Source organism: Mesoplodon mirus (genome assembly GCF_964341445.2).
Source record: "Mesoplodon mirus genome assembly, chromosome: 3".
Classification (NCBI taxonomy): domain Eukaryota; kingdom Metazoa; phylum Chordata; class Mammalia; order Artiodactyla; family Ziphiidae; genus Mesoplodon; species Mesoplodon mirus.
This window is the reverse complement of record NC_138978.1, coordinates 197,702,487-197,758,995: the sequence shown is the minus strand read 5'-3', so window position 1 is coordinate 197,758,995 and position 56,509 is coordinate 197,702,487. Positions and strand designations below refer to the sequence as shown.

At 43.6% G+C, this 56,509-nt stretch overlaps 1 protein-coding gene and 1 long non-coding RNA gene across 6 annotated transcripts; one reads left to right on the top strand and one right to left on the bottom strand.

The window, feature by feature from the left end:
* Positions 1 to 14,594: 14,594 nt before the first annotated feature.
* Positions 14,595 to 20,402, bottom strand: LOC309799163. Its single transcript, XR_014293264.1, has 4 exons — positions 20,271 to 20,402; positions 17,795 to 17,963; positions 15,784 to 15,977; positions 14,595 to 14,749 (listed from the first exon to the last, which is right to left on the bottom strand). It is a non-coding gene; the product is annotated as an uncharacterized lncRNA (long non-coding RNA).
* Positions 20,403 to 34,068: 13,666 nt separating this feature from the next.
* DDX59 (DEAD-box helicase 59) lies at positions 34,069 to 55,704 on the top strand. 5 transcript variants are annotated; one of them, XM_082615809.1, is made up of 9 exons: positions 34,069 to 34,216; positions 34,778 to 35,016; positions 35,332 to 36,152; positions 37,211 to 37,378; positions 40,245 to 40,334; positions 48,102 to 48,353; positions 49,573 to 49,725; positions 50,243 to 50,371; positions 55,250 to 55,704. In XM_082615809.1, exons 3-9 carry the CDS (start codon positions 35,343 to 35,345, stop codon positions 55,511 to 55,513), a joined length of 1,866 nt encoding a protein of 621 aa, XP_082471935.1. In that variant the 5' UTR covers positions 34,069 to 34,216; positions 34,778 to 35,016; positions 35,332 to 35,342; the 3' UTR covers positions 55,514 to 55,704. The 5 variants fall into 5 exon arrangements, with proteins under 5 accessions (XP_082471935.1, XP_082471934.1, XP_082471933.1 ...); XM_082615808.1 differs by lacking the exon at positions 34,778 to 35,016; XM_082615807.1 differs by lacking the exons at positions 34,069 to 34,216; positions 34,778 to 35,016 and adding an exon at positions 34,509 to 34,610.
* Positions 55,705 to 56,509: the final 805 nt, after the last annotated feature.

Below are 56,509 nucleotides of genomic sequence, written 5' to 3'. Positions count from 1 at the left end.
ACTTCAATAAAAAATATTAAAATAGGGGCTTCCCTGGTGGCGCAGTGGTTGAGAGTCCGCCTGCCGATGCAGGGGACACGGGTTCGTGCCCCAGTCCGGGAAGATCCCACATGCCGCGGAGCGGCTGGGCCCGTGAGCTATGGCCGCTGAGCCTGCGCGTCCGGAGCCTGTGCTCTGCAACGGGAGAGGCCACAGCAGTGAGAGGCCCGCGTACCGCAAAAAAAAAAAAATTAAAATTGAAAAAATTTAAAAAAATTTTAAGGTTCTGAACTTTAAAAAAAAATTTACCCACTCGTATTATTTTCAATCTGCTCCCTTTATTTTTGGTCTTGGGCCTCCGTCTTTAAAAATGATTTTCCTTTCCTCTGGTTCCCTTCTCCTCCTGGTTGCTCAGTTGTATTCTTCTCTATCCCTAAGTTCCCCGCCAAGCCTGGTTCACTTTTTCCTTCATTATTCTCCCAATTTTATTAAATACGACTGCGTCTTCACTCTTTCACCCTAGTAAAGTAATTTTGGAAAACACTGCTTGATTTTAAATGATTTATTCATTTGCTGTGTTATACGTAGAAAATGCTAGTATTAAATCAATGTATCATAAGACATTCCTACTCAAGTTCAAAATGTTAGAATAATAGGACTTGTATTCAGCAACTACTGCAACTATTTGAAGGTATAAATCAGGCAGGACTGGCTTTGCTTTGTTTGAAAATATTTCAGGAAACTTGCTTAGAATATTTCAAGAACATTACAGAAAGTTACAGAAAATAGCATAAAGTACTGACCATTGATCTTTGTCAAATCTGAATATTTTGCTATATTTGCTCCAAGTTTTAAAAATAAAATGTTACAGGTACAGTTAAAACCTTCTATATGTTTTCCCCGTCTCATTCCTCACCCTCTGCTTCCCATGTATACATTATACACTGAACGTTTTTTCCCTTCTTTTTATAATTTTATTACATATGAATGTGTAACAAATAAAACACATTACTGACATATGCTTTTAAATTTTATATTAATGATATCAGACCATCTTTCAATGTTAACATTTACCCATGTTGACCCACTTAACTCAAGTTCATTCATTTTGATTGTTGTATAGCATCCTTTTACATGAATATACTACGGTTTATTGATCCACTTTACTATTGGTGGATATTTAGGTGGTTTCTAGTTATTTGCTATTGCAAACAGTGTTACAGTAAATATTCTTGTACCTGTTTTCTTGGGCATGTGTGTGAGAGTTGCTGGGGTTACAAAGATGCACCTTTTCAACCCAAATATGTATTTCTCAATGGCTCTCAAAAGTGTGTGAGTTTCAGGGGACTTCCCTGGTGGCGGGTGCAGTGGTTAGGAATCTGCTTGCCAATGCAGGGGACACGGGTTCGAGCCCTGGTCCAGGAAGATCCCACATGCCTCGGAGCAACTAAGCCCATGTGTCACAACTACTGAGCCTGCATTCTAGAGCCCATGAGCCACAGCTACTGAGCCTGTGTGCCACGACTACTGAATCCTATGTGCCTAGAGCCCGTGCTCTGCAACAAGACAAGCCACCGCAATGAGAAGCCCACGCACTGCAACGAAGAGTAATCACCGCTCGCCGCAACTAGAGAAAAGCCTGCGCGCAGCAACAGACCCAACGCAGCCAAAAATAAATAAATTAAAAAAAAAAAAAAAAAAAAAAGATGTCTCCTCGGTTGTAAAAAAGTGTGTGTGTTCCTCCTGGTCCACATCCATACCAGCTCTTGATATCATCAGATGTTTACATTTTTTCTGATCCGATGTATGGAAATGCAAGATCATTTTCATTAGAATTTGCATTTCTCTGATTGCAAGTGAGTTGGATCATTTTTGTTTCATGTTAATTGAATTTCTTCTGTGACTTGCCTATTTTCATCCTTTACTCATTTTGCATTTGAGTTGTCTTTATTTTATTTAGATTTTTCCTTTGTGCATTGTGTGTGATAGGTATGTTATTTTATTTTTTCCCACATGATTGATCAGTTTTGCCACCATCAATTATTGAAGTGTTTGTCCTTTCCCCACAAATTTGTAATGTCATATGCAGTTTCCATGTAGGAATGGTTTCATTTTGCAAATTTTTGTTTGGTGTTTTTGATCTGCTTTCCCATCTCTGAACCAATATTAATTATAATAGGCACAGTCATAACTTTTAATAAGCTTTCTTACATGGCAGGGAAAATTCCTTTACCTTGTTCTTTTTCTCTGAAAGCATCTCTTCATATAAATTTTAGAATTCATTTGTGAAAACCCTGTAGAGATTTTGGTTGGAAATACTGTGAGTTCAGAGATTCATTGGAAGAGAATGGACATTTTTACAATATTGAATCTTCCAATAAACAAGATATAGCTCTACATTTATATGTCTCCTTTTATTTATTTTGATTAGTCTCAGATTTTTTTTTTAAAGGTTCCCAACATGTTTTGTTAGATTTACTCCTAAGAATCCTATGGGTTTGGGTACTATTATATTGATGATATGTAGAAATGCAATTTGGTTTTCTAAAACTCTATTTTTAGTTCTAGTAATTTATTGATTCTCTGGATTTTCTATGATAACTGTGATAATTGGTCATTTGGGAATTATAGTTTCTTTTTTTCCAACTTTTACACTTTTCTTTTTTCATCTCTTATGGCTGAGGCTTAAACTTCTAATACAATGATGAATGTAAATTATGATAACAGGTACCCTTGATTTGTTCTTGACTTTAAAAGTCATGCTTCTGGGCTTCCCTGGTGGTGCAGTGGTTGAGAGTCTGCCTGCCAATGCAGGGGACGCGGGTTCGTGCCCCGGTCTGGGAGGATCCCACATGCCGCGGAGCGGCTGGGCCCGTGAGCCATGGCCGCTGAGCCTGCGCGTCCGGAGCCTGTGCTCCACAACGGGAGAGGCCACAACAGTGAGAGGCCCGCGTACCACAAAATAAATAAATAAATAAATAAATAAAAAATAAAAGTCTTGCTTCTAACAATTCACAACTAAGTACCATGTTTGCATAGGGTTTTGGTAGATAACCTTTACCAGATTAAGGAAGTTCCTTTTTTTTTTTTTCTTTTGTGGTATGCAGGCCTCTCACTCTTGTGGTCTCTCCCGTTGCGGAGCACAGGCTCCGGACGCGCAGGCTCAGCGGCCATGGCTCACGGGCCCTGCCGCTCCGCGGCATGTGGGATCTTCCCAGACCAGGGCACAAACCCGCGTCCCCTGCATCGGCAGGCGGACTCTCAACCACTGCACCACCAGGGAAGCCATCATTAATAGCTTTAAAAAGTAACTTTTGGGGAATTCCTGGTGGTCCAGTAGTTAGGACTCAGCACTTTCACTGCCAGGGCCTGGGTTTGATTCCTGGTCAGGAAACAAAGACCCCACAAGCCATTCAGCGCAGCCAAAAAAATAAGTAAATAAATAAAAATAAAATTAAAACTAACTTTTGCTTTTATTGATCTAGTCTCCCTTTGTTTCCTATCTTGTTAATCTCTGCTCCTACCTTTATTTCCTTCATTCTATTTTCTTTGGGTTTACAGTGCTGTTCTCTTTATTACTTCTAAAGTTGATTCTAGCTCACTAATCTTTACTTTTTTTCCTTTTTTAATGTGACTGTTTAAGGCCATAAATTTCTCTCTAAGAACTCCTTAGTCTTTGACCCACAAATGTTGATGTATATTATTTTTCAGTTATAAGAATTGTCTAGTTTATATCATTACTTCTTTCTTGACATGATAATTATGCGTTTTTATTAAGAAAAATTTCAAAGCATGATGTTCAGAGAGCACATTCTATGTATGATATTGATTATTTGATATGTGTTAGGATTTTTATTGTGCTCCTGTGTGATGTATTTTATATATGTTCCATGCATGCTTGGACAGATTGGATTTTATCTAATTATTTGTTGCAAGGTTCTTTATACGTGCATTTAATTAAGGTTGATATATGTGTTTTTCAAACATCTGTATCTTTTCCAATTTTTGTCTGCTTTCTGTGCCAATTACTGAGAGAGGAATAGTCATACCTCAACAATATGCTTGTTCATGTTTCAGTTTCTCCTTGTACTTTGGACAATTTTGGCTTTGTATACTCTGAAGCTATGTTATTAGGTGCCTGCAAGTTTAGAGTTATATTTTTCTGGAAAATTGTTTCATCTTATCATTGGATAGTTACCCTCTTTGTCCCTGATAATGCTTTTTGGCTTAATCATGGAGCTTTCTTTTGTTAGAATTTACCTAACATAGCTTTTCCCATCTTACCTTTTCAGCCTTTTGGTGTCCTTACATTTTAAGTTTCCTGCTTATTGATGAGAGACAAACAGGTCGTCCTTGAGGCTCATTCCCTCCTACATTTGGTAGCTTAAGGAGAAAGTAGCTCAGCAGATTAACTCGATGGAAGGACAGGCTGATACCACATCCTAGTAGTACCAGCTTCCTCTTCCTAATAAGTCCATTTCTTCCATCAAGAAGGTCCCACTGTTTTGCTGTAAAATAGATGTTCCTTGCCTCTCCTTCCAACATCCTGAGAAATATGTAGAACAATAAAGGGGGGGGCCTCTTTTTGGATCCTGTGACACATCACAAAGTCCCCACTTGAGCCCATTTCTCTGGGGGATAATGAGAGATGGGAAGATTGTGTGCCCTCTGTTGTTCTCAGCCTCTAAGTTCCCTCAACAAACAGCACTTTAATTTTCCATCACATGTACCTAGTGGTATATATTAGTCTGCTCAGGCTGCCAGGACAAACACCATAGACTGGGTGGCATAAACAACAGAAATTAATTTTCTCCTAGTTCTGGAGGCTGAAAGTCCATGATCAAGCCTCCAGATGACTCAGTTTGTGGTGAGAGCTCTCTTCCTGGCTTGCAGACAGATGTTTTCTTGCTGTGTCTTCACATGGCCTTTCCTTGGTGTGCACATGTGCACCACGCACACACACACACACACACACACACACACACCAAGCTCCCCGATGTCTCTTCTTACAAGAACACTAATTCCATCAGATCAGGGCCCCACCCTTATGACGTCATTTAACCTTAATTCTTCCTTAAAGACCCCACCTCCAAATACAGCCATACAAAAGGCTTGAGAAAAACTCCAGTATAAGCAGTGAGAGGTAAGGTAAATGATGTAAGGTTATTTTTATATTTATTTAAATTTACAGAATTTATCAGAAACATTTAGTCAAATATCTCCTAATAAATTTGGTATGAAAATCTGAGCACGCGCTAAGTCAACTATCACATGAAGCATTAATCATTCTGTTATTACTCTAATGTTAGCCAAGAAGGGTTTCATCTTGCATAACATCTATAATATACAGCAAAGTAGATGAGGAGATCATCTTAATGCATTCTGTAACTCATTCCTTAAAATTAAATATCAATTATAATTGTTTTGCCTAAATTCTAAAGTGTCTCTTAAAGGAAATTTGGAATTACTACTCTTTTTAAAAAAATAAGTTTATTTATTTATTTATTTTTGGCTGCATTGGGTCTTCGTTGCTGTGCTTGGGCTTTCTCTAGTTGCGGTGAGCGGGGGCTACTCTTCATTGTGGTGCACAGGCCTCTCATTGCGGTGGCTTCTCTTTGTTGCAGAGTGAGGGCTTCAGTAGTTGTGGCTCGCCAGCTTAGTTGTTCCGCGCGCGGCATGTGGGATCTTCCCGGACCAGGGCTCGAACCCATGTCCCCTGCATTGGCAGGAGGATTCTTAACCACTGCGCCACCAGGGAAGTCCTGGAATTACTACTCTTATTCAATATTCAGAGAGGGAAATTTTGATGACAAATCAATAACATATTGCTTTAAATATTTTATAGAAAGTGTTTTAAATAAGATAACTTGAAATGATCATCATTTTTTCAATAATCAATTTCCAGTCCTTGCATTTAGGTGCAACTTTGCCTACCAGAAACCTTGAAAGAGCCGACGTACATCTACACTAGCAAGAAAAACTGTCATAAGTCTTTAAGTGGTGCTTGGGTGAAATCAACTTCTAAATACTCAGCTGCAATGACATGGCAGGGTTTCTTAATCAGAACTGTTTTGGTTTGGGGCAATAGAAATCTACTCAAGCCATCTTGAAAATATACTATTTAAAGGGTTTATTATAAGTAATTAGGTTATCACAAGGAACCTCAAGAATGGGGCAATGTGAAGAATTAGACAACTAAACAAGAAAACTAAATTAGAAAACTAAGCCTCTGCATTCTTACTTGGGGACTCTGTGGCTTCCTGTGTTCATCACATTTCTCTCTTTCTCTCTGCAGACCTCTTTCCCTGTGCTCATAGTCAAACATTTGCCCCCATTGGCTCTCAAGTATAATCATAACAGAAACCTGAAAATGTATGAAAGGACTCTCTAATTTCAGGTAGTCATATCTAACAACTAGGCTCAAGGCTCAGGAGTAAAGTGATTTTTTCAACAATTATCTAAAAAGTTTAGAATTCTTATTTTCATTCACCAAACTCAGGAAGGAAACTATTAATTTTCGAGTTGGTTTATTGCTGGAGTTTCATGAGATTAAAAGCAAGTTTGAGGGATGTGATGGTTTCTTTTTCCAAACCACCATATTTGGAAATATAAGACACGCTCCAATTTTACAAAGAACTCTTTCACTGGGAAAATTAAATACTTGTCATCACACGTGTATTGATCCTGCCTTGCTCTCCATCCCTTCTTCCCGGGACCCCTTCATCAGTCCCCGGCCTCTGGCCCCCGTTGCTCTTTGCCTGCGTCCCAGGCAGGACTGCTCACTCTTTTTTTTGTGTGTGTGTGATACGCAGGCCTCTCACTCTTGTGGCCTCTCCCGTTGCGGAGCACAGGCTCCGGATGCGCAGGCTCAGCAGTCATGGCTCACGGGCCCAGCCGCTCCGCGGCATGTGGGATCTTCCCAGACCAGGGCACGAACCCGTGTCCCCTGCATCGGCAGGCGGACTCTCAACCACTGTGCCACCAGGGAAGCCCTCTCTATTTCATCTTGATTGAATTTTGGTAGTTGGTGGTTTTTAAGAAATTTGTCCATTTAAGTTGTCAAACTTATGAACATAAAGCTGTTCATGGGATTCCTTGAAGGATTTAGAGTAGCATCCCTGATGTTCTGTTTTGTGTCAGCTCTCTTTACTTTTGTCAGTCTTGCTAGAGATGATCAATTTTAGTGAATTTTTTTTTAAGAACCAGCTTTTTTTTACCATTGATTTTCTATGTTTTTCTATTTCCAATTCCATTAATTTTTGTTCTTTTTTTTAAACTCTCCTTCTACTTGCTGGGGCCTTATTTTGTTTCTCTCCTTTTAGTTTCTTGAGGTAGGCACTTAGATGACTGGTTTAAGACCTTTACTTGCTTCTAATGTGAGTGTTTGATACTATAAATTTCCCTCTCAGCACTGCTTTAGCTGCATCACATATATTTTGATATGTTGTATTTTTACTGTCCATTATTTATATTTTTTAAAAATTTCCATTGAGACTTTCTCTTTGACCCATGGGTTCTTTAGAATTATGTTGCTTGATTTCCCCATGTGCAGAGGAACTAAGACCTCTGGTCAACAGCCATCCAACTTGCTGGTCGTATGAGTGACCCATCTTGGGTGCAGATTCTGCAGCCCCAGGTAAGTCTTTAAGTGACTGTAGCCCTGGCCCACACTGTGAGTTCATCTTTGTAGCCTCCTAGCTAAGCCACTCTTTTTTTTTTTTTTTTTAAAGAATGTACATTTTAAAAATTTATTTAGCTGTGCTGGGTCTCATTTGCAGCACGCAGGATCTTCATTGCGGCCTGCAGGATCATTTTTAGTTGTGACATGTGGGATCTAGTTCCCTGACCAGGGATCGAACGCGGGCCCCCTGCATTAGGAGTGTGGAGTCTTAACCACTGGACCACCAGGGAAGTCCCGCTAAGCCACTCTTGATCCACAAAAACTGTGAGAGATTAGTATTGCTTCAAGCCCCTAAGTTCTGGGGTAATTTGTTATCTATCATGGATAATTAATACAATATAAGCTCTGTTCAGATTAATTTGTTATTTTAGCTCACTTTCTCAAGTTTTTTCCTCAACTGGTGGTTTGTCTATGATATGTTCTCTGAATCCTTGTATATTTACAGGTATCTTTCATTCAAACTGATGGGTAAGTGATAATTCACCTGGGTATAGAATTCTTGGATTTCAATCCTTTTCTCTTAGTACTTTGCAAAGTTTGCTCCACTGTCTTTTAACCTCCAGAACTGGAGATAAGTCACATGCCTGTCTGATTCTCTTTCTTTATAGTTTGCTCATGTATTTTCCTGGAAACTCATAAGATTTTATCTTTATGTTGAAGTTCAAAAATTTTACTCATATATGCCTAGAAATGGTTCTCGTTAATTATGCCTGGAACTTAGTCAGCCGTTTGAAGTTGCAGACTCTAGTCTTTCTTCAACGCAAAAATATTTTCTTCTATTTTTATCTCTTCTCCACCTGCTCCTTGCCCTCCTTCTAGAATCTATCCTCCAAGGTCTATCTTCCAAATCTCTTATCTTTATGTTTTTGTTTGTCTATGCAATTTCTCCCTTTGTGCTTTTGCTCTGTCATTTGAGATTTTATTCCATTGAATTTTCCAGGCCTCTAATTTGAGTCTCAGCAATGGCCTTCATTTTACTACAATTTTAGTCAGAAAAGAAAGGTTTGATTTATCTAGAGAGCCTCTTTTATGCTGCACATAGATCTCCTTCGTGTTATTAGTTTTTTCTTACTGTTTTTCTTACAAGTTGTTGTCTGTCTCTTCCAGCGGCTCTATTTCCTAAGGGACTTAATCTGATAGTTTGATTTGCTCCTTCTCTTTCTGGTTGTGGAATTCCTGGGAGAAGCTTAAGTATCAGTGGTAGAGGGAGGATGGAAGGACAATGGTCTCTGATTGTCTGATGGCACAGCAGCAGACAGGTCCTCAGGAAGGAAACCCTTTTGCTCCCTGATCTCCTTTAATTCTCCCGGCCTTGGTTTGGTTCTTCTCCAGCTCTTTGGGATCAACAAAAATATACCCATGTACAAGGGGCAGAAATCAACCTGCTGGCAGGCCAACTATTATGGCACAATCAGGGGGTCTGTCTACTAGACATCACCGGTTTTAGTTCTTCACATCAGTTCTATCCTACCCTGCCCCCCAACCCCCGTCCTGCCCAGAGTGAAGAAGGCATCACACAGGTCTGTGATTCCCACCCCTCTTGCCTACTGAGTGGCCCCAGCAGAAGGAGTTGGAATGCAGTTGGAGTTAGAAGCAGAGGGAACGTGAGCGACAGTAAGCTGCAATCTTTCCCTGGCATAAATTTGAAATTAATTATTTTTTCACATTCATTCAGATCATCTTTCATGCTAAGTAGACAGTGTGCAAATAAAGTTTTTGTGAGTCATCTAAATATAAAAACATGCTTGGAACTAAAATTCCAAGAACATTTTATAGACTCCTTACAGAACTCCAGCCAACCAAATGACTTTTGTTCAGACTCTCCAATGTGAATGTTTATATGTAGACATCAAGCATGAGAAATGTCAGACCTGGCATAAAAACGGAACAAACGGCAGAGCCTATGGTTTTAGAAGGAACGGTTACTTGATCTCCGTGCAAACCTCAGCATATTTCTTCTCTCTCTCTTTTTTTTTATCCTCTGGAAAGCTATAATTTGAATTTAAGAGCAGTAGTTAGAAGCAAAATGCTAATCAAAATCAGAAAACCATACATTAAACCCTCGCATGAGTGAGGCGCTATGTAAAGCTGAACCCAGCACCCGTTTCTGAGGACTCGAAGCACTTTTTCCGACCCCAGCATCAGCCCCTCACTGTCCCAAATTTCTTCTTGCTGATCCCAGGATTTCCCCAGATGGCTCCCCTTCTTGGCTATGAACAGTCTGGTTTCTCTTCCAGAAATCCCATTCTCCAAGGTTAGCCTCAAACAGGGCTACTCCTGCCATTTTTGAAGCCAGACACAAGCCTTTTCATTTGAAGGGTTTTCACTGCTCCACGTTATTGAGAAATAGGGAATTAAAAGTAAACAAATGTTGGAAAAGTCACAGAAGTTTAAGAACTTAGCAAAAGTTATCTTAAATATGTGTCCTTAGGCCGCAGTAAAATGTAGCTGAGGCTGGGATGCCTCATCCAACGTCTTTCTTTGGTTGCTCACATAGAGAGTTGTAAGCGCCAGCCTTGTGGGGCTTCCCCCTTCTGTTTCTATCACTCTTACTCCTCTGACTACAGCTCAGGGAGACTTCCTCTCCCAGGCCCCCACCCTGAGCCCCTCTCCTTTTCTATCAGGTTCGGATATTCTGATGATCTTATTGGAGTAGAACTTTGGGTGCCCTAGTAATTCAACCAAATGCCTACAGGCATTTGAAGTGGGTCATTTATATCCCCAGAGCAGTTCTGTGTCTATAACCTTCATACAGGACATGTCACTAAATTATTCTTTAACAAGTATCACAGATGGAGGGAATTATAAAGCAATTATGAAGTCAGTGTCCTTAGTTTTCAGTAACAAACAGGCTCACGTGTAAGTCACAAATCCAAGTAGGGTAATGTAAGTTAGAGAAGAGGTTCAAAGCAAATTCAAATGATTAAGGACTTCCCTGGTGGTGCAGTGGTTAAGAATCCATCTGCCAATATAGGGGACACAGGTTCGAGCCCTGGTCCAGGAAGATCCCACATGCCGTGGAGCAACTAAGCCCATGAGCCACTACTACAGAGCCTGCGCTCTAGAGCCCGCGAGCCACAACTGCTGAGCCTGCGTGCCACAACTACTGAAGCCCGCGCACCACAACTACTGAAGCCCATGTGCCACAACTACCAAAGCCCACACACCTAGAGCCCATGCTCCGAAACGAGAAGCCACCACAACAAAGAGTAGCCCCTGCTCGCCACAGCTAGAGAAAGCCCAGGCGCAGCAATGAAGACCCAATGCAGCCAAAAATAAAATAAATATTTTAAAAAATCAGAAAGAAAATTCAAATGATTACTAAAGGTCTGGAAAATAAGAATATACTAAGAAGATAAATAGTTTATCAACCTTGGTACTATTAACACTGGAGGATAATTCTTTGGAGGGCTGTGTGCATGTGTGTCCATGTGTGTCCGTGTGTGTGTGTGTTTGTGTGTAGAACCATCGTGCGCATTGTAGGGTGTTTAGAGCATCCCTGCCCTCTACCCACTAGACGCCAGTAGCATTTGCCCTCCAGTTGTGACAACCAAAAAAGTCTGTGCACATTGCCAAATGTCCCCTGGGGATAAAATCAGCCCAGTTGAGAATGACTGGGTTAAAGGAGTTAAGATATTCAGCACAGGGGCAGAGATAAATTAGGAGTTTGGGATTAACATGTATATATAGAATAGATAAACAACAAGGACCTACTGTAGAGCACAGGGAGCTATATTCAATATCTTATAATAGGGCTTCCCTGGCGGCACAGTGGTTGAGAGTCCACCTGCTGATACAGGGGACACGGGTTCGTGCCCCGGTCCAGGAGGATCCCACATGCCGCGGAGCAACTAAGCCCATGAGCCATGGCCGCTGGGCCTGCGCGTCCGGAGCCTGTGCTCCGCAACGGGCGAGGCCACAACAGTGAGAGGCCCGCGTAACACACACACAAAAAAAAAATCTTATAATAACCTATAATGGAAAAGAATCTGAAAAAGACTATTATGTATATATACAGTTGAATATATTTACAATTGAATATATATATACATCTATATATAAAACGGAATCACTTTGCTGTATACCTGAAACCAATATAACATTGTAAATTAACTCTCCTTCCATTTAAAGATGGTTTTTAAAAAAGAAATCATAAAAAAGATACTGAGCACAAAACAGAGCTTTTAATACAGGGTTCAGCTACATGAAGGGGCCTCACACTGATGATAGTCAGTAGCTTTCTAATTCCACTGAGGACAGAGGAATTTCAACCCAACGGATTTGGATAAAACATAGTTGATTAACTTCTTGTGAGGCTTGTTACGTAACTAGTAACTACATGAGTTACGAAAAAGGACTGGGGGCTTCCCTGGTGGCGCAGTGGTTGAGAGTCCGCCTGCCGATGCAGGGGACACGGGTTCGTGCCCAGGTTCGGGAAGATCCCACATGCCGCAGAGCGGCTGGGCCCGTGAGCCATGGCTGCTGGGCCTGCGCGTCCGGAACCTGTGCTCCGCAACGGGAGAGGCCAACAGCAGTGAGAGGCCCGCGTACTGCAAAATAAAATAAAATTAAAATAAAATAAAATAAAAAGGACCAGAACTCCATCCTCTGCCCATCTTTTTTTAAAATTAATTTATTTACTTACTTATTTTGGCTGCGTTGGGTTTTAGTTGCTGCGCGCGGGCTCTCTCTAGTTGCGGTGAGCGGGGGCCACTCTTCGTTGCAGTACAAGGGCTTCTCTTGTTGGGGAGCACGGGCTCTAGGCGCGAGGGACTCAGTAGATCTGGTGCGTGGGCTCAGTCGTTGTGGCTCGCGGGCTCTAGAGCGCAGGCTCAGTAGTTGTAGCGCCCGGGCTTAGTTGCTCCGCGGCATGTGGGATCTTCCTGGACCAGGGATCGAACCCGTGTCCCCTGCACTGGCAGGTAGATTCTTAACGGCTGTACCACCAGGGAAGCCCCTGCCCATATTTAAGATGAGATAAGCCCTTTGTTTCTAAGGTAACTCTGATGCGGTCGTTCGTTAGAGAAGATGTGATAGAACACCTTTCCGTTCCCCTCTGCCCGCGTACCTTGCTCTCGCACAAGGCAGGAGCCTTGCAGGGTTCGCGTGCCTGCTACCGGCACCACCCTGTCGGTCAAACGGGCCTTTGCCAAACAGACAATGTGAAGTATGAGTGTTGTTATTATGTTGACCTTATTAAGAAGAATAGAGGAATCCATAATAGTGTCCTTCAGTGTTTTCTTTTGAAGACACATCTTAAAGGACTTGGAAGAAGTCTATCAGTTCTAGGTTCCATTGGGTATTATTTTACCCTGAATTATTTATTCACTGTAAGTGGTAAGAAGAAGTATTGTTGGCATTTTTTAAGAACCACAGGGTGAGAACAAGAGGTCTGTGTAAAAGGAGAGTTGGACTTCCTAGAAAAGAGGCTGTTAGAAAGAAGAAGGAATGGCTTGATGCCTTTTAAACTTATTTATATTCCCACGTCGTTCCAGGAAGATTTAAGGCTGAATTCTTGATAATGACAGAATTTTCAAGCTCTTAAATCTACAGTAATATTCGTTACTGAGCAATGTGTGACAAAGAATCCTTGCAGCCTGTGATCAGGCTAGGGCTTCAGATTCTGGCAGGACGGTGTAGAACAGCGACGCTTTGTATGTCTCTGCTATATAACAGCTCATTCATGCAAACAGATGAACTAGTCAGATATTTTACTTGGTTTTTAATGATCTTATTTAATTAATTATTTTAATTGTTTATTGTGTACGTTTCCATTTAGGAGAGCTAGGAATAATCTCAAATGTATCAGTTAGGATGTTTTTTCTTCTGCAAGTTACAGAAAACCCACTACAAACTGGTGTAAGGAGAAAAACAAAACAGGGATGGAGAAGGATTTCCTGGATCTCGTGGCTAAGAAGCCCCAATGGAGAGCAGACGTGAAACGTGGCTGGATCCTGGGCTAAAAAAAAAAGTTCTTTTATTGTCATATGCTCCACATGGCAAGATGGCAGCAGAATGAAAGGAACCTGCTTTTCTAGTCGCTGGAATGAGTCACGTGCCAATCCCGACCCAGTCACGCTTGTCCAGGGACCGTGGGGCTCTGAGAGGTCTGGCTAGGTCACAAGTCGCCCCCAGACTCCCCCTCAACCAGACGGACCGAGAGGAAGACTAGATTCCCAAACAAAACCCGGAATTGTGACTGGAGGTGGACTGAACGGGTGTTCGTCAGCCCAGAAGAAACGTCTTTCACACACGTTCCCTGTATTTGAATATTTCAGTGAAACTCTCCGTTTAGGACGGTCACGCTGCAGTTTGTGCTTCCTGCTCATCTGGTGTGAAACTCCTCGGATTCAAGCTTTGTTCAGCAAAGTGGAGTCCCAACGGCCAGTGTCAACCGGCAGGCTAGTTGTTCTAAAGCGTCGGGTGCCAGACTGTGAGTGCGTCCGTATGGTGAGCTAAGGGCGTTCCTTTAGATGAGGACTTTGTTTTTTGTTTGTTTAATTTTTATTTTTATTGTATATCGAAGCATAGGTGATTAACAATGTTGTGTTAGTAAGACAAATATACGATATCGATATGCGGAATCTAAAAAGAAAAATGCTACCAATGAACTTATTTACAAAACAGGAACAGACTCACAGACTTAGAGAATGAATTTAAGGACTTGCCTTGTAAGGTCATGGAAACCTTCGCTGGCACAGAGTAACTGCTGGAGATGAGAGGCCCTGGGGCAGCACCTGCCCACCTCCAGGCAGACCCCCCAGAGTCAGACGCTGAAGGCTCTCAGCTGGAGGACCCGACCTGACACTGCTGGATGTCCAGGCGCTGCCCGAGGCCCTGTCCCAGCCGAGGGTGAGTCCCGCTCACGGGTGTCCTGAAACCATCACCACCCAGGGACCCTGCTGGCGCGGAGCTGCCTCCTCCCGGACTTCTTGGTGAGGCCGGTGCCCCTTCCCTGTTTTCCCTGCTCTTACGAAGCTGTGGTGTGTGCTCATCACGTGCACTAACTTCTACGATTCCTGAACCGAATACGGGCTCCGTTCTGTGGGCCTCCACCCCCGTGACCCTTACGCAGCCTCACCGCCGGGCCTGGTGACAAAACCAGGACACGCTGTCATTATGCTATGTGGTTGCATAGCTTCTATTTAGAGTTAGCGTGGCAGAGATGCCAAGAGCCTCCCCACGCTGCCTTCTTTCCTCCTTCCAGAGGAGGAAAAGTACCCCGGCACCTCGGTCCCCAGACACACACTACCTCTCCCAGCTCCCTGAAGGCAGGTGCAGCCACGTGGCAACACTCCAGCCAATGAGATGTGAGTACAAGTGATGTGTACAGTTGCTAGGTCTTGTCCTAAAAGTGAGTGTGGGTTAGGCGACCCTTTTCTAATAATATACATATATATTTTAATATAATATACATGTAATTTATTATATATAATTTATACTTCATTATTTATTATATTTTTAAAAATATATAAACCTGTATTACCAGTAGTTCAAAGAGCAAGCAATGTTTACCCTGGGGAAGAGAAAACTTGAGAGTGGTTTTAAAACCACTTTTAGGGACTTCCCTGGTGGTCCAGTGGTTAAGACTTCACCTTCCAACACAGGGGCTGTGGGTTCGATCCCACACCCCCTGCACTGGGGGAGCTAAGCTCCCACATGCCTTGTAGCCAAAAAACCAAAACATAAAACAGAAGCAATATTGTAACAAATTCAATAAAGACTTTAAAAATGGTCCACGTCAAAACCAAAAAATCTTTAAAAAAATAAAATAAAACCATTTTTAAAGACTTTAGCATATGTTCTTGCTTTCTAACCACTGAAATAAATTTTTAACCTCAACAGAGCATCATGGCCTCTAAGGAAAGGCCCCCAACTGCTAGCCTTGGCTGCTCCAAGGAGCTGATATTGTCCAATAGGATGGCTGTCGCCTCACATTCCCTAGACTCCAGGTAGGAATCACTGACTCGGGGTGGGGATGAGAACACTGTCTCTAAGACTCGAAGTGCTGTCCTGGGAAATGGGGCAGATTGGCTCCTGGTGAGACAACCGTGAAGCGTCATAAAATGTGGCTGAGATTTCCTACCATTGGAGGTGTTTATAGAGAGTGGTTGGTTACCTACCAGGGACGCTGTCGAAGGACCTCACACCTTGCCTTTCCACCTTCACTTGGATTTCACCTTAATTTGAAAAGTGACCCCGTGGCGTATGGCCCTGGGAGACCAGGAGACAGTCTTGCTGCTTTGGAGTCAAAACTGCACCAAAGGGCTTCACTGGTTGGTTTGAAATATTTAGTCTTCTAAACTCTTGTTCATTCCTATTAAGACATACAGAAAAAAAAAATTCCAAAGACAAAACAAGAAATCAGAACATCACCATCTTCGCCAGGCCTGCTCCATCCCCCTTGACCAGCGTATCACTTGCAATGGACTCTGAAGAATCAAATGTGTAAAGACCAGGGAGCTCAGCACACTGATGAAGTCAGTGATATTTGATTTCTGAGTTTTCCCTTTTTTCTGTATGATCGCCCCATTTCCAGGGACTTTTAGAAAAATCATCACCTTCGAGCTGTAGATGTTTCACTGACGCCCGCCCTTGGGAAACAAGCTCAGGAACTCAGCAAAGTCTGAGAATCTGTGACTGATGAGGTTTAATGTGCTGACTTGTAAAGGGTGTGAGCTCTGGACAAGAAGGCTGAACTAAAAGGCACACCTCTTTAATTACAGGATTTACGCCAAGAAAAGTCAAAGACAGTGGGTGGGGTTTGTGACCCTGTCTTTGCCTTTAGTAGAGAAAGCCTTCTTGGTAGCTCTTGAATTTTTTTTTTTTTAACGACCAGTTTGTCTAAGTTAAGAGCCAAATAAGGGTCACGTGTTGTTACATTCAGTTTCTATGTCTCTTCTAAGCCATGGGTTCCTCCTGTTTCGGTCAGGCTCACTTTCTTTCTTTTCCTTGAAATGTATTTGTCATATTTTCCTGTAAGTTTTTCCACAGTCTGAATCTTGCTAATTGCATGCTACTGATGTTGTTTAAAAGCCTCCTCTGTCTCTTTTATTTTCTGTAAATTCATACATTTAGAGGCTCAATCAGATTTAGGTTCAATTTTTTTGGCGTGAAAGGGGACGGTGTAAGTGGTTTTGTGTACTTCCAACGGGAAGCACGGAGTATCTGTCTGTTTCTGTGACGCTGGGACTGTTCAGAGGGCTCAGGCCCTGCCAGGCTGACTCATAACACTATGAAGGTCTGTCCATTTTTCACCTAATGCTTTTAGCAGCCGTTGGTGATCTCTGCTTACACCCGTTATTTCATTGGAGGCTGCAGCCCTGTGGTTTTTCTGGATCTATGAGGCCTGCTTCGCTTCTTAGCTGGAAGCTCTCTACAAAGGGAAACCATTTCATCAACTAATGGTTACCCTCAGGTATAGTTTGTACAGGAAGGCCAGACAACTGTTTGATTCTCTTTTTATTTATAAGTTGTTAGAATGATAGGTTGGTTCCTAAAATAAAAATATGACTATTTCTTCTACTCATAAAACTTCTGAGGCCAGATGTGTGGGATTTTCTGTCCCATTTAACTACCCAAGAGGCACAGTCCCCAAAGACCATCCCCAACTTGAGATGCTAGTTGCAAATCCCAGGTACCTGTACTTCTGACCAACCAGCTATAAATCGGAGATCCCCACAACCCTCTCCTCAGCTTGATCATTTGCTCACAGAAGTTAGGAAAGCACTTACTATCACCCATTTATTATAAAGGATACAACTCAGGAACAGCCAAAGGGACAAGATGCACAGGTATGGGGGGAGGGGTGGAGCATCCATGCCCACCACTCCCAGCACTTTGACGTGTTCACCAACCCAGATACTCTCCAAAACCTGTTGTTTAGAGTTTTTACGGAGGCTTCATTTCTTAGGCGCGATCAATTATATCATTGGCCATTGGTGATTAAGTCCATCTCCAGCCCCTCGCCCCTCCCCCGAGGTCAGTGGGTGGGGCTGAAAGGTCTGACCCTCTAATCACCCCAGCCTCCCCTCAGTCCCATCCTTAGGGTCTTTTCTAAGTCACCTCATTAACATAACTTCAGGTGTGGTTGAAAGAGGCTAGTTATAAATAAGCAAAGAGGTCTCATTTTACCGGATCACTCAAGAAATTCCAAGTGTTTCAGGAGCTCTGTGCCAGGAAGCCAGTGTAGACACCAAATACATATTTCTTATTATGTCACAGTTCCCTGGCATCCTCCGTGGGTGACTCATGATTCCTTTTTTTCTTTTCTTCTTTTTTTTTTTGTCATTATGAAATCTATCTACATAAAAGATAAACATAAGAAAGGCTAAGTAAAATGATTTATTACATTCATTTTCCAATTTCTTACATTGTAAAAGGAAATCGATTCCACATCCTACTGTATAACATATTTAAGCTACTACGGTGTCTTAATCTGTTCCAGATGCTCTAACAAAATACCATAGACTGTTGTTCTGTAAACAAAAGAAATTTATTTCTCATAATTCTGGAGGCTGGGAAGTCCAAGATCAACACCGTGCCAGCAATTCGGTGTCTGGTGAGGGTCCAGTTCCTCATTCATAGACGGTGCCTTCTCACCGTGTCCTCACACAATGGAAGGGGCGAGGAAGTTCTGTGGGGTCTCTTTTATGAGAACACTAATCCCATTCATGAGGGCTCCACCTTTATGCCCTAAGCATCTCCCCAAAGTCTCACCTCCTAAGACTGTCATGTTGGGAGTTAAGATTTCAACAGACGAATTTTGGGATGACACAAACATTCAGATTATAGCATAGGTTTTTTTTTTAAGTAATTGAAAGGTAAACTAAATACTGATTTTTTTACTCACAAGATGAAAATTATAATTATAGACATACAAATTGATACTTGGCTATTTATAGAAAGCGAGTGAGGTAAAGTTACAGCAGCCATATTCATAGTGAAATTTTATTTGACTTAGGAAATGTAGCATCTTCACGTTTCTCAAAGTTGAATCCTAATCCAGAAATATTTGTAATGCTTTTTAGGAATAATCCAAGTGGCACACTTATCTAAATCTATTACCTTTCAGAGAAACAAGCTAACCAAGCTTGTGGTGCAAGCTTTTGTACGACCCACTCTTATAAAAAGGAGATACTGGGACTTCCCTAGTGGTGCAGTGGATAAGAATCTGCCTGCCAATGCAGGGGACACGGGTTCAATCTCTGCTCCGGGAAGACCCCACGTGCCGCGGAGCAACTAAGCCCGTGTGCCACAACTACTGAGCCTGCGCTCTAGAGCCTGCGAGCCACAACTACTGAGCCCTCGTGCCACAACTACTGAAGCCCACATGCCTAGAGCCTGTGCTCCGCAACGAGAGGCCACCACAGTGAGAAGCCCCAATGAGGCAACAAAGAGTAGCCCCCACTCGCCACAACTAGAGAAAGCCCGTGCACAGCAACGAAGACCCAACACAGCCAAAAATAAATAAATAAATAAAAAAAATTTTAAAAATAAATAAAAAGGAGATACTCCAGGTGTAGGAACAAGAATGCTTAAGGTGGAGCATATTAGGGGCCAGGAACTCCCTTTGGTTGTTATCTTACCCAATGAGAATCTACAATCAGCTCCTGTTAGCAGCTCTCTCTACTCTGAGAGCCAGCAATTACCTTAAACTGGAGAATAAATTCTTATCGTTTAGTTGGTAACTTGGTAGATTATTACATCCTTGTAAATCATTCAAATATTTTTGATGTGCCAAGGCCTACAAAGATGTTGGTGACAAAAAGGGGAAAATTCAGGGTCTCTGCCCTCAAGGAATTACAGCAGGTGAGGCAGACCGGAGACAGGCAGGCAATCTTAGCAAAGGGCTCTGATAAAGCCTCAGTGTGATTCTTTTTCCTCCAAAATAAGTATTACATAATAATCCTGAGTGGAAACGTGTATCTTGTACCTGACAGCATTTCTCCGACGCCCCACCCACTGGTCTTTTGCTTAAGCAAAGTCTCCAAGGGGTACACACACAACTGCATCCTCGGCTCTGTGACACAAATCTGGGCTGTTATGTAGCAAACACTTCTGACAGCGGGTTCTAGCCCAGCTGTGGGTCTGTCTGCATCGCCATATAAGGGCTTTCCCTTTTCCACCTTAGAATTCAGGGGCAGGTCGCAACTGCAAAGATGTAAACGTTTACGTACGTGGTCACTGAAAACCAGCGTTGGTTTCCAAGCTTTTTTCCATTTTTTTTTAAGCTCCAGACCCAGTATTTAAATGAAATCACCCCTTGGTAGAAAACTGAAGGCTGCTACCCACATTCCCAATTTCCAGGCGCCTCTGCAGAACTCCGGCTGTTTTTCAGAACACTGACTTCAAGGATAAAATTCAAAAACATAAGCAAAAACCTTGAACTTGAAATTTCTCGCAAAGGCTTATGTTCATGTTCTTTAAGACCATATATCTTCTTGCTTCACATAATAATAATAATAATTTCTATTTTATAGTGCTTTTAACTTTCGGAAGTGTTTTTCTATGAATTATACCAGATTTTGTGGTCTGGTTCCCCCTCCCTTTAATGTAGTTATTTCTAATCTCATGGCCTATGTCTAAGAAGAAAATTTGATATTATTACCTTTTCATGGATTTTTCTCACTGTTTAAGCAATGTAGCCTTTTGACTAAGTAGACCTCTTTTAAGCAAGTATGACTTGAAAGTTATTTTCCTTAAGCCCAGTTATCATCTGATACTGATTGATCCACCCACCTGCAAAAAAGAATTAATCAACATATGAACATATGCTATAATAAAGAGAAAATCTCCAATTCTTTAAAATACTTTTATATAATCTTTCAGACTAGTTATAATCTATTTTAACACAGTCATTTTAATTCCCACAGTATATTATTATACTGTCAAATTGAAATTTAAGATTTTTTCTTTTTTTTTTTTTTTTGCAAAACACTGTTGCTTGTATTTATCACTGTGAAGGGATTACCACCAAATGCTAACTGGTCATGGGGTAAGGGAAGGATGTGCTAAAGTGGATTAAAGTATTAAACCCAATTTGTGAAACCACACTGAATGTATTACCATTGCAAATTAAGATTTTTAAAGTGCAGAGGTTCTTGGGATGTCACAAACAATGAAAAGTCAAAAATGGAAAGGCATTCAGCCTGGAATGAATCACCACACAAGATGAGAAAAGTAGAAACACCCACCAGATATCATTATTTGATGGAAAAAAAAAACAAAAATGTTCCTCTATTTTACAGAAGAGGACAATTAGAAGATGTAGGAATGGCTTGGGAGAACGGAGCAGTTTTCTTCTGAAGACAGTTATTTAACTTAAGAATGGTCTTAAACCCAAGAACTTCTATACTTAATTCTAAGAAGTTACCTTGCTTAGACAAACCATTTAAACGAATAACTTCCTTTTTTCTTATGACTAGAAACGTTTGTTCACTGCAGAGGATACAAATGAACAAAAAGATAAAAACCAGCATAAGCTCACCTTCCAGGAAGAGCTACTATTAACACTTTAGAAAGCTTTCTTGAGATTCACATACCGTACAATTCACCCATTTTAAGTGTATAATTAAATATTTTAAAATGTACTGGGTTGTACAACCATCACCACAATATAATTTTAGAACATTCCATTACCCCAAAAAGAAACCCATTAGCCATCACTTCCCATTTTTCCCTACCACACAGCCCCCCCTACTCAGCCCTAGACAACCACTGATCTGCTTCCTGTCTCTGTAAATTTGCTTATTCTGGACCTTTCATGTAAGTGGAATCACAATATGTGGTCTTTTGTGACTGACCTCTTTCACTTAACTTAATGTTTCCAAGATTCATCCAAATTGTAGCATGTATCAGTACTTAATTTTTTATTGCTGAATAATATTCCAATGTATGGATATGCCACTTTTTAAAGATCCATTTATAACACACATTGGATTGTTTCCAGGTTCTGATTGTCGGGAATAATGCTGCTATGAATATTCCTGTACAAGTTTTTGTTTGAACACCTGTTTTTGAGTTTCTTGGAGTGCAGGAGTAGAATTTCTGGGTTACATGGTGACTCTATGCTTAACATTTTGAGCAACTGCCAGACTGTTTTCCAGAATGGTTGTGTACCACTTTACACTCCCATCAGCAATGTAAGAAGGTTCCAGTTTCTCCATATAAAACTTTTTATTGTCTGTCATTTTTCTCTTTTAAATAGCAATCCTAGTTGGTGTGAAGTGGTATCTCCTTGTGGTTTTGATTTGTATTTCCCTAATAATAGTATTGAGCGTTTTTTTCTTATGTTTATTGGCTATTTGTATATCTTCTATGGAGAAATGTCTATTCAAACTGTTTGCCCTTTTAAAAACTGGGTTACTTTTCTTTTTATTGTTGGGTTGTCAGACTTCTTTATATACTCTGGATATAAGGCTCTTATCAGATATATGAATTACAAATCATTTCTCCCAATCTGTGAGCTGTCTTTTCACTTTCTTGACATCATTTCTAGCACAAAAGTTTTAAACTGATCTATTTTTTTCTTTTTTCCCTTGTGCTTTTGGTGTCATATCTAAGAAGGTTTTGCCTAACCCAAGGTCATGAAGATCACTCCTAGGTTTTCTTCTAGGAGTTTTAAAATCTTAGCTCTTACATTTGAGTCTATCCATTTTGAGTGAATTTTTGTGTATAGTGTGAGGCAGGGACCCACTTTCACTTTTTGCATGTGGATATCTGGTCCCACCACCATTTGCTGAAAAGACTACTCTTTCCCCTATTGAATTTTTTTGGCACCCTTATTGAAAAACAGTTGACCATAAATGTAAGGATTTATTTCTGGACTTTCAATTTTATCCCACTGATCTAAATGTCTACTATTAATATTTGCCACCACTCCTCCCTCTTTTTTTCTGGGTATTTATTAATATTTTTCAAAATAATTTGATCATACTAAATACAGTTTTTAACCTATTTTTTAAGAAATCACTAACATCCTCTCATCATTAAATATTCAACATAACTTTTTTTTTTCAACATAACTTTTAATGGCTGCCTTTTATTCCATTGTACAGATACACAATATTAATTTAATTCCCTTTTGGTGAATATTTAGGCTGTTCCCACAACAACATTATCATCAAATGATGTAATAAAAAAATACGCCCAAAATATACCTTATGTGTATCAGTAATTAGTTTATAAGGAAAAAACCTAGAGTGGGAATATTTTTAAGTCCTTGATACATACAAGAGCTTAAGCGTCCCTCAGTATAGACGGAGATTACTGTTGTGAAATCTTGACTAATTCTGAATTCACATTTTATCATAGACGTACACAAAGAGGGACATCTCGAAACTAATAGTTTTTGATAGCTTGACTTAAAGTCAAATAACCAACTCTTCCCCCTGTCTTAAAAATCTCAGTTTAATGTTATTTTCTTCTCCTATATGAAGTACTAATTTGTTTTGCTGCACTAGGTAAACTGTCACTGAAAGTGAACGTTTCAAATGAAGCAACTGAACGAAATCACCAAGGTTTGTGGCAGGTGTGCTGAAGTTAACCCCACAGTACATAATCTAAGTTGGATACGATGGGAAAGGAAGACAGAAGATGGCACACATGTTGGGAGAAAATAGAGAAATTAATAGACTAGTGGTCCCAGTGTGGTTGAAAAATGATCACAGCAGGAAAAGTAGGGCAGGGAAAGCTGGGAGGAAGGAAGATTATTGCCAGATAAAAGAATATCTGAATTGCCACTCTCAATTTGTCCACTGCTGAGAAATTTAGAGTTGCCTTGGAAAAACTTAAGATCTCGAGGGGACTTAGCTGGTGGTCCAGTGGTTAAGAACCTGCCTGCCAATGCAGGGGACGCAGGTTCAATCTCTGGTCTGGGAAGATCCGACATGCCGCGGAGCCACCAAGCATGTGCGCCACAACTACTGAGCCCACATGCCCCAAGTACTGAAGTCCGTGCGCCCTAGAGCCCGTGTGCCACAACTACTGAGACTGTGTGCTGAAACTACTGAAGCTCGCGCGCCTAGAGCCCATGCTCCACAACAAGAGAAGCCAGAACGAGAAGCCCGCGCACCGCGACGAAGAGTAGGCCCTGCTCGCTGCAACTAGAGAAAGCCCGTGTGCAGCAATGAAGACTCAACACAGCCAAAAAAAAAAAAAAAATTTAAAAAAGAAAAAAAAAAAGATCTCTTGAGAATATAATGTCCCAGAAACAGGCCTAATCTTGAAAGGGACAGTCCACGCAGCATCTTTCCCTCTGGAAAATGGACGCACACCGGCAGCAGGTTTCTAAGTGTTCCAACGGGCATGGCTTGTGTATGACGTCTTCAGAGTATACCAGCTTTGCAGTGTTTAATCTAATGAAAACTGTATGTACCTCCCTTCGCTAAGGTCTACATATGCGGACTTTATAGTGTAGGGGAGCAAAATTTCCACCCCAAAATGTCTCTTTGGGATATGGATTATTTTGAGCTGAAAACAATCAAGGACAAAAGACGCAGGGAGAAACTCTGACCTTCCCCCAGCTGCCTAAAAGAATTTCGATAGAGGGCCTGTTCCCAAAATAGAGCTATCTGCCAGAGATCTCTGCAAAGAATACGGGCCAGGTGTGGTGGGGAAGTTGGCAGGGCTTGGAGACCAGAGTCCACTCTGTCCCATTGTGTCTGCTGGCTCAGCAAACACTTGCTCACCAAGCATTTGCTTTTCCATCTCCATGTAAATTGCCTTTCTCCCCTTTGAGGTCCCAAACCACTACGCCCAACTTCCTCTTTTGTCTTTAGTTGAAGACGGTATTTAAGGTGAGGGTTTTGGCCATTTGGGGGAGTTACTCAGTTTTTGTGGATCTCTCCCATGAAGACATGTTATGAAACTTTGCGTGATTTTCTCCTGTTAATGTTTCATGTCAATTTAATTCTTAGACCAGCCAGAGGAACCTAGAAGGGTAGAGGGAAATTTCTTCCTCCCTGACAATTGCTCAGTACCGGTCTATTTTTTCTAACCATACAATGACTTTGTCAGCTCAAGGTTTTTTTTTTTTAATTTTTTTTATTTTTTGAAGTGGACCATTTTTTAAGTCTTTATTGAATTTGTTACAATATTGCTTCTGTTTTATGTTTTGGTTTTTTGGCCGCTGGGCATGTGGGATCTTAGCTCCCTGACCAGGGATTGAACCCGCACCCCCTGCATTGGAAGGCGAAGTCTTAACCACTGGACTGCCAGGAAGTCCCATAAGTTCAAGTTTTAGGATGAAGTTTTAGATTTGTAACACACACCTAGTTTTAACTAGACACCTCCTAATTTGGCATCCCAGAAGCCTCACTGCCAAGAATTATGTAGTTCTGTGAATACATCTGTGCCAGGAGTTTGGGCAGAAGGAATAATATGATTACCAAGATCATTAACTCTATGATGTGTTCAAGATTAGTAGGAAGACGTTTCTAAAATGATTAACAATAAAATATTTATCATGCTATTGTGTGTATTAAATTCATCTCTATAAAAGCTTTAATCTTCCTGCTCTGCTCTGTGGTTAGAATAAAGTAACTCGAGTGTCAACCATGGTTCCTTTCTTTCGCCCTCCACATCCAGTCAACCAGGGAGAGCTAGTAACTCTACTTCTTATGCATCTCTTGATTCCGTCCACTCCTCTGTATCCCCATGGCCTCTACCTGCGTTCAGGCCACCGTCTGCTCCAGCCTGAATGACTACCTCAGCTTCCTCCCTCAGTTTTACCCCCAACAATCTTTTCTCCACATTGCAGCATGAATGAGAAATAAACCACTGTTGCTGTTGTGTGCCACTGAGACTTGGGGTCACTTGTTACTGCAGCATAACTTGGCCTAAGCAGATGATACCTAACCTCTTTCAGTTCCTTGGATGTGCCATACTCTCACTTTGGGCCTTTCCCTCCTCTGTTTCCTGTTTCAATTGTCCCAATTTATCTTTGGCCTTTCAGATCTCAGCTTAGATGTCACTTCCTCTGGAAGGGCTTCTCTTTTTCCCCATGTCTGGTTTGTGTCCCCATCCTACACACTCCTCTGACATTCTGTACATCCCGTCACAGCACTTACTGTGTAATTATCGCCCCACCTCTACTGTAAGACAGAGACTATGTCTTTCTTGTTCATCATTGTATTCCTACGCTTGCCATGTGGTAGATGCCAGAAATCCCTTGAATGAGTAAGTCAATTTTTAGAACTTGAAGATTTTGTCCTAGTGTTTATTGGGAAAAGTCACCGACGGCAGAAAGTAGTTGAGTCCAAGTTGTGGTCTGATTCATTGTGATGATACAAGTGAAAAAAATATCCATGGCAGCCAAATGCTATCAACCTTGCTTCCCTGTCTTCCCCTCGATGTAAGTTATACAGGTTTCCAAGCCTCCCTTACTAAAAGAATAAGGAGTAATACATATAACTGAATCACTTCGCTGTACACCTGAAACTAACACAACCTTGTAAATCAACTATACCCCAATTAAAAAAAAAAAGGAGTAGCTATAAATGAATAGGTGTGAGACTGAAGGTCCCCGGAATCAAAGAATGATAGGCATTATTATTTCTGTACATGTCTGAACAGCACATGAGGATAACATACAGGTCAGCTCACATTCTTGCGGCATTTCCGGTTCTAAGACACAGCCTAAGGCAAACTCTTAGCATGGTCATGCAGGATGTACGCATTCCACAACTCTTGTCTAACTGAGTCACCCTGGATAGTTTCCTGTCCCTCCCTGCCATAAAGCATAACGCACAAGAACAATGCATTCATCATGCCATCTGTGATTCCCATGTGAACTACCATAGGTAAGGCTTTCTGTGGTCCCACAATTAAAAGACCACCTGAAAACCACGTCGGTGAAGACTTTTTGTGCAGAAAGCAGGAGTCACAGCTTAGGCTAATTAGACTGTGCTCTGGTGAGACCTAAGAGGAAATCTGACTCTGAGCTCACGACTAAGGAGCATACGGTGGGCTAGAGCCACATGTGAGGCCTGAGTGGTTCTGAGGTTGACTTATTATAATACCCCAAACGATGAAGGGCTTGATGTTTAATAGTAGGCTTCATGTAGCATGCCTAACTCACGTGCAGAAATGAGTTTAACTCACTAGGCTATACATTAAGAATGAAACATCCTACATGTAAAAATTGCCTAGTTTTTGAAAAAGAAAAAACAGAAGAGAAAGACTGACTAGTTTTCTGAAAGTCATAGTAAGCATAGGCATGTATACAACAAGGGTCCAAATCTTCTATGAGAAAACTGATGAGCGTCAGGCAGGGCAGGGTTATGCAACACGTATTAGCTTGAACTATTTCTGAGGTTTCCAACGGATTAGAAAATGCTGGGAATGCTAGAAAGGATGGTTAGAACCAGGTCCCTTGGTTGAAAGTTAAGAGGACATGGTTTTAAGCCCAACATAAAGAAGCACTTGTGAATGGAGTCTAATGGATTTAGGAGACAGACCTGAGCTTCAGTTCCTGCTCTTCCACTACTACCTGTGTGACCCTGGGCAACTTGCTTAATTACCTGTTTCTTCATTAGTGCAATTCGGATAAAATACCTACTTCATAAGACTGTACTGAGAATTAAACATGATAATGTTTGTAAAATGCTTTGCACAATGCTGGCTAATTAAATGGTAATTATAATCAAGCAGAGATCTCCAATGCAGAACTGGGCTTCCCTGTAAGGTAAGAAGTTCACTGCCTCTAAAAGTACTTAATAAGTCAATTGGTCATGTGCGGTAAAACAATTCCTCCTGTCTGGGTACGGAGAGTGGCAGGGACTATGACTGGACTCTGGTAAATGCATTCAAATCTAAGATTCCAAGACATATCGATGCTTAAATTTCTTTGTACACACAGATTCTAAAATAAAATGGCCCCCAAATACACAAAACTAAAATTGCTGGAACTACAGGGAAAAATGGACAGATCCACCATTTTAATAAGAGGTTGACTGACCTATTTTATCTATTAATGGGTGATAGATAGGCATACTGATAGGCAAATCTGAACATGAGCGTTAGTAAAGATGTAAACAGTCTGAACTACCAAGTTTGATTTATTTGATACACATCCCTGCACCTATCTACCTGCTGGTGAAATCAACATTCTTCTTTGGTTTAGACTATTTCTAAAAATGGACCAGCTCATACAGCAAGCCTCAAGGATGTTTGATTCTCTGGCCACAATGCAACAAATATATATGTACAAAACATAAATATATTTTGAATTGAAAAGTCCTTAAATAACTCATGGTTTAAAAAAGAAATAAGAATGGACATTTTAATATACCAGAACTGAATAAAAATACTATGTATCAAAACTTGTGGGATGCAGAAAAAGCAGTAATTTGAGGAAAACTTATAGCCTTAGATGCTTATATTAGAGAAATAGAAAGATTAAAGATGAATATGTTAAAGTCATTAACTGAAAAATAGAATAATCTGAAGACAGTAGCAGAGAGAAAAAAAACATAAATCAGTGAAATGGAAAACAAACTTGCAATAAAGAGGATCAACAAGGTCAAAAGTTGATTCTTGGAAAATGTACAGTGAGACAAACTTTCTGGTGAGATGGATTAAGAAAAACAAGAGAGAAAGATCAAGTCAGTATTAATGAAAAAGAGACATAATATTATATATAAAAGACATTTTAAAAAGATAAAATGAAGAACTTTCTGAAAGTAAATATGAAACAGTTGAAAAGAACATTAAAACATATAACTTAGCAACACTGACCCAAGAATTCCTTACGAAAGGCTGAATAGTTCTGTGACTGTGAAAAACAATGAATCTAAAGGTAGGGCTTCCCTGGTGGTGCAGTGGTTGGGAGTCTGCCTGCTGATGCAGGGGACGCGGGTTCGTGCCCCGGTCTGGGAGGATCTCATGTGCTGCGGAGCGGCTGGTCCCGTGAGCCATGGCAGCTGAGCCTGTGCGTCCGGAGCCTGTGCCCTGCAACAGGAGAGGCCACGGCAGTGAGAGGCCCGCGTACCGAAAAAAAAAAAAAAAAATCTAAAGGTAAAAATCTTTCTGCCCACACACAAAAAACTCGACACCCAGATAATTTATACGGAGTTCTGCCAAACTGTCAGCAGACAGGTCATTTCAATATTATATAATTTATTCCAGAGAATAATGGAGGAAAAAGAAGAAATATTCCCCAATTCATTCTTTGATGCCTGTAAAACCGTGGATAGTGTGAGAAAGGAAAATTACAGGTCAATTTTACTTATAAACATAAACTTAAAAATCCTAAACAAAATGTTAACATAAAATATCAGATATATAAAATACATTATGGCCAAATTAGGCTTATTTCAGGAATGCAAAGGTGTTTAACATTTGAAAAACCTTTGAATTATAAATATAATTCTTCATATTGCTAGATAAGGGGGAAATGCTTTTGCTGATCTCAACAGATTAAAAAAGAGAGGAAAAAAGCATTTGATAAAATCCAGTGCTCTTTCATGGTGAAATTTTTAGCAAATTCAGAATGAAACATAACTTCCTTAACTCAATAAAGGGTATTTGAAAAACCTGCAACACACGTCATTCCTAATGAGGAAATGTGTGAATTAAAGTATTTTAAAACCAGGAACTAGACAAGAATGTCTGCTATCATCACATGTATTCAACCCCATGCTGGAGATGGTAGCCAGCATGATAAGGTAAGAGAAAGAAAAGGAAAGGAAAAACAAAACTGTCATTACTTAAGATGTGACCCTCTAAATAGAAAACTAAAAATAATCTACATATTATTGGAAATATGAAGAGCATTTAGCAAGGTGGCTAAAATATCAATATGTGAAAATCAATTTCATTTTTATAAACCAGCAAATAATTCAAAAACATAAGTTTAAGGACTTCCCTGGTGGCGCAGTGGTTGAGAATCCGACTGCCAATGCAGGGGACAAGGGTTTGATCCCTGGTCCGGGAAGATCCCACATGCCGCAGAGCAACTAAGGCCATGTGTCACAACTACTGAGCCTGCGCTCTAGGGCCTACGTGCCACAACTACTGAGTCCACGTGCCACAACTACTGAAGCCCACACGCCTAGAGCCCATGCTCTGCAACGAGAAGCCACTGCAATGAGAACTAAGAGTAGCCTCCACTTGTCACAACTAGAGAAAGCCCGTATGCAGCAACAAAGACCCAACGCAGCCAAAAAAATTAAAAATAAACAAATAGTCACCAAAAAGTCTTATTAAAAAACCCCAAAAACATAAGTTTAAGAAACCATTTATGATAATAACATAAACTGTAATGAATCTAGAATAAATCTGACCAAAGATGAGCAAGTATCTCTAGAGAAAATTAGAAATTCTATAGAAATCATTAAAGAAAACCTAAATAACTAGAGATATATAGCAAAATATTACTATAGGAATTTCAATTCTCTCCCCAAATTGACATACAGAATTAATGCATTTCCAATCATAATCACATCAGGACTTTTTTGTGGAAATTGACAAGTTGATCCTAAAACGTACATGCAAGAAAAAAGGGCCAAGAATAGCCAAGACAAGCCTGAAGCAAACTTGCTCAACCGGACAGCAAAATGTGTAAAGCTATAGTAAGTAAGGCAGAAGGGTACTGGCACAGGGACAGAAAACTAGGAAGAGAATAGTGGATCCAGAAACAGACGTTCACACTTTGGGGCCTTGATATATGACCAGAGATGGTACCGCAGGTCACTGGAGAAAGGGTTCTAGTCAACACATGGTGTTTGGACAATTGGCTGGCTATCTGGAAAACAGGAAAGGAAAGGAAATGGATCCCTACTTCATACGAGACAAAACCCAATTCCCTACGGATTAATGATTTAAATGTAGAAGGCAAAACTTTAAAATTTTCCCCCAATTCTAAGAAATACCTTTCAGATAGCAGGGTAGACAAGGATATTTTTTTCTCTTTGATAGACTTTATTTTCTACAGCAGCTTTAGGTTCACAGCAAAACTGAGAAGGTACAGAGATGCCCCGCCTACCTGCTGCCGCTACACAGGCCCAGCCCCCCCATTATCAACGCCCGCCCCCACCAGATGGCATGTTTGCTTCAACGAACCTACAGACATGCATCACCATCACCCAGAGTCCATGGTTCACATTAGGGTTCACTCCGCTTGTACATTCCACGGGTTTGGACAAAGGTATAATGACACGTGTTCCCCATGACAGTGTCACACAGAATAGTTTCACTGCCCTAAATATTCCCTGCGCTTTGCCCATTCATCCCTCCCTCCCCTCAACCCCTGGCAAGACCAGGAGTTTTTTAAGACATCAAAGCTTGCTAATTACAAAGGAAAGGAAAGGACAGACATATTTAACTATGCTAAACTTAATATTTACCTAAAGATAGTATAGATAATGATAGTATAGAAACAAAGAAAGTGAAAAGATCTTGGACCGGACCCTGGCCTGGGGCTGTGGGGGATTGCTCTAAATCATTGCTCCCCAACCTTTTTGGCACCAGGGACCGGTTTCGTGCAAGACAATTTTTCCACGGACGGGGGTTGGGGTGGGGGGTAACGTCAGCCATGGGGATAGCAGATGCCACTTCGCTCGCTCACCCGCCGCTCACCTCCTGCTGTGTGGCCTGGGGGTTGGGGAACCCTGGTCTAAATGACATTATTGGAACAACTGACGAAATTTCAATGTGGACTGTATATTAGACGTATCATATCAGTGCTAAATTACCTATATTTGAAAATTGTTCTGTGCCAACATAAGGAAACATCATTGTTTTCAGAGGTGCAGGCGGCAACTTACTCTCAAATGGTTCAGCAAAAATAATTTATATATTGTCTCTCTTACATACAAATACAGCGAACTGTGAATCTATGTGAAGGGTATACAGTTCATTGTATTAGTCCTGAAACTTTTCTGTAAGTTTGATATTTTGTTTTCAAAATAAGAAGTCAAAATTTTAAAAAATATTTGAAAACACATGCTATAAACAGGGAGAAAATATTTGCAACACATACAATTGACAGAAGATCGGTATCCAGAATGTTTTTTAAAATAAAAACGCTTAGAAGAGGAAAAGAAACATAAATGAACAATCAGCACATGAAAAAAATGTTCGACATTATCAGTAATTAGAGAATGCAAATTAAGACCATAATCTTGTATCAATTTACTCTCAGTAGACTAGCAAAAATTAAGAAGTTTGACCAAAACAATGATTGGAAAGAATGTGGAATAACAGGAAAGGGCTGATCCGTGCTGGTGGCAGTATAGATTGGTACCAGCACTTTGAAAACATTTTGGCGTCATCGTGTAAAGCTGTATACCCCATCCCTCTGACCCAGTTCTGCTACTCCTAGGTTCAAATGAGACAAGTGCAAGAGGTGTGCACAGGAAGGCCCTTGCCAGCCTTGTGAGTATCACCCAGGCAGGCTCAGGTTTTGTTGGGCATGAGCTTATGTAATTGGAGAAAAATCACAACAAATTGCAAATGTGACAAAACCCAGGAAAGTACCATATTCGTTTTTAAATCAACTGTCTCACACACCTCTATACCCTTTTCCTTCATTCTTTTGGCTGCACATGCTTAATCCCCTCTTTATATGACAATGATTTCCATAGTATCATTTTCCATAGAGAAAATGAGAAGATTGCCCTTCTTCTAACATAGTTTACTGAACCTTTTTTATTATTAATATTTGGGATGTAGAAAACATGTGTCTTCACATCCAGACAGACTCACCATAGTTCTGTTATAGGGTTGTGACCTACAAACTCAGGGAATCTGACAAATTTTACTTTGTGTGATTCTCATCATTAAAGAAAACATGTAAAATGCATTTATAAACATATAAGCACGACTACATTCCTGACAGGAGAGCACTTCCAGGTCAGAACTGGATCCTCCACTTACAATTTTACACATCTGAGTTTTTTCAGATTAGCTTCCAGCTCCCTACATTTCAAACTAGGTTTCTGCCCCAACACACACATACGTCAGGTGCTGGAGGCTATGGGACATTCCTATTCTGATATGACTATCTGTTCATGCACCCTCCTACCCTGGGGCGAAAAGCAAGAGCCTGACATTAAAGACTGCAAACCTCACCCACTCTCTCCACTGAACTCAAACGCATCCCTGATAAAACGCACCTTGGCTCAAGCCCAAATGCCTGCAGCCATGTATCACCCAAGCTGAAAAGGGCTGAAGGAGGGGGCGCAGGAATGTAAAGAGAAAGTGGTCCTCTTCCATCGTGGTTTAAATGTCTTCCTTCTGTAGATTTTACAAAAACATATGACCATGGGAACACATTGCCAAGGCTCCTCTTTCGGGTCGATGGGAGAGACCCATGGGAGGGGCCCTGAAACTCCAATTTCATTAGCTTCATGGTCAGTTTGCCTCCAACAATAACAAAATACTGGAGACAAGTGTCCACAGAAAAATGGATAAACAACTAGACATAAACGACTTCACAGAAACGCAATGCTACAGAAGTAAAGATAAATGTTCTACAGCTTGCTTACACTTAACAGCTTGGGTGAATCAAAGAAACGTTCAACGATAAAAGCAAATCCCACAAGACTGTGTATCATTTGTATAAAGCTCAGAAAGAGAAAAGTCAAACAATATATCCTTTGGGAATGCCTCTACTTATAATAAAACGACTAAGAATGTCAAGGAGAGACAAAGTTCAGGACAGTGGTGGTCGAAGGAAGAAGCAAGGAGTAGAACCCAGGCGGAAGCACCCGTATATATGCTCCACGTGGATAGTGTGGAGTCACAGACTTCCGTTTTCTCAGTGTGCTTTAAAACTTACATATTTGCTCAACATGTGATTTCGAGGGCATCCAGTATTAGCCTGAAAGTACTGAAGTCCTGGAGCCCCGAGTCCCTCCTTCCGGTCCCGCGCTTTCCCCATCACTTCACTGCCAGCGGCTCGGGGACCAGTTCCAGCGAAGTGCGACCCCCCGGGACCCACCCGGCACGTGACTGTGTGACTATTCCCGCCGTCGGGTGGGGCGGGTGGAAAGGTCCAGAGTATCTCACGTGCACACTAAACCTGCTCCGTTAATTCCAGTTATTCTCCAGCTAGAAGCAGATCAGGGTTCGAGGCCCACAGGGCCTCACCCACTCCCCGCAACACCCCCCCCCACCCGCCTCCAAGCTTGCCAACCCCCCCACTCCCACCCTCGTCCCCGCCCCGCCCCTTTCCCGGCACCTTGACTCTTTTCCTCCAGCCCCGCCCACTCGATTACGCGAATTTTCCAAGAGCATCCCCACGCCTGCCCCTCCCCACGGAACCCGCCCGCAAACCAGTCTCCGGGATTTACAACCAGCCGGAAGCCGGGAAAGGGGCGTGGAAAACGCGCGGAACTGCCCGCCCCCGCCCCCTCCCTTCCGGCCTCTCCGTCGGGCTCCGCCTTCCCCGTGCGCCGCGGCGCATCCCAAAAGCCGGAGAAGTGGATTCTGCGCTCCGCACGGTCTCCCAGCTGCAGGGTGGCCGCGTGGCCCGAGCTCAGCGGCCGGAAGCCCAGCGCCTCAAGGGGGAGCCGCCCCGAGAGGGAGCGGACGCGGCCGCAGTCCGCGCGGGTGAGCGTGCCCCCGGCCCCAAGGCTCGGGCTTGCCTCCCGTCCTACTCCTCTCGTGCGGGACCCGGGCGCCGAGCCGCGGCGGCGGGACGGGCCCTGCGCAGTCCCCTCCCCCTCCCTGTTACCCCCCAAGCCCGGGCCATGGCAGCGCCGTGACGTCACGCGCCTCTGCGTGCGGAACCGCGGTGGGGGGGGCGACGCACGAGGGGGTTGACGTCGGGGGGTGGGACGACGCCCGGGGGCAGGGGAGGGGAGGGGCGTTGGCGCGAACAGGAGCAGCGCGTATTCAGCCCCGCCCGCTCCGGCTCTGTTCCTTCGCGAGGACCTGCGTTCCGAGCTCCTCCCTCTCGAGTGCAGCCGCCCCTCCCCTCCCTTGACCTTTTCGGAGACTTGAGGTGGTAACCCTAGACCTTAACTTGTAATTTCGTTGGAATTTTTCTGGAAAAATGGAATCTGGCAGTATATCCTAAGAATTTTTGTTCTGAGAAAAATGTTTCTTAGCATATTTGGCAGCCCCCAAATTAGGTTAAAAGTCTGTTTACCAAACGCTGTCATTTTGCAGAAACCTGTTTTGTTGTAAATGGGAAGCGCTGTGGTTGGAGGCTTGCACACGCTGAGAAGGTGTGAGCTTCAAGTCCCTCAGCCTCCAGGTGCTGAGTCCCCCGTGAGAACTGAACCCACGCAGGGTGCAACGTAACAGAACGCGCGTGCGTACTTCGCGCTCAGCTCTGACCTTGGAACCTAGTAACTGCTGCAGACGTGTTACTAGTGACGCTCGTGGCTTCGTCTTAAAGACTCCAGGTGTGAAGTAGGCCGTTTTCTTTTTGTGTTTTCGTTTGTGAACGTGTAACAGAAGGGTTTACCCCAGAATGTCTGGTATGTCAAAGTGCACGTCAGTCCACAGACGGAGGTCAGTGGTGTGAAGCCGTGTGCAGTGTATGCAGACAGAACTGTCTTCACCCGGCGGACTTGGGCGGGGGCGGAAGGGAAGCTTGATGGGAGCATCGCCTTCTTTGTTCTTTTGAGGCAAAACCTGGGGACATGATGAAATTAGGGTTCTTTATCTGTGACTTTATTGAGGGTAAAATAAACCTCAGTGTATAATTTCTTCCACAGAATATTGAAGGATGTTCGTTCCAAGATCCCTGAAAGTCAGGCGGAATGCTAACGATGATGGTGGAAGTTGTGCGGCCAAGAAAGTCAAACCAGAAGCAGAAGACCCCCAGCTGGGTGCAGGCGGGGATGGTCCAGCCGATGATGCCTCAGGTACCAAAGAAGCTGCCCTAGCGGCGCATCACGGCGCCCAGCCGTGCCCTCTCCCCGGGCCTGCCAGCCAGGTGCCTGAGGGGGGTCTGGCTGGACCCGGGCAGCGGGCGCAGGACAGCGATCTCCTCGAAGAGCCGGTGAAGTCCTTCTCCAAAACGCAGCGCCAGGCCGAGCCCGGGGAGCCGGTGTGCGTGGTATGCGGGCGGTACGGAGAGTACATCTGCAATGAGACGGATGAAGACGTGTGTAGCCTGGAGTGTAAAGCAAAACACCTTCTGCAGGTGAGCGGAACGGAGGAGCAGTTAGCGCCGGGCGGTCCACAGAAAGCGGGTTCTGAGCCAGCGGCTCCACGTCCTGCTTCGTACGTCTACACCGAGCACGCCTTCATCTCGAACCTTCGGGAGGACCAGATTGAAAACCTCAGACGGCAGCTGGGAATCGTGGTTCAAGGGCCAGGCGTCCCCAGGCCCATCATTGACTTTGAGCATTGCGGCTTCCCTGAGGCCTTAAACCTCAACCTGAAGACCTCGGGCTACGAGGTCCCCACCCCCATCCAGATGCAGATGGTCCCCCTGGGGCTTCTGGGCCGAGACGTGCTGGCCAGCGCGGACACCGGCTCTGGGAAGACGGCCGCCTTCCTGCTTCCCGTCATCATGCGAGCTCTCTTTCAGGTAAGGTAGAGCTCACCTGTATGAGCCTCAGGAACAGTCAAGGTGTTTACCAAGTGTCATCCTCAACTACGTTAAAACTGCAAACTGAAACCAAGTACCTTGAGTCACTGGGACTAAATTTTATTATATTGAACCAGTCTCTTCATTGAAAGTCTAAAAAATTGCTCTCCTCACAAAGTGTTGTCTTTTTAACAAATTTTCTATTCAAGGAACAGACTTTGGGTTTGGGGCGAAAATCCCGCTGACCAGGTGAGCTGTGATTTTTGTGTCAGTCTAGCCTGCTGCAATTTTGTGTTTCGAAAAACCTGATACCAAAGTCAGAACACTATTGTAGAGTTTCAAAATATACCACTAAGCGTGACCTGCGTTTCATCTTAAAATGGTACCACCTTACCTTACTTGTTGCTTTATAAGTACTGCTGCGCATAGCTTAACAGATGTTTTGAGTAATTATTTGCCAAGTACTAGAGAGTTTGTGAGGTTTGGAGGATGGCAAGGGGGGAAGGAGTGAGAAATGTAGGCGAAGGGAGAAGAGATAGAGGAAATTTTGGAACACTAAAGTGTAGTAGAAGATAATGTGAGAAAAAAATAAAAGACTAGATTTTCAAAATACAGACGAAACTCACCGGAAGACCAAAATAGAATGTTTGTATAAGTAAGGTCACCTGACAAAGAAGTGAATCTACAAGAGCGCTGAGGGGAAGTCGAGGGTAGGATGCCAGGCTTCACCCAGATCTTCAGGGCAACCGGCAGGTTTCTCTTCCGAGGAGGCCGGCTGGAGGTCGCATGGTCCAGTCGATGGGAAGCCAGGCTTCAGTTTTCCCGCCTTGACTGAGGCACATGCCTCTCCCTGGTCCTGATGGTGGTCTTTCATTGTCTGTCTGTGTTATGTGAGAAATGGGTGCAATTTATGCTGGTTTTGGAAGAGAATTCTGCTGTTGAGCAGAAGACCGGTGGGCTGATGGGACCGCTTTCAAAGAAAAGTGCTCCTGGGGCTGCCTTGAGGCTTGCGTCCACAGCCGCAGAGCTCATTGCTGGTGTGTTTCACATCTTTGCAGAGCAGGATGCCATCCGCGCTCGTCCTCACGCCCACGCGGGAGCTGGCCATCCAGATCGAGCGCCAGGCCAAGGAACTGATGAGCGGCCTGCCCCGCATGAGGACCGCGCTCCTGGTGGGGGGCCTGCCCGCCCCCCCGCAGCTCCATCGCTTGCGCCAGCGCGTTCAGGTGGGCTCCCTGGACCGAACGCCTTTGCAGAGGACCTAAGCAATGCAGGAACTAAGGGTTTTCGCCCCCTGAGGAACTTCAGAGTGTGATTTTAGGTGGCCTTTGAAGTCTTGCCACATGAGCCTTAATTTTAAAGTTCGTTTTCTGTGGGGAAGGACAGGAGCACAGGTTAGGGAGGTGCCTTTTGTTTTCCCAACGCCGTCGGATGTTCTCACAGCCATTACCACCCTTAATCATTGCGTTTGCTCTGGGAGGTGGGGTGGCGTACCCCCCCTTTCACGGTTGAGAAGATGAATCTCAGAAAGGCGGGCCTTCTCTCAGGATCGTGGCTGATACACTTTAGAGTGTGATTCCTACAAACAAGGACATTGTCCTTCGTCATCACAATCCAGTTATAGACTCAGGAAATTCACGCTGGTCCGTTGGGATGCATTAACATTGGTGTCACCGCCTCCGACCCCGCTCCGGTTTTGCTAGTTGTCCCATCAGCTTTTTTCCGTCGAGTTCAGAGTCTTTCGTTGCTTGTAGCTGTCATGTCTCTCTCAGTGTCTTCAGTTTGGAGCCGATCTTTCCTTTTTTCTCAGGATCTTGGGACTCTTTAAGGATTATAAGCCGCTTACTTGGAAGAACAGCCTTCAACTGATTAGATTCAAGTTACAGGTCTCGAATTTAGTTGTTTAACAGAACACCACAGAGGAGATGCTTTTCTTTTCATTATATCCTTTTAGATGGCACACAGTTTCAATTTGTCCTTTTACTGGTGCTTTTATCTGTCAAGTTAAAACTGTAGAGTTTGTTTGTACCCTTTGTGTTGAGTAAGTATTTTAAGGGGAGTACTTTCAGGTTGTAAATTTATGGAGCTTCCTCACACTTCCCACTTACTTACTTTTTTATATCAGTGCGGACTCGTGGTTCCGTTTTTTTCACAGGGTTATAACCTGTGTGACCCGAGGGAGCACCTTCCGGCCGGTGTCTGTGCCCTTTTATTATATCCCTGTCGTTCTCTGACTACCTTCTTACTTTCTGTCTGAAGAAGATGTTCTGTACTCGCCTCGTTCTTTCCTGGCCTCAGCCCGGGAGCTCTCTCCACGGAGCCCTGGCTCCTTTGGTGTGGAGAATAGTATTCAGAAACCGAGACCTGGGCTCTCCCTGGGCTCCTTGCTGTTGAACTGTCATTGCTTCTGGGACCTCAGCCTATCCGAGACCATGAGTTTATGTTGATAACTTCCAGTTCTCATTCATCACAGGGTTCCTTTTACGTTTTCTGTTCCCATGTTGGTAACTCTGATGATGAGAAACCTGCCATCCCTTATCCTTTATGTAGTTATTTCTCTGCCCCATCTCCCGGCATGTCACCTGTGTCCCTCCCTCACAGCGATGCCTTCCTCCCTGGACTCTGCCCTGCATGGCCTCAGCCCTCCTCGCCCGGCTGCCGCTCCCCCTGCCACCCAGGCCAGGACTCACAGACACCTACCCTCTGGGAGGAAAAGCAACTGAAGCGTCTGTGTGCTCGGCAGAGCTGTCTTTCAAGAGTAAGGACAAGACGAAGACCTACTCAGATAAACAAAACCAAGAGAGTGTATTGCCAGTGGACCATCTAAAGGAACTTCTGGAGGAAGCCTTCTGCAGATAAAGAAGATTCCAGAGAGGAAGGTTGCGGGGGTGGAAGGAAGCTGGTGCGAAGTCGGCAGTAAGTGTGTGGGCGAAGCGAAACAGGCCGAGCGAACAGTGACCAGGAACAAGCCGTGGTTTCAAAATAATGGGGTGAATACCATCCCACAGCGTGTAAGGGCAGGCGAGATGCGATCGCGGTAAAGCATCGCCCTGGATCTTTCAAGAACAAGCTAAAAGTGTTGATTAACTTTATATTAAGTTACAGATTTGTTGACATTCAAGGCGAAGCACTCAAAGATTGAAAAAGAAGTTGATAACTTCCAAACCATCAGAGGGGAAAATGGAGGAGAAGGAGTGAAGTCAAGTCAAAGTAATTAAAATTGACTTGGTATTTGTGGATGTCTGAAGTACCCACGCCAAACCCTGTGTTCTAGGGATACAGACCTATTATCATCCGTGGCGATGTTACCGCTGTGCGGGTGTGGACTGGAAAAGTGGGTACAGCTGAACATAGGAGGTCATTTGTAACTGCACCAGAGTGATCCCGGCACTGTCTCATTTAATCCTCACCATAGTTTTTAGCATTTCCATCTTACGACGGGAGAAGAGAGACTCACACCATTATTAAATGCTGGAGCCACGATTCCTGCTGAAGTTTGACTAAAGAGCCCCTACTTTTAACCACAACTTCAGCTAATATATTATAAAACTCTTAAGGCCCTTGAGTGACCTTAGAGTTCATTGTACCCAGCCTCGTAATTTAAAAGTGAAATAGCAGGCCCGGAGAGGGCAAGGGGTTTGCACTTGTTCACGGAGCCAGATAGCGGTGAGCGTGCTCGTAAGGCCCTCCGGTGTGGCCCCTGCCAGGTTCTCAGGCCCCCCTCCACCCACGCCAGCCTCCCTGCCTCCGAGCCTCACTGGTCAGGATGCCCTTCCCTCTCCCTGGACCTGCCCGTCGTACTAACTCCCGCTACCCCTGTGGGTGTTGGCTTGTGCTTTAGCAGCACTGAGTGCGTCCCTCCATTTATCACGTCCTGTCCTCATCCTCGTGAGCACGTGTTTGCTCTGTGTCTTCCTTAGTGTCGTGACTTTCAGGAGAACAGAGACCAAGTCTGACTTACTCATCATCGAGCTCCGAGCACTTACACCAGAGTCTGGCATGCATTGGCCACTCAGGAACTGTAGAATGAAGGAATACGTGCGTGAATGAACCTGATCGAACTTTCTAATTTGCCTTTTCTCTTTCGTTCAGGTTATCATAGCAACTCCTGGGCGACTTCTGGATATAATAAAGCAGAGCGCTGTAGAACTTGGCGGTATAAAAATTGTAGTAGTGGATGAAGTAAGTAGTGGTGTTTAAAAACAGAGTTTTATATAATCTGTGAAAAGCGCGTTATAGTCATATAATTGCATTGTATAATCAGGCATTTTCTCTCCCAAAGGAAAACAATTCAGGGATTTTTTTTTAATTGGCAATAGTGGTTCTTAAGCCGGTGCCTGTGTAGCACTGTCGCTAAACTAAAATTAAACCAGCACTGTCTTGTCCCAATTGATTGAAAATGTAAACTTAACAGGTATACTGTATTCTCAAGTGTTAAGTTTTTTAAAATATGCTGGGTGTCATTTGTCTACAAAAAAAAAAAAAGAAAGAAATCAGTGGCAAATAACTCTGAGCAGGAATTTTGGAAGTAGCTAATGATGCTTAGTTGGAGGAGCTTCTTTATTTTTTTCTATGTGGACACAGGTGTCTGTGGTTGTGATTTTCTGTGTTGCATAGAGCACATAGGCATTTTTATACTTTGGCCTTGCTTAATAAGAAGTAAATGTGTTATTATTTGATGATAATCCATGTACCAACCGGACGGGGCATGGCTGTGCTGCCTGCACGCTCGTCCCGCTGGCTGTGACGGGGCAGAGGCTTGGGGTTACCCAGCAGTGATCAGTGCTGACCAGTGACAGCAACCTGGCCTGCGTCTGTGGCGCCAGGGAGTAGCCTTGGGACAGCAGAGGGTGTGGCCGCAACACAGCCAAGACCCAGAAGACGGGGGCTTGAGCCTTTACTGCGCCTGCTGTGAGACCTTGGGCGGGTCATTTCATTTTCCAGAGTCGTGGCAAGGAAGAGCAGTGGTGGTGAAAACGTCTCCCACTGAAAAGTCCCGTATAAACGTAAAATAATATCCAGTCCTTTAGAAAGCGCTGCCAAGCCCGCGTTTCCCTGGCCCGGCCTTCGGGGGACCTGATCTGTTGTGTTGGATTGTCATTCTTCCTGCCACCCTGAACGTGTGGCTGGGTTTCCCCTGTGGATAAGCCCATGTCCTTAGGTTTCCCCTCCCCGTCTTATGAACCTGAGGATGATCCTCCTCGTAGAGAACTTATTCATGCCCCCCTCTCTTCAGAGCATTTTCATTTTCTTACGTTAACAAGGTTTCCCTGGCACCCCAGGGCTGCGCTCAAGGTGATGGTGCCCGAGGAGTGCTGTCCGGCAGAAGTGCACCGATGCCCAGCTCCTCGGCAACTGGGGACATGGCTCCTGTGTGGTCAGGGGAGAGGCGCTGCTCAACAGCAGAATCGGTCACATACTGAAGCCGAAGTCAGCACAGAGGTGCTCCTTGGGTGCAGGGGACGAGCTCTGGGTGAGATGGGTGGCGTCACAAAGAATCTTTAAACACCCTCCAAGCCTGCAAGGTGCCCTGTTCACAAAAGCAGGTGAAGGTCTGAATTCGTCCCGAGAGCCGAGGTTTGCCCTCTCCCGATGCAAGCTGTCAGTAGGACCGTGTACGTGCTCAGGGTTTCAGGAGAAATGAGAGGGTCAGTACGTTGGCTTCTCAGAGGTCACGGGACTTGACCTGAGCCTCGGAAGAGGGAGGAGGATTTAGAAGACTAGAGGATGCATCCAGTGCCCCAGGTGAAGAGACAGGCAAGCAGACTCGGTCGGGTCGGAGACGGGCCGGCCTGAGGGTCCTGCGTGAGAAGTAACGGGAGGTGAAGCCGGTGGCTGGCGGGTCGGGTTGCAGAGGACCCGGAAGGGAGGATGCAGGGGAGTGTGGCCGTGACCTGGGGGCGGTGAGGCTTAGATTACTGGGCGGGTGTGCCACGTGGGAAGTGGTGGTTTACCGGGTCTGCTGCCCATGCGGGGGAATTAGAGGAGGAAGAAGAAAGCCAGCCAGCGACGAGGGGGGAAGGTCGGGGACAGGCTGGAGGCAGGCGTCGGGGTTCGCCTGAGGGTCACAGTGAATCACTTACGGGTCGTGTGATGACCGGACACACGGGAGGACGAAGGTGGGTGGGGTGCGCCTTGATTTAGGGCCCACGGGGACGGGCTGGGGCCTGGTGGTCACACTCGAGTTGGTTTTGGAGAGTGGAATTTCACGTGGGTGCTGGATGGAGGGGCAGGTATCAGACCCATGCGTGAGAGTCCGCGGGACGCGCTGGCTTCTCTAAGGAGGAAGCTGAGAGGGACGAGCAGTGGGCTGAGGCTCTGCCTTGTGCAGCTGAAGACAAGTCAGTGAACGGAGAGGTGGTCTGAGAGCCCAGAGGGAACTGGGAACAAATGATGTCCCTGGGGGGAGAGGCCACTGTTCCGGGGGCGGGGGGAGGGGGCCGGACACAGGAATGGTCAGGTCGGAAGTCTAAGGCAATCCTTTAGGATTAGGAAAATTTGCTGTCACCCTCCGCGTCCCCCGTGTTCCGAGGATTCTCTCCCACCCCTTCCGCCTGCTCTTCCTCTGTTCCGTGTCTGTGACTCAGAACCTTCCATCTGGAGCCGCCCTGCAGACCTCAGGCCCCCTCGTCTCTGCTCCGGGGGCCCGTGCGCAGACCGTCCTTCTCCTGCAGTGTGTTCCCTGCTCCACCCGGTGACCAGGCGCACCGTTTGCCGTTTCCCCAGTGGCTGAGATGGAGAACCAGAGCTCGTGCTTGGATGCTCTGGTTCTGTGGGTCTGGGGTGGAGTCCGGGAATATTTGCACTGCTTGCCTTTATGGAGGCTTGGGGTGCTGACGTACAGCTAGGGCTTTTCCCGTGCTAGCCTTTGCTCTTGGTTGTGAGGATGTAGTGGAAAGCGAGGTGAGCTGTGACACAGGCGTGTACACAAGGTGACGGGACAGAGGCGCCCGAGGAGGGGGGCCCCTCAGGTGGGAGGGGCCTCTGGGGGGCCCACTAGGCTGAGGGCTGAAGAGCAGGAGCTGCCACGCAGAGATCCGTCTGGAGGAAGGGCTCCACGCGGGAGAAGGGCCGCCAGCCACAGGGGGACAGGTGAGGACAAGTGGCGAGCGGGGCAGGTCCCGGGGAGGGAGATGGGCTTGCAGGAGGGGCGAGGGGGAGGCCGGAGGCCGGGCCGGGGCGGGCACCCTCCTGGTGTGATGGGAGGTCTCGGGAGGCTTGGGTCGAGGAGGAGCACCTGTGACATGTCCTCGGGCATCTGTCTGATTGCCTGAGGTGAGCGGGTTCTGGTCGGCTGAGGCAGGAGTCAGGGGTCCGCACGGACGTCAGCAGAATCTGCGGGGCTGCTAATGGATCGGAGGTGGGGTGATGATGATGAGAGACGAAACAGAGGTGCCTGACGGTGCCGTCTCATGAGATGCTGCTGGAGTAGGGCTGGGTCTGGCAGTGGGAGAGACGGTCTGTTTTGAACATGTTAAGTTCCAGGGGCCTTGAGGTCCAGCTGGGGCCACGGAGTGGGCAGTGAGTCTCCACCACTTGAGTCCAAGGAGGCGGTTATGGCCCTGAGTGAGGTTTGGGGCGTCTTTGACGTGTCCGTGGTGCTCAGAGCCCTGGAACTTGTTGAGCTTCCTGGAGGGAGAGCATGGGTTGAGACGGAGGGGGCCTGGGATGCAGCCCACGGGCTCACTGACGTACAGAAATTGTCTGAAAAGGGAGAGCCAGGGAGGGAAGGAAACCAGGGCTTGAGGGAGGGCTGGTCAGGATGTGTCGTGCTGTCATTTAACTGTATCGTGTTTCAAGGATATCAACATAGTAAGTTTCCCTGCTGGACCATCAATTTTGGAAAGGTAGGGTTTCCTCCCGTGTCGTCGCTGTCGAGCACACAGCATTGAGCTTGGTGTTCATGACGTAGGTTTGGGGCCAGTGGTCCCCGGTCCACCAGCTCCACCACATCGTAGGGCACTGTGTCATGTGCCTCATCCACATCTGTAAAGCGGGGTCACGATGGTGCCCACCTCCCACCATGCTCCCTTGAAAGGTGCCCAGCGTCCAGTAAATGCCCATCGAATGGGGACTGTCAGCCACCGTTGGCTACGAGTCAAGGTTTGCTGAGTGGAGTGAATGTTTAGCCTGGGGACCCTCAGGAGTGAAGTTTTGGTGGCAGAGATGGAAGTCGGATTGTCCGGGATTAAGGACATCACGAGCAATGAAGAAATGCAGGCGATACCAAGAACAGTTCCCAGAAAATTAGGCCAAATTTGCTGTTTAATTAGGGGACACCTACGTTCACCTCTTACCTTATTAATGCTTACTCTGTATCCAAGTGCTGTCTCCCCCCGGGGACTCTGAGATTTTCAGAGTAGCCTTGTGTTCATTGTGAGTGGCTCTACTATTTGAATCACCTTAAATTTAAGTAGTGCTTTTAATTCTAAGAGGTTTTTTGTTTTTTTGTTTTTTTGTTTTTGTGGTACGCGGGCCTGTCACTGTTGTGGCCTCTCCTGTTGTGGAGAACAGGCTCCGGACGCGCAGGCTCAGCGGCCATGGCTCACGGGCCCAGCCGCTCCGCGGCATGTGGGATCTTCCCAGACTGGGGCACGAACCCGTGTCCCCTGCATCGGCAGGCGGACTCTCAACCGCTGCGCCACCAGGGAAGCCCTCTAAGAGGTTTTTTAAAGTACATGTTCCCCCACATTTTAATCTGTTAACATCCCTCTAAGGTAGGTAGGAAATAGATTTATAAGTGGAAACTGAGGTGTAGAAAGAGTAAGATTTTCCCAAGATCTGATTGATAATGGCTTTCAAAAAATACAGTTTAGATGGGAACCAGTCATGAATATTGTTTAGGTAGGGGCGTGTGTGTGTGTGTGTGTAAATGAAACAGAACTTTCATGAAACAATACTTAACCTTGTGACATGTGATTTCTCTATTCTCATATGTTTTATTCTATCCTATTTTGTGATTTTAAAAAATGCTATTCATGGCCCATTCTGCAGTTTGAATAACAACTGTATTCTATGAGTAATCCACCTACATTAAAGAGAAGTTAGAGGGACTTCCCTGGTGGCGCAGTGGTTAAGAATCCGCTTGCCAATGCGAGGGACACGGGTTCGAGCCCTGGTCCAGGAGGATCCCACGTGCCGCGGACCAACTAAGCCTGTGCGCCACAACTGTTGAGCCTGCGCTCTGGAGCCTGCGAGCCGCAACTGCTGAGCCCGTGCGCCTAGAGCCCATGCTCCACAACAAGAGAAGCCACTGCAATGAGAGGCACGCACACCGCAACAAAGAGTGGCCCCCGCTCGCCGCAGCTGGAGGGAGTCTGCCTGCAAGGACCCAACGCAGCCAAAAAAAAAAAAAAAAGATTCTTAAAAAAAAAAAAAAGAAATTAGAAACAGGAGGAAAAACACCCATATTCCCATTGAAATAACCATAAATAACCATAGTCATTGTATTTCTTTTTCATTTTCTCCTGGCCTTGAGAATTCAGACATTATTCTGTAGACACTGGGAAACTTTAAAGGATTTTAAGCCTGAGTGTATTATAATCAAACTCATATTCTCCACGTGGAGAATAGCCTTTGAGCAAGAAGGCTGGTTCCCAGGAGGGAGGGGAGGGCTTGAGCCAGGGTGGTGGCTGTAGGGACGCGGGGGAGGGTTTCCAGACACAGTTAGGAAATGGAAAGTTAAGTGAGGCAGCGCTGGTGTCCGGGTAGTGGGACGATGGGCGAGTGTGGCTTTCTCTACTTTGTTTTGTTTACCAAGTTTTCTACAGCGAGCACGTTATTATTTCTCGTATTTAAAAATAATAATAGGGCTTCCCTGGTGGCGCAGTGGTTAAGAATCCGCCTGCCAATGCAGGGGACGCGGGTTCGAGCCCTGGTCCGGGAAGATCCCACATGCCGCGGAGCAACTAGGCCCGTGAGCCACAACTACTGAGCCTGCGCATCTGGAGCCTGTGCTCCGCAACAAGAGAGGCCACCATAGTGAGAGGCCCGCGCACCGCGATGAAGAGTGGCCCCTGCTTGCCGCAGCTAGAGAAAGCCCTCGCACAGAAATGAAGACCCAACACAGCCAAAAATAAATAATTAATGATTTTTAAAAAAGTATACTCTTCAAATAATAATAATAATTGCATCTTAAAAAGAGTTAGACAAAGACTTAAAAATGGCTGTTGAATGTGGCACCTGGGGAGTGATTGAAGACCTGAAGGAGCCGGTGAGGGGCGGGAGGTGAGCCCTGGACTGGACAGTCGGGGGAGGGCGGGTAGGTGCGGGAGGGAGACTGCACGCAGGGCTGGAGGACTCTTCCAGGAAGTTTGGGTGAGAAGAGAAACTGAAGGAATTTATTTCTCCTGAACCAGGAGAAGCAAGGCCATCTACTGAGATGAATGGGGCTTCGTGGGATTACTGAGGAACGTGGAGATGTTTGCAGGCACACTGTGGGTGTGTGTTCTCTCTGTCTGCTAGTTTGTTGAAACACTGAGAAGGACCTTGCTGGTACTTCATATACTTTATCTCATTAATCCTCATCACAGCCCCAGGAGGTAGTTACTATTATCATTTCCATTTATAAAGGGAAAAACTAAGGCTTAAAGCTCTTCGTTAACTTGCTTGAGGTCATAGGTAGAGCCAGGATCAAACCCAGACCATCATGATAATTTCATATTTTTTAAATGTCATAGAATGAATAATATTAAAACAAGTGATCAAGCTTCAGTCTAATGGACAGCACATTAGTGGACACTAAAACAATTCAATGTCTTATTTTCCAAAATTATAGACACCCAGATTATATTTGAAAATCAAGATAGCCTTAACTTTTCTTTATTTTAAAATTAAAAACTTAAAAAATTTTTGCTCTTTTTTCAGCAATACATTCATTGTTTTTATTTTTTTTAATGTTTATTTATTTTTGGCTGCGTTGGGTCTTAGTTGCGGCATGCGGGGTCTTCCGTTGTAGCGCACAGGCTTCTCTCTAGTTGTGGCACACAGGCTCCAGAGCGTGTGGGCTCCATAGTTGCGGTGTGCGGGCTCCAGAGCACGTGGGCTCTGCACTTGCGGTTCACGGGCTCAGTAGTTGCGGCATGCGAGCCCCCGCAGCATTTGGGATCTTAGTTCCCAGACCAGGGATTGAACCCTCATTCCCTGCATTGGAAGGCGGATTCTTAACCACTGGACCACCAGGGAAGTCCCTCATTGTTTTTAAAAACCAGCAATGCAGAGGTATATACAGAAGTGAAAACCCCCAAATTAATTTTTTTTTATTTGAAATCATATTTTATTATAGATATATGTTCATGGTAAAAAAAAAAAATTCAAGAACTTCCCAGGCGGTCCAGTGGTTAAGACTCTACACTTCAAATGCAGGGGGCGCAGGTTCAATCCCTGGTTGGGGAACTGGGATCCCACATACTGCACGGTGTGGCCAAAAAAAAAGATCAAACTTTGCAAAAAGCTATAAAATGAAGAATAAAATTGTTCCCCCCCAGCTCACAAGTCTCCTCTCCAGAGTTAGCAATTAACTTCCCTGAGTATATATACAAATGGCCTCACGTTATACATAGTGTTCTCTATTTTGCTTCTTTCCTCCTAGCAGGGATAAAGAGCTTTCTGGTCATTTTTCATGCTAGCACCGTGTTGTATGGTATGGATCTACCATAATTTACTTACCAAGTCTCCTCCTGTTGGATATTTAGGCTGTATATGGTGGGGTTTTTTGGCCACTATTACTAATGCCATAATAAAAATCTTTGTATATCATTATAAACGTAATTACACAATATGTAGTTTTATATATTTTTTTTCCCCAGTTAATCCTTTGGCTTTTGACATTGTGGTGTATTTTTCCGTGTCAAGAGTTTTAAATTTTTTACGTTCTTAATTGTATCCGTTTTTTTTCTAGGGTGGCTCTGGGTTTTCATGTAGGACTAACTTTACAATGATTTTGTTTAGGCTGATACCATGTTAAAGATGGGCTTTCAACAGCAAGTGCTTGACGTTTTGGAAAACGTGCCTCATGACTGTCAGACCCTTCTGGCTTCGGCCACGATTCCAGCCAGCATAGAGCAGCTTGCAAGCCAGCTTCTGCACGACCCCGTGAGAATCATCGCTGGGGAGAAGAACCTGCCCTGCTCCAACGTGCGCCAGATTGTGTTATGGGTGGAAGAACCAGCCAAAAAGAAGAAACTGTTTGAAATCTTGAATGTGAGTGGTAAAGCGGTCAGCCCTGCTTTGTAGATTGCACTTGCATTTTTCACAGTTTTTTGGGTTTTTTGGCCACACGGCTTGTGGGATCTTAGTTCCCCGACCCAGGGATTGAACCCGGGCCTTCCGCAGTGAAAGCACGGAGTCCTAACCACTGGACCGCCAGGGAAGTCTCCACAGTTCTTTTTTTTTTTTTTTAACAAATTTATTTATTATTTTATTTATTTATTTTTGGCTGCATTGGGTCTTCATTGCTGTGCGCAGGCTTTCTCTAGTTGCAGCGAGCGGAGGCTACTCTTTGTTGCGGTGCACAAGCTTCTCATTGCAGTGGCTTCTCTTGTTGGAGCACGGGCTCTAGGTGTGTGGGCTTCAGTAGTTGTGGCATGCGGGCTCAGTAGTTGTGGCTCGCTGGCTCTAGAGCGCAGGCTCAGTAGTGCGCATGTGCCTAGTTACTCCACGGCATGTGGGATCTTCCCGGACCAGGGCTCGAACCCGTGTCCCCTGCCTTGGCAGGAGGATTCTTAACCACTGGGCCACCAGAGAAGCCGTCTCCACAGTTCTTGAGAGAGTGCTTTTTAGATGCAGCTTCAGGGGAACCTGCTGTAGATGTTTAATAATAAATTGCTTTGCTTACTTCAGAATTCTTTAGGGTTCAGATAAATTTTTATTTGTGAAAGCATGCAGTATAGACGCAAGGTTGGTTTTTTTCCCATTATTATAGAAAGATATTTAAATATCAAGGTTATTCCCAAAGAATATTTTTTTGTTTCAAAAATTTTTAGTAGTTTTAAATATAAGGTAAAGACAAGTTCTTTCTTGGCTGTTCTGTCCTTGAGAAATAGAATTTTTTTAACAGTAGCTGGTTTAAGCAGAAATTTGTTAAGTGGGTGGTATGTACAAGCGTAGTTGTTAAAAATACAGTATTAAGTTAAATATGGTTTATTTTGACTTACGAACAATTTTGGAAATTTTAAATCGCACTTAAAATCATTTCTGCAGTTTTAATGAGGTGATGCAGAAGTGTGAAGGACGTACACTTTGCCTCCTGTTTGTGCATATTTTAAAGAAAACACTCATTTTAACAGAATGTGCCTTTTTTCCTTCTTAGCAGTGTTGGTAAACCTATTGATAACTAGCTTATACTAATGCTCTCAGAAAAACGTCCCATTGTAAATTATGTTATGGCAATCATTTTAAATATGTGTTTTTAATGTTTCAGGATAAGAAACTCTTTAAGCCTCCAGTGTTAGTATTTGTGGACTGCAAACTAGGAGCAGATCTGTTGAGCGAGGCCGTTCAGAAAATCACAGGTCTGAAAAGCACCTCTGTGCATTCGGAAAAGTCACAGCCGGAAAGGAAAAACATACTGAAGGTGACACCCAGCGTTCTGTTTTCTTCTCTTTCCTGTAAATCTGTTTTGCCTCATTTTCGAGAGATACCATATTATCTGCTGCTTTTTAAAGCAGACCTTTTTTTTTATTAATGACCCTGAGAGCTTCAGGCACGCAGCGGTGTGAAGTTAATTGTTCCTCTTGCTCTGGCTTCTGTGTTTTGGGAGCAATAAGCCTGTCCCCTAGGGATTGTCTACTAAATAGATTAATCATTCAGAATCTGCCATTTCTGAAATCAGGTCACTTTGGACTGAGGCATAGAGTAATTCACCTTTGGAAAAGGTTTGCCTGAATAAATTATTAGAAAAAATTTGGGGTTGGGGTTGGAAGGCCTTTAAGCTGCATATGTGTCTCAGATGTACTAAGACCTATACTTACTGCGAAGGTATTGCAACAGCAGTATTGAAGAAAGTGTTGAGAAAAGAAAGGATAATCTGAATGACAGAAGACCACTCAAGATAAATCCTCAATAATGAATTTTGTTGCTGTTTTGGAAAGGGTTTACTTGAAGGAGACTACGAAGTTGTCGTGAGCACGGGGGTCTTAGGAAGAGGCCTGGACTTGGTCAGCGTCAAGCTGGTTGTCAATTTCGACATGCCTTCCAGCATGGATGAATACGTGCATCAGGTAAAGAGATTTTATATGTTACCACCATTTTGCTCATGAATTTTCTTATGCAAGGCATTGTCGTTACAATGGTAAGTTAAAAAAAAGCAGGACATAAAACTGCATGTATTTTTGCTTTTAAAATATATAAACTAGGGGCTTCCCTGGTGGCGCAGTGGTTGAGAGTCCGCCTGCCGATGCAGGGGACACGGGTTCGTGCCCTGGTCCGGGAGGATCCCACATGCCGAGGAGCGGCTTGGCCCGTGAGCCATGGCCACTGAGCCTGCGTGTCTGGAGCCTGTGCTCCGCAACGGGAGAGGCCACAACAGTGAGAGGCCCGCGTACCGCAAAAAAAAAAAAAAAAAAAAAAAAAAAAAAAAATAAAATAAAATATATAAACTAAATTACGTTTTTCAAAACTATATGGGTGCCTAGAATGCACTAAAAATTAGTTGGAAATAAAACTAAAACGTTTATTAAAAAAATTTCAGTGATTAGCTTTTGGTGTAGTTTAATTTTCTTTATATTTTTTGTTTTCTTCAGTGAGCATATTAAATGGCTTTTATAAGTAGAAAAAGAGGGCTTTGTTTAAAAAGGTTGTTTTAAGTTGCTGCATCTGGCCAAAATAAAATCGATCTGCTGAAGTGTTTGTTTTTTTAGGAATCATGTCTTCATCTCCTCTCCATACCCTTATTCGCTCTAGACTTTCACCTTTCAGAGTTTGGTTCCTTTCCTTTGCTGCCAGAGATAACAGCAGCTCTTCTTTCTCGCAGAAATAAAGCCTCTCTGAGCGCCACGTTATCTCACTGACTGCTACCTGTCTTCCTTCTCCGGCATCACTTACAGACTCTTCAAGTAAAGCCTTTCTCTGATGTTCTTAGAATCACCTCTGAATGTCACATTTACTGGAGCCGCCCACTGAAATGCCTGTAGCGCCCTTACTGAGTTGTTGCTTTATTTTTCGTAAGACTTCATAATCTAGCAGTCTGCCGTCTCTCTCCCTCCTTCTTGCTCGCTCTCTCTTTTTTCCTTTCTTTTCTTTTCTTTTTTTTTTTTTGGTACCACCTCATTTACCCGTGCCTCAGGGATTTGACTTTTCCACAGGAACTGATTGTTCACGTAACTGAACTTTATTTTCTTCCAAACTTTCAATTTAATGATTTTGGCTGGATGGGGCTTCCCTGGTGGCGCAGTGGTTAAGAATCCGCGTGCCAGTGCAGGGGACTCGGGTTCGAGCCCTGGTCTGGGAAGATCCCACGTGCCACGAAGCAACTAAGCCCGCGTGCCACAACGACTGAGCCCGTGTGCCTAGAGCCCGTGCTCCGCAACAAGAGAAGCCACCACAGTGAGAAGCCCGCGCACCTCAACGAAGAGTAGCCCCCGCTCGCCGCAACTAGAGAAAGCCCGCGTGCAGCAACGAAGACCCGATGCAGCCAAAAATAAATTAATTAATTAAAAAGAAAAAAATAATAATTTCGGCTAGAAATCTGTCTAGAGTATTAAAATACTTAAGAAGCTTCTTTGCTTGTTAAATGGAGCATGCTGCTTATAGCTATGTACCTGTCTCTTGCTCTCCCCAGGTCAGCCCTGTGGCTGGCGGTTATCACCCTGCATCCACTGTAATAAAGGTAGTGTGCCTCGGGGATGCTGACAGGTGCAGAGCTGCGTGCCTCTCCTCAGAGGGGCCACAGATCCTTCTGCTTTTCTAGTTCTGTATTCGGGTGTTTTTTGTTTGTTTCAATCATCAGAGTACACATACACACGATAATAAATCACGCAAATAACGAAAGTATAAAATGAAAGGTAAGTCTTTTCAAGGAAGCCCTCCTACCTTTGAGTGGTTCCCCCAGTTCACACTGCAGAAACGGTAAATGCATGCGTGTGTGCATATATACAGATGTGATGTGCATGCCCTGTCACACCTTCCACATAAATGGGACCATATTATTATACCCACTATTCTGTGCCTTTTTTCCTTTTTTTTTTTAAAGAGGAAATATATTTATTTTATTGAAGTATAGTTGATTAACAATATCGTGTTAGTTTAGGTCTACAGCACAGCGATTCAGCTCTATGTGTGTGTGTGTATAAATATATTCTTCAGATTCTTCTCCCTTATAGGTTATTACCTAATATTGATTAGAGTTCTGTGTGCTATATAGTAGGTCCTTGTTTTTATCTGTTTTATATATAGTCGTGTGTATCTGTTAATCCCAAACTGCTAATTTATCCCTCATCCCACTCCCCCTTTCCCCTTTAGTAACCGTAAGTTTGTTTTCTGTGTCTGTGAGTCTCTCTGTTTCAGAAATAAATTCATTTGTTTTTTGTTTTTTCTTTTTAGATTCCACATATGAGTGATATCATGTGACAGTTGTCTTTCTCTGTCTGACTGACTTCACTTAGTATGATAATCTCTCTAGGTCCATCCATGTTGCTGCAAATGGCATGATTTTATTCTTTTTTATGGCTGAGTAGTGTTCCATTGTGTATTTATACCACATCATCTTTATGCATTCATCTGTCTGTGCCTTCTTTCTTTATTAAATAGACCTTAGACGTTTTTCCTTATCAGCACACACACTAGGTGCCATTTAATAAGTGTTAATATGTATTGAGTGCTTAGCCTAATGCCAGGCACTGTTCTAAGCTCTTTAAATGTTTTTACTTGTTGAATCTGGCTTGTTCTATTTTCGTGGCTGCATGGGAATGTATTATATGGATGTCCTGTAATTTATTTAACAAATCCTTCACTGCTGGACAATCAGATGTTTCCAGTGTTATTAAATAATGCTGCAGTGAACACCTATATACACAGCTTCCTGGGCCTCTCCTGCAAGTGCATCTGTAAGAGAAATTCCTAGTGGGAGAACTGCTGGGTTAAATGATATGGGTATTTAAAATTATAGTCAGTATTCCCACGTGTCTGATTTTTAATTTCAGGGATGGTAAGCTTCTGGAGAAATAATTTTGTATTGTTAACATTAGCTGTCTTTGGCCGGGCTGCGTGGCTTGTGGGATGTTAGTTCCCCAACCAGGGATTGAACCCAGGCCCACAGCAGTGAAAGCGCCCAGTCCTAACCACTGGACCGCCAGGGAACTTCCTAGCTATCTTTTAGAATTTGGAGACCATTGCAGTTAATTTTTAACTGCTTTTTATCTCAGTATAACATATCTAGTATAAATTACATCTCAGATGTAATCCACCTGCTATACAATTTGCCAATTTAAAGTGTACAGTTCATTGGTTTTTAGTATATTCATAGAGTGGTACAGCCATCAGTATAATTGATTTTAGAAAATTTTCATCGCCCCCAAAAGAAACCCCTTGCCCCTCAGCAGTCATCCCAGTTCCTCATCACACACGCACACACCCTCATTCTCAGGCAACCGCAACTACGGTAGATTTATGTCTTCTGGACATTTCATGTAAATGGAATCATACAGTATGTGGTCTTTTGTGACTTGTTTCTTTCACTTAGCATAATGTTTTCAAGGTCCACACGTTGTAGTATTTTATTGACCAATAATATCCCATTGTAAGGATACACCGTATTTGTCCATCCATTCATTGGTTGCTAGACATTTAGGTTGTTTCCACTTTCTGGCTACTACGAATAATGCTGTGAAGGCCCAAGGCCATGTTTTTGTGTGGACATGTGTTTTCATTTCTGTTGGACATAAACGTAGGAATGGAATTGCTGGGTCCCTGTTGAACATCTTGGGGAACCACCAGACTGTTTTCCCATGTACCTTCAGGTTTTACATTCCGACCAGCAAAGTATAAGTGTTCCATTTTCTCCATATCCTCATCGACATTATTATAGCCAGGTTCATAGATAGGAAGTGTTTTTGATTTGCCTTTCCCTAATGACAGTGATGTTGCACATTTCATGTACTCATTGGCCATTTGTATACCTTTGGAGGAATGTCTGCTTAAATCCTTTGCTTTTAAATTGGGTTGCCCCTTTTGAGTTGTAAAAGTTCTTCATATGTTCTAGAGACCCTTATCAGAAACATGATTTGCAGATATTTTCTCCCATTCTGTGAGTTGCAGGTATTAATTTTTAGTTTCATTGAAACAACTCAGTAAGGTAAATAAATCAGGTAAAAACAAAAGCTGATACTGAAAAACAGCATCTCCCCCTTATTTCTCCCCAGTCTAATTCTCTGCAGGCCACCCCTTTCAGCCTTTTTAGAGTTTTCTTTTACAGCGTTAAAAATGTTCTGTATATTGGCGGGAACTATCTATTCATTTAGATAATCTGACTATACTTTAAGTTCTACATTTCAATTAAGGAGCAGAAATTGACCATGATTGTGTATTTCCCTCCCTTCTGAAGAGTTTCTCAGTATATTTGGAGACACGTTTTGTTCCTTCTCACGGGTCTCCACAAATTTGTGTCTGTTTAGCTCTGTCAAAATGAGAAATAACTATGCAAAAATGGACTTGCTTCAGTCTCACATTTCAAGGCACTTAAGTACCATAAAGGAGATAGATGCTCTTAATGCAATAGCTTTCAAAAAATTTCTACTTTAAACCACCCACAATAAGAAATATCTTTGTCTCATTACCCCCTACACATACATACAAACATGCACACACGCACGCATATGCACACATGCACACACGTGCATAACTGAAACAAGTTTCACAAACAATACTCACTTTTATTATTTTTATTTTCTTATTTTCTATTTGGGTTGTTTCCTTAACACTATGCTAGTGGCAGCCCACTAAATTGATTTCACAAGTATATTGAGGTGAACAACTCAAAGAATGCTCTCTGAACAAATGTTCATCTTAGTGAAGCTTCTGTAAATACTAGTCTTCGTTTTCTTTCAAGAGACGTTAAGATTCTATGTGAACATTTTGAAAACGTCCTTTGCATTTCATTTCAGGTTGGAAGAGTGGGGAGATTAGGTCAAAATGGAACAGCGATTACTTTCATCAATAACAACTCGAAAAGACTCTTCTGGGATATTGCGAAACGAGTGAAACCCACAGGGTCCCTTCTCCCCCCCCAGTTGTTAAATTCCCCTTACCTTCACGACCAGAAGAGAAAGGAGCAGCAGAAGGATAAGCAGACGCAGAATGATCTGGTCACGGGGGCTAATCTCATGGACATTATTCGAAAACATGATAAAAGTAATTCTCAAAAATGATTTGTGATACCATGTTGAATAATTTTTATTGCATATTGTCAGTGAAATTTCTGTACATTATTCCTGTATGGTTTGATGAATGTGACATGCACATGAAACAAAAAGTTAACATGATGTAAAAAGTTTTAATAGACTATCAAATTTATACAGCAATATTGTATTTATTTTCCTTTTTAATTTTCATAAATTAAAAACAAAGTGAATTACTAAATGAAATAAAAATTTCTTCTCTCTGGAAAAAGTCTTTTTTTTTTTTCAATAAATATTCCTCATAGCTATCATCAGAACCAGAAACCCACACATCCTGACTCAGATGGCGATTCTTCTGTTTTATATCCACTGTGCTGCATGCACGTTGGCACCTGGATTATTGTTGAATCGATGAATATTAGGAGAAAAGTAAATGATAAAAAATGGAAGAAATGGTCAGTGCTCCTTTTGAAAGAAATGTTAAATATCTATTTTCTCTCTCCGTTTTCCTTTCGGCTGGATAAACGTAAATTTATTTTACATCTGATGTGGGCTGCTCATCAAATAATGTCAAGTTATGTGAATGTTGCATGGCAATATATAGTTTTATGTTAACGCCACTTAGCTAATTCAGTTGATTAATTTAAAAAATACATTTTAAAAATGTACTGGTGTACTCCACACATCTTTCCTGAGCTCACACTATGTTCTGGACATTTGTTCAGTGCTCAGGACACAAGTGGACGTGCCTGCCCTCAGAGCATACAGACTGCATAATAAACCAACTTTAAAGTCTGGGTAATTTAACAAAACCCAGATGTATTTCTCACTTATGGCAGGGCTGGCAGCTCTCCTCTGGGTCTGAGTTCTTCCATCTCTTGGTGGCACCGTCTTAAACACGTGGCCTCCAGGGTTGGCCTGAGAAACACAGGCAGGTGCTGCCCCGTCTGGGCTCAGGCTTCCAAACCTCTCAGCTGATGATTTTAAACGCTGGGAGGAAGGATGGGCATTTCGCTTTGATGCAGC

Coding starts and splice junctions, on each gene's coding strand:
- DDX59 (XM_082615808.1), top strand. CDS start 35,343: ATGTTCGTTCCAAGATCCCTGAAAGTCAGGCGGAATGCTAACGATGAT. Junction 36,153..37,210: donor TCATGCGAGCTCTCTTTCAG/GTAAGGTAGAGC, acceptor ACATCTTTGCAG/AGCAGGATGCCATCCGCGCT. Junction 50,372..55,249: donor TGGATGAATACGTGCATCAG/GTAAAGAGATTT, acceptor ATTTCATTTCAG/GTTGGAAGAGTGGGGAGATT.